The 72,089-nt window shown below is 44.4% G+C and overlaps 1 protein-coding gene across 2 annotated transcripts; it reads left to right on the top strand.

Moving 5' to 3' along the window:
• Window positions 1-22,466: 22,466 nt before the first annotated feature.
• Window positions 22,467-54,652, top strand: IL20RA (interleukin 20 receptor subunit alpha). 2 transcript variants are annotated; one of them, XM_030556404.1, is made up of 7 exons: window positions 22,467-22,676; window positions 41,981-42,107; window positions 44,467-44,645; window positions 45,446-45,621; window positions 48,437-48,581; window positions 49,435-49,574; window positions 51,967-54,652. In XM_030556404.1, the coding sequence occupies exons 1-7, from the start codon at window positions 22,592-22,594 to the stop codon at window positions 52,906-52,908; spliced, it is 1,794 nt and encodes a 597-aa protein (XP_030412264.1). In that variant the 5' UTR covers window positions 22,467-22,591; the 3' UTR covers window positions 52,909-54,652. The 2 variants fall into 2 exon arrangements, with proteins under 2 accessions (XP_030412264.1, XP_030412263.1); XM_030556403.1 differs by having other exon boundaries at window positions 41,978-42,107.
• The last annotated feature ends 17,437 nt before the right edge of the window (window positions 54,653-72,089 follow it).

Raw genomic sequence — 72,089 nt, 5'->3', positions numbered from 1 at the left:
CATCCATCCATCCATCCATGAACTTGGCAATAGGGTCAGGTTCCCTTTTGACTCCCTGTGGACATTATGCTAGTTGCCCTTTTCTTTGGGGGGCTGGGAAGGAATTTTTCCCTCACGGCTAGATTGGCCAAAGCAGAGTGGGGTTTTCACCTTCCCCACAGGAGGTCTGGGACCCAGCACGGTGAGGTAGGGGGATTAGCTTATATAATGTTGCAATTTAAGTGGGTAGCACTTGTGGGAGATGTCCAGAGCTGGTGCTCGATATGGAAGGGATATAGTTATGGTAAAATTGATTGGAAAAGGATTTAAAGGAAAGTATCCCTTATGGGAGTGGAGAAAGTGGGTAATGGGGCTCCTACATCTCGTACAACAGGGAGCTGACTCCCCTCCTTCTCCTATCCTCCTCTAAAAGAGCTCACGAAGGGGGTTTTGGAGCTCCTACATATGGAAAAGTAGGATCTTATCCCTCTCCTTCATTCACCTCATGCAAACAAAAGCAGTAGGGTCCCAATACGTTGTGTGGAAATGATTAAAGAAGGTATGATGTACATTCTGTTGCCTGGTACTCGAAGGTATTTTAACTGAATAAAGTTGCAGCCTAATTAAACCACATCCATAGCCTCCTGTCTTTCTTCCATTGTGGTCAGACAATGATATGTTGGTTTGTCTCTAATGTCCACTCACTGGCTGAACATCAGTGCTGTTAGTGTATCCGGTTACGTCTGTGTTGGTCTAAAGAGAGTCTGTGTGGGCTGTTACACCAGCAAGATAAATGTCTGTACAAAGTCAGATCATGAATGATACTTGGATGGGGGCCAACCATGCATTTGTTAGCAAAAGCTTGAAACTGCTGGGGGTAGAGCATTTTTAGGGACCCCCCTTGGCAAACCTGGAGGTGTTGACTTTCAGAGCATGGCTCAAGTCCCAGCTGTCAGGGGTGGCTCTAGGTATTTTGCCGCCCCAAGCACAGCAGCAGGCTGCCTTCGGCGGCTTGCCTTAGGAAGGTCCCCCGTCCCACAGATTCTGTGGGACCAGCGGACCCTCTGAAGGCATGCTGCCGAAGGCAACCTGCCTACCACTCTCGCGGCGACTGGCAGAGCACCCCCCGTGGCTTGCCGCCCCAGGCACGCGCTTGGCGTGCTGGTGCCTGGAGCCACCCCGACAGCTGTTTACTCAGGCGATAGCTTAATGGCATATCGGTTAAGGTTTATTTCTGTTTATAGCTGAATATGAGGAAGAGATTTTAGTTTGTGTTGATACTGGTCTAATAAATGTATTATTGTTAGTTATTTGTTTGTTGTATTTATAAGTACATGTACACAGGCCACAAAAAAATGCAGTGGACACATTTTAAAATATCTTAGAATGATTCAGCTCTACTTTTCTTAGGAATACAATGAAAAATAACCTTGGTTCAGTCCATAGTAAGCAATGGCAGGCTCCTTAGCACCAAAGAGGAAAAAGAAACCAGGTAAATTCTGTGAAGTAAACTTTCTTAGAGAGATCTGTTAATGTGTTTTCCATATTCTAGTCTGAGTTCATATATTTAGAAAAAATTTAACATCTGATCCACTTATTCTGCTGTAACTGAAAGTGAACACAGGACTATGTCTATACCAAATAGCTGGAATTTTATGATTTCTAAGGTATGTTTCCAACAGCTGATAAAAGTGTCTTGGATAAACAAGATGATGAAGGAGCTGTTGTTAAACTGAATCTAACAGCATTTGAAGAACAACCTTTAAACTCATGACTAAAGAAACCTGAATCAATCACATTTCTTGGCCAAGACCGAGAACAATTTTGGTTGGCCCTATTCAGCTTTCTTTCTGAAATCTCTGACGGATTCATGCTTTGGGAGCGGGTGGGGAAGCTTAATTAAACTCACTGGCATCTGAAATCCTATTTTTTCCAGTGTGAAGTCTATTGCTGGCAAGAGTCATGCCAGAATGCATCACCTAAATGATCAAACTAATATTTTTCCTTTGAATTTTCCTTCGCATATTTCCTTCTTTCCTGAGTTTGGTATTATTGAACTAACCTCGTTAGCATAAACACTGACGGCAGCAAGGCCAACATGTTCAAGCCATCTCTCCCTGTAGGGGCAGCACTAAATGAGGTGACAAATGCCAGTGCCTGCCTAGCAATAAATTCGCATTCAAACCAATATTCTGCTGCAGTGAGCCCTAAGGCCATTTATCCCTTGTCCACTCCAGCAAGATCTAGTAACCTGTGCTTGAAGTTTTAATCTGGTTGGCAGGATAAAGATTTAGTGCCAGAGAACTGGCAAGTTTACAAAGTACATGAACAAGTAAGCAGTTATCACTGTTATAATAATATAAAACAAGCCAGTGTGAGAACAAAAGCCTAACTCTGAATTTGTTCCTTGGGGATTAAAGGAGAAGGATGGCCCAATGGGTTTGGGAGCAATATGGTATCTGGTTCCAAGACCATCAAAGACTGGATATCAGAGATGCTGAAGCAGGGGACAGCCTGCATTGCCCATGAGCTCCCGCTATGATTGGTCAGCAAAAAGGTGATGATGCCATCATTAGATGATGCCAGACAGTCTTATACAAGACTGTACGTTGATAGAGTTTGGGACATGTCGGATATGCAGAATTTTTCCCAGTATATGCATTTAGCTTCCTACTGTATTAGGCTTAGACTTGCATATTTTATTTTATTTTGTTTAGTAATTTACTTTGTTCTGTCTTTTATTACTTGAAAACACTTAAATCCTACTTTCTGTATTTAATAAAACCACTTTTTACCTATTAATTAACCCAGAGTATGTATTAATACTGGGGGGACGGACGGACATCTCTCTCTATCAGTGTTATAGAGAGTGAACAATTTATGAGTTTATCCTGTATAAGCTTTATACAAAGTAAAATTGGTGGGGTTTGGACCCCATTGGGAGCTGAGTATCTGTGCGCTGGAGACAGGAGCACTTCTTAAACTGTTTTCAGTTAAGCCTGCAGCTTGTGGGGGACGTGGTTTAGACTTAGATCCACCCTCTCTCCACAATTCTGTTTCAAAACCAGCCAGATATTTTTTTTAAGCACAAAAAAAATATTAAATAAGTGTTGCCTTATTTCGTTACTTTACAAAGGCCCAGATTTTGTGGTAGCTTTTTTCTGATTTACAGTATAACATTGCCATTCCTGTGTATATTTTTTTTAAATTAGGCACTAGATTGCTTCCATGTACTTTTAATTACATTTTTTAAACATTTGCCTAAGAGATGAGTTTTGCAAAGTTGGCTTAGATTTTTGGCATCTCTCCGAGTTCTCCAATTGCTTCCAAATTCCTGCATTGTGCTGACTTAAACCATCTGGCTGTGTTTGATGCGATTTGGATTGAATCTGAGAATTTCATTTACATTTCTAATTTAAAGTGTTTCCAGCAGCATGCATAGGTTTTCATCTTCTGAATGCATCTTTCCATTTAATGAATTTTATTTGGAAGAGAAAAGTGTTATCAACTCTCTTGTAAATTTTTACCTTAATTGCCTGGCATACAAATTTACACGGAACATGAGGGAAGAGTGCAGTAAAAGTAATAAAACAAATCATATCATGCTTTATTCATTTGGCTATTTTGTCTTCATAAACATTATCTGTAATAATATCTGTTTCAATCTTTATAGTTTATGCTTTTTGTTCTTTTTTTTAAAGCACATTCCCCTAAATAGTGACAAAAATACATATTCACAATTCTGGCATAAACAGAAGACCAGATCCTGTGTACCTTACTCAGGCAGAATTTCCAGTAGTAGTTCTTCCCAAGTCAGAAGTGAAGATTTAAAGCATATACACGCTCTCTCTCTATAGATATATATACACACACATAATGTACATACACTGTTCAATATGAGACAGTTATAGTTCAGTGGCGAAAAAAACAACTTAAACACAGAGTTACGGTTGTTTGGTGGTATGTTGTCCCCTTGCAGACTTTTTAGCTGAGTAAAACTCAAACTTCTGAAAACCAGAAAATGCAAATTTAATTCTGCCTCTTTCAGCAATACCCCAATATACCCTGTTAACACATATACCTTTACTCTGACAACCCCACAGTTGCTGAAATGAACAAGCTCTTCACCTCCTTCTACAACCCATTCACTCTCACCCACAAGATTCCAGCTAACACTGGTAAAGGACAAAAAGAAAAAAGCCTAGCAATCAGCACACTGACCCAACTCACACACACACCAACACCCCTCACCCTCCTTTCCCTCCCCCCCCAAGACACATATCAACTGCATCCCACCAGCCCTGCTTCAGCACACCTCCACAGACCCCAGCCATGCCCCTGACTGCACTCCCACCTCCAATCTAGCCGTCAATGCCATGACTAGGCACTGCCAAGGCCTACTCACTGCAAGCAGGAAACACAGCATCTCCCTGCAGTCTTCATTCCTTGATATACAAATGGGTCTATTGCCGTTACTCCCCTCTCCTATAACCTGACTAACATGGAGTGCCAGGGCCTGGCACAAGAGACAACTAGGGTTACACTGGAGTATGTTGGGGTGCAGGAAGGCTGAGATGCAGGGTGATTGCCAGAGCTGGGAATGAAGAAGGCTGAGGTCAAGGTGGGAGGGATGCACTGGGTTGGGTGCACTGGCAGAGCAAGAGGGTTGGGATGCGGGATTGGGTGCACTGACAGAGTTGTGGTGTGCAGGCAAGTTGGGGTGCACTGGCAGACCTGTGGAAGGCAGAGGGATTGGGGTGCACTGGTGGAGCTCAGGGTGAGGAAAGGTTACAAAAGTTGGGGTGCAGGGTGGTTGGAATGCACTGTCAAAGCGGGGGTACATTGGCAGAGTTGAGGATTCAGGGGGTTGGGTTACAGGGTGGTTTGGGTGCACTGGCAGAGTTGGAGATGCAGAGGAGTTGGGGTGCACTGGCAGAGTTGGGGGCCATGCCTCCCTCACCTGAGCCTCCAACTTCTCTTGCCTCCCCATACATCCCCATTTATCCCCCTCCCCACAACTCCCACTTCTAGCTGCAGCCTCAAACCCTCTACCTCTATTCCTTCACTCCTCCATTTCCTAATACCCTTTCCAGGAAGCATTCCATGCCTAATTTTTTCCCCAAAAAGACTTTGACTACGTTTGATTATAGATACGTGATATACCTTGACTTTAGCAAAGTTTTTGATATGGTCTCCTACAGTATTCTTGCCAGCAAGTTAAAAAAGTATGGATTGGATGAATGGACTATAAGGTGGATAGAAAGCTAGTTAGGTCATCGGGCTCCACAGGTAGTGATCAACGGCTCAAAGTCTAGTTGACAGCCAGTATCAAGCGGAGTGTCCCAGGGGTCAGTCCTGGGGACAGTTCTGTTCAACATCTTCATTAATGATCTGGATGATGGGATGAATTGCACTCTTAGTAAGTTTGCTGAAGACACTAAGCCTGAGAGAGAGGTAGATGCTGGAGGGTAGGGATATGGTCCAGAGTCAAAGGACAAGAGTGAGAAAGGATTTGATAGCAGCCTTCAACTACCTGAAGGAGGGTTCCAAAGAGGATGGAGCTAGGCTGTTTTTAGTAGTGGCAGATGACAGAACAACGAGCAATGGTCTCAGGTTGCAGTCGGGGCGGTCTAGGATGGCTATTAGGAAAAACTATTTCACTAGGTGGTGAAGCACTGAAATGAGTTACCTAGGGAGGTGGTGAAATCTCCATCCTTAGACGTTTTTAAGGCCCCTTGACAAAGCCCTGGCTGGGATGATTTAGTTGGGGTTGGTTCTGCTTTGAGCAGGGGGCTGGGCTAGATGATCTCCTGAAGTCTCGTCCAACCCTAATCTTCTGTGATTCCCCCATAATAAAACTCCCACTTAAGACTCACAAATTGTAGAACCCTAAAGCCACTCAGTGCAAAACTCCTTTTGTCTTAGGTGGGGCTTGTCATTAACTTATCATTAATTATATTAATTAAAGAGTGAGTTCACCACCATAAATCTCAACGCGGCATGTGATTCATCGAGTCATTAGTACCTCTCAATTTAACAGTACAAGGCAGCAAAAAGGAACTAGATGGGGGGGGATTGTTATAATTTAGGAACCCCTCAATCAAATGACAAAGTAGTGTCATTAATGCTACTCTGTGCCTCCATGAGGCATACCAAATTTCAAAGCAATCTGATTAACTGTTCAGATTTCTGAGCACTTGCAGGAGTTGATTTTTAAAGCCTATAAAATGGCAGGAATGGAAACCCTCTAGCCATTTTTCTGTATTCACACGAGCACTGTGTGAAAAATGTACATTTCCTTAAATTCCGTTCTCAGTTTGGGTCCCCCAAATATTTAGTGGATGCCATGCACTATCTTAGGTAAAACTCAACAAGTGAGACCATTTTGACCTATAAAAGCAGCAAAGAATCTTATGGCACTTTATAGACTAACAGACGTTTTGGAGCATGAGCTTTCGTGGGTGAATACCCACTTTGTCAGATGCATGTAGTGGAAATTTCCAGGGGCAGGTATATATATGCGGGCAAGCTAGAGATAATGAGGTAGTTCAATCAGGGAGGATGAGGCCCTGTTCTAGCAGTTGAGGTGTGAAAACCAAGAGAGGAGAAACTGGTTTTGTAATTGGCAAGCCATTCACAGTCATTGTTTAATCCTGAGCTGATGGTGTCAAATTTGCAGATGAACTGAAGTTCACCAGTTTCTCTTTGAAGTCTGGTCCTGAAGTTTTTTTGCTGCAGGATGGCCACCTTAAGGTCTGCTATAGTGTGGCCAGGGAGGTTGAAGTGTTCTCCTACAGGTTTTTGTATATTGCCATTCCTAATATCTGATTTGTGTTCGTTTATCCTTTTCCGTAGCGACTGTCCAGTTTGGCTGATGTTCATAGCAGAGGGGCATTGCTGGCATATGATGGCGTATATTACATTGGTGGACGCGCAGGTGAATGAACCGGTGATGGTGTGGCTGATCTGGTTAAGTCCTGTGATGGTGTCGCTGTTATAGATATGTGGGCAGAGTTGGCATCGAGGTTTGTTGCATGGATTGGTTCCTGAGCTAGAGTTACTATGGTGCCGTGTGCAGTTACTGGTGAGAATATGTTTCAGGTTGGCAGGTTGCCTGTGGGCGAGGACTGGCCTGCCACCCAAGGCCTGTGAAAGTGTGGGATCATTGTCCAGGATGGGTTGTAGATCCCTGATGATGCGTTGGAGAGGTTTTATCTGGGGACTGTATGTGATGGCCAGTGGAGTCCTGTTGGTTTCTTTCTTGGGTTTGTCTTGCAGTAGGAGGCTTCTGGGTACATGTCTGGCTCTGTTGATCTGTTTCCTTATTTCCTCATGCGGGTATTGTAGTTTTGAGAATGCTTGGTGGAGATTCCGTAGGTGTTGGTCTCTGTCTGAGGGGTTAGAGCAGATGCGGTTGTACCTCAGTGCTTGGCTGTAGACAATGGATCGTGTGATGTGCCCGGGATGGAAGCTGGAGGCTGTCAGTAGGTTTTCGGTATAGGGTGGTGTTAATGTGACCATCACTTATTTGCACCGTGGTGTCTAGGAAGTGGACCTCCCGTGTAGATTGGTCCAGGCTGAGGTTGATGGTGGGGTGGAAGCTTTGAAATCATGTTGGAATTGTTCCAGAGTCTCCTTCTCATGGGTCCAGATGATGAAGATGTCATCAATGTAGCGTAGGTAGAGAAGGGGCGTGAGTGGACGAGAGCTGAGGAAGCGTTGTTCCAGGTTGGCCATAAAAATATTGGCATATTGTGGACCCATGTGGGTGCTCATAGCGGTGCCACTGATCTGGAGATATATATTGTCATCAAATTTGAAATAGTTGTGTGTGAGGATAAAGGCACAGAGCTCAGCAGCCAGTTGTGCTGTGGCATCATCAGGGATACTGTCCCTGACAGCTTGTATTCCATCTGTGTGTGGGATGTTCGTGTAGAGAGCCTCTACAACCATGGTGGCTAGGATGGTGTTTTCTGGAAGGTCACCAATGCATTGTAGTTTCCTCAGGAAATCAGTGGTGTCACAGAGATAGCTGGGAGTGCTGGTGGCAAAGGGTCTGAGTAGAGAGTCCACATATCCAGACAGTCCTTCAGTGAGAGTGCCAATGCCCGAGATGATGGGGCGTCCAGGATTTCCAGGTTTGTGGATCTTGGGTAGTAGATAGAATAACCCTGGTCAGGGCTCTAGGGGTATGTTGGTTTGTTCCGGTGTTAGTGTAGGGAGTGTCCTGAGTAGATGTTGCAGTTTCTTAGTGTATTCCTCCGTTGGAGGAATACACCATCACACCATGGTCCAGCAACACCATCACAGGACCTAACCAGATCAGCCATACCATCACCGGTTCATTAGCCTGCACGTCCACCAATGTAATAGACGCCATCATATGCCAGCAATGCCCCTCTGCTATGTACATCGGCCAAACTGGACAGTTGCTACAGAAAAGGATAAACGAACACAAATCAGATATTAGGAATGGCAATATACAAAAACCTGTAGGAGAACACTTCAACCTCTCTGGCCACACTATAGCAGACCTTAAGCTGGCCATCCTGCAGCCAAAAAACATCACTGGGGAGCAGGCTGTACCACGTGTGGGAGTCCGACTCTGCACACTCCTTTAGTTAAAAAGCCAGTCTAGCCCTTTGTGAACAGGCAGAGAACTAATCTTTCACTTCTTCATCCACCAGTACCAACTGCATGTTATCGGGAAAGACTGAAAACTCTTTCCCACATCTGTTTAATGAAGGCAAAAGAGTACTTGATAGATACATCTTACAAACACAACAGCAATAATGGAACATTAGGCAACAAATGCAAGGCTGGAAGCTACTGCAAAATGATCTGGTATAATTATCCTAAACTGTGATTTAATTTCTTCAGGTCTGTGAATAACCCTTCATATTTGCAACCACTGCCTTGAGAGAACAGGAGAGTTATTCAGCCAATTTAGTGTAAAACATCTTTTAACAGCAGCAACTACAGTTATTGACCAGGTTATGATCTCAGCGCTTTGCTGCATAACAAATCTGGAGTGAGGCTACAGAAGTCAGTGGAATTACTTGCTGTAAATGAGAAAGGACTCTGGCCCACAATACTTCAATGGGTTCTTCTGTTAGATATCTGTTAAGTCCTCTTGCATCATCTCCAAGATATGTGTGTGTGTGTGTGTGTGTGTATATATATATTTTACATGTAATATTACATTTAGTCTTGAGAAAAGACAACTAAGGGGGGACCTGATAACAGCCTTCAAATATGTTAAGGGCTGTTATAAAGAGGATGGTGATCAACCGATCTCCATGTCCAGTGAAGGTAGGACGAGTGATGGCTAAATCTGCAGCAAGGCAGACTTAGGTTAGAAAATATTCAGAGGTTCTCAAACTTCATTGCACCACGACCCCCTTCCGACAACAAAAATTTCTACACAACCCCAAGAGGGGGGACCGAAGCCTGAGCCCACCCAAGCCTGAATCCCACTGCTCCAGGTGGGGGGGTGGGGGACAAAGCTGAAGCCCAAAGATTTCAGCCCCAGGCAAGGGGGCCTGTAACATGAGCCTCGTGCCCCAGCAAGCCTAAGCCAGCCCTGGCAGCCCCATTAAAATGGGGTCCCGACACACTTTGGGGTCCTGACCCACAGTTTAAGAACCATTGGGTAAGATATTAGGAAAACTTTCTAACTGTAAATGTAGTCAAGATCTAGAATAGGCTTCGAAGGGAGCTTGCGGAGGTTTAAGAACAGGTTGTATGGTCTAGATTTATTTGGTCCTGTCTCAGCTCAGGTGACTGGACTAGGTGACTTCTTGAGGCCCCTTCTAGCCCTACATTTTTATGGTTCTATGATTGCAGATAGGTCAAAGTGTCCATTTTTAGGTCAGGGAGGGATTTCCAGAAACAGGTAGGCAGAACTAAAACACCTCGGGTGAAATCCTGACTCAACTAAAGTAAATGGGCATTTTGCCAATGCTATTGACTTAAATGGGACCAGAATTACACTTCTCATTCCTATAGACTTACCAGCAACTCTGTTTCTCCTGTATACAAAGCTTACACACATTCCACCGATATCCCTGCTGGCTTTAGGAAGTCATAACTGTGAAAATATTTTTCAGCATTTCTTTGTTCATCACAAGTTTTATCATTATATTCATTTAACCCAAAGTACAAATAAATATATAACCAAATGGTTAGGATCTGTGTCCCGTAGGGCCTGTGTTATGCCATAAAGTTCCCCAGTTAGTCATCCAACAATTCTATGTTCCCTGTAATCTTTCATTCAAATCTATGGAGATGATATTGGTTCTTGCAGCCTGAGTCAATCTTTTCTTTTGTTAGTAAATAAAAATGTCAGCTGAAAGTACAGTATTTAAAGAAGTCTGTTTTATGGTGCTTACATTGGCCCCGCAATTATTAAAACAATTCCATTTTGTTGTGGTTGTTATTCTTGATGGTGCAGTAGTTCCCAAAATGAATTTATTAAGAAATAACTGCTCGAGAGCTATAAGCCTCTACGCACCTGTTCTTAACATCACATGAAAAACCTGGAGAGGATGTTAGGTTGTAATAGATTTATTGGTAAATATTTATTGTTGTAAACCATCTTCCAAAAATAAAGATTTTTTCCCAGCCCAGAAGTTTTAAACATTTCATCTCTCAGTTTGAATGAAACTGTAACACTGGACATAGTGGATACTGACCCGTTACGTCACAGGGGTATAGGGTAAAATTTTCATATGCACCTACATCTCATTTTAAAAAATGACATAGGATCCTAAAACTCACTGAAAGTCAATGGGACATTAGGGCCTAAGTCACTTTTGAAAATGGGATTTAGGGTCCTAAGATATTTAGGTGCTTTTGAAAGTTTTATCCATAGTCTTTTGTAGCCCTGGCTATGTCAGATGATTGGGGACAGGAAATAAAGATTAATCTTCTGGTGCTACTCCTGTGTGTCTCACCCTTATTACAAAACTAATGTATCAAATCACAGCTGGGGAGGTTATAGGAAATTACTGTTCTATTTGTGACTGCACAGTCTCGGATTAATCTGTCTCCCAATCTAATTAAAAATTTCGCTGAGCTCCTCAATATTTAAAAATGTGGAGATGGCCAGACGTTCCATTTTTTCTGCTGCTCTAATAATTTATATGTGTATTTTACTTTAGGGATGAGCCAAAGCAACACACCCATCCCAAATATTGGCAGGATTTAAATTTCCAGCTCATAACCAACTTTCTGCAGCTTGGGATCATCTCCATTTTATTCCAACTCCCCCCTCCCCAAACTCCAAACTAGTCTAAAATGGGGATTTGTATAATTAACTCCCTTGCAAGAGTACAACCTGTAGGACACGAGTCAGGGGGAAGAAACTTGTTTAAGATTATCCCTCTGGCATTCCCCCAATTCAAAAAACCTCCAGCATCACCTGTTAGCCACCAGCCACTTGTCAGCCTGGATCCCTCTCAGCCAGAGTGCAGCCTACAGCATGTTGTGTTGGAGGACCTTCTCCTATCCGTAGGCAAGGGAGCTATATCATTTCTACAGCTTGCTGGACCTCTCTATGGCATTTAATACCACTGATCACCAAATACTCCTGTCCTGAAATGGCTCAAGTCCTTCCTCTCAGACTGTACCCAGAAAGTCATGATGAGCAGTTATTCTGCTACAAATCCAACAAGGCTCCCTCCCATGCCCAGCAAGGTTCATTTCTGTGCTCCATCTCATTCAATGTCTGTGTGAAACCATGGTGAGGAGCTGGTTAGAAAACATGGCTTTATATGCCGCAACACACAGATTATCCCCAATTCAACATCTCTTTTAACACAGATAAATACCACTCTCTCCCAGCTTTCCCAATGCCAAGGACAGGTCAGCACCTGGATGACAAGCAGCTGGCTCAGGCTGAACCCAGGCAGAATGGAGTGAGGCTGATAGGAAAAGGGGAACATTTAAGAGAACTCACCACCTCTGAAACATCCTCCACTACTTAAGACAATTGCCCATGGAATGTAAAGTCCGTTTGCAGCCTCAATGTCCTTTTGGTCCCCAAATAGCTATAACTGCTGAAAATGGCCACTTGCAGCTGGCCTGAAAGCTAAGCCCTCATCCTAATCAGCACTGATTAGTCACATCACTCCATGCTTTGGTGACCTACCTCCTTCAGGCTTAGCTACTGCAATTCATTATATCTAAGAATTCAGCTGCACACTTCCAACTAGAATAGAACAGCAGCCCATCTACTTAGTAAGAGGAGTGCCTGTGAACACATTACCCTGGTGTTCTTCTCTCTACATTGCCTCCTTCTTTAATACAGAGCCTAATCCAAGGTCTCTGTTCAAACATTCAAAGCCCTCCATCGGATCAGCTCAAGCTATTCAATGGATCAGCTCACCCTCCATGATTATGACCTCCTTCAACAACTACACTTCACTAGAACAATTAAACTGCTGGCCAATAGGGGAGGCTTGTGAGTGCTGGAGACTGAACTTTAATGGGCACTGGACCCAGACTATGGAACTCAGACCCACAAGACATGAGACTGATCACATACTTCTAGACAGTCAGAACCAAATGCAAAACCCTTTTCTTCAGCTTAGTTTTCCCTCAACAGTTCTCCCCGCATTCACACACACACACAGTCAACCTCGTCCCTTTTAACTACCTATCAGCTACCTATTCAATTTTTCCCTCCAAGTGTTAAAAGGAAAGTGAGTGAGCTATTTTTAAACAAATAATTGCTATTGTTATTTTTAATTATGTGGGAGGTAGTCAGCTACAGCATTGATGAAGGTGATTTAATTCCAATCTAGATAGATAAGTAAGCTAAACAACAACCTGGACTCACTTCTTGCACTGAGACCTATACAAGAGCCACTCCAGAGGGGGAAAAAACAGATTATGAATACAATATAGCATTCATCATGATACACAAAAAAAGACTGAATTACTAAGCAATTTAAATTTAACATAGCATAACCACACAATCTTTCAACTTGACTGCATTTACTTGCAATCAGAATAAAACAATTTTTGATCACAATCTGGTAAGGAAGCAAAGGAGCATCTAACTCAGCAGGAATAACATGACAGTCAGCACAGAGCGATTTGAGAAATAGACATGCTAATCATGAGAATATAGGAAGGACTATAATGGCATAGATACATGATTCATCTAGTCTATACTGGTCCATCCTGTTAGATGCATCCACAAACAGCTAATGCTAGACAACTCAGAGGCAGCAATTCAGACCTCAGACTATGTCACAATGGGAAATACTGGTGATGGGGGAGGGTTTTAGATGGGCTTAGACATCCCTCTTAATTAATATGCCAACTAGAAACAACATCTACAGTTATGCTGTTTATATATAAATGCCTCATCTTTTTCCAAAGACAACAGTTCTGTGTGCTGAGGGCTTCATCTCAATGGATTTTGGTTTTCTGGGCTTCTCTCCACCTCTGCAAGGCAATTGCTGGAATGACTCACTACTCTCCTCTCTCCTCCGCTAAGCCATAGAGACCTACCAAATTCACAGTCATGAAAAAGGCATCACAGACTGTGAAATCTGGTCTTTTGTGTGTTTTTACCCTCTGCTACATAGATTTCACCAGGAAGACCAGTGTTTCCCAAATTGGGGGTCCTCGCCCAAAAGGGAGTTGCGGGGGGGGGGGTGTCACAAGGTTATTTTAAGGGGGTCATGGGATTGCCACCCTTACTTCTGCGCTATGTTCCGAGCTGGGCGGCCAGAGAGCAATAGCTGTTGGCCGAGCAACCAGCTCTGAAGGCAGTGCCCGGCCAGCAGCAGCACAGAAGTAAGGGTAGCGGTACCACAACCTCTCCCTACAATAATCTTGCGACCTCCCTTCCCCAAACACCTTTTTGGGTCAGGATCCCTACAATTACACCACCATGAAATTTCAGATTGAAATAGCTAAAATCATGACATTTACGAATGTTAAAACCCTATGACCATGAAATTAGGGTGAGGGGATAGCTCAGTGGTTTGAGCATTGGCCTGCTAAACCCAGGGTTGTGAGCTTAATCCTTGAGGGGACCACTTAGGGATCTGGGGCAAAAATTGGTCCTGCTAGTGAAGGCAGGCGGCTAGACTCGATGACCTTTCAAGGTCCCTTCCAGTTCTAGGAGACTGGTATATCTCCTATTATTATAAATGGACCACGAATTTGGTAGGGCCTTAGCCATTGCGGTTCCTGATCATCACTCACCTGACTGTTGTTCAGAGCACTGCTGTCTGTTTCTGGGATGCAAACCATTGTGCTTCTTAAATTCTAATACAATTAAAAGTGACAGCACTGCAATTTTTCCATGGTGCATGGAAGCAGCCGAAGCTGTCTGCATATCCTAGAATCAATGCAATCACGCATGGTCTTCCTTTATCTATGGCATCCCTTTCCCAGCCAAAGTGCTAGGGCTGGAAGTACAGGTATAAAATTGTTGTTGTTTCTCTTAAGTAGGAAGAAAATGAATCCCTTGTAGTGAGGGGTTGTTGGTTAGTGACAGAAGCTTCCCAGTGAATGAAGGGGGGGAGGAAGATTGAAAAGAAAAAACACATTGCTATCTAGGCCGTTCTTTTATTTTAGATCAGCACGGATTTCAACTCCTCTTGCTGGCTAAATCCTCTCTAGTCTGGACTCCATTTGACTTCCACTGCAGTTCAAATTAACTATAAGAGATCCCCTTAGAGCTTTTTTTTATGTTGCTACTATTAAGTTCCTGAATTTCAAAATTTGCATCACAACCATTCCGAGTGGCACTGGCACTTGATTTCATGATAAGGACTAGGAAGGAGAAAGAGATTACTTGGAGAAAAAAAAAGAGCTCAAACATAACACAAGAACGGCCATACTGAGTCAGACCAATGGTTCATCTAGTCCAGTATCCTGTCTTCTGACCATGGCCAATGCCAGATGCTTCAGAGGGAATGAACAGGACAGACAATCATCAAGTGATTCACCCCGTTGCCCATTCCCAGCTTCTGGCAATCAGAGGCTAGGGAAACCATCCCTGCTCATCCCGGCTAATAGCCAATGATGGATCTATCCTCCATGAATTTATCTAGTTTTGTGTTTTTTTTAACCCTGTTATAGTTTTGACCTTCACAACATCCTCTAAATAAGAATTCCACAGGTTGATCGTGTGTTGTGTGAAGAAATACTTCCTTTTGTTTGTTTTAAACCTGCTATTAGTTTAATAGCTCATCTCAATTGATTGGACTCTTCCAGGTGGTATGCATACTTCCACTTTTTCATGTTCTCTGTATGTATAAATATCTCCTGTCTATGTGTTCCATTCTATGCATTCGAAGAAGTGAGCTGTAGCCCACAAAAGCTTATGCTGAAATAAATGTGTTAGTCTCTAAGGTGCCACAAGTACTTCTGTTCTTTTTGCGGATACAGACTAACACGACTGCTACTCTGAAACCTAGTTTAATTTGGTGACCCCTAGTTCTTGTGTTATGAGGAGTAAATAGCACTTCCTCATTTACTTTCTCCACACCAGTCATGATTTTATAGATCTCTATCATATCCCCCCTTAGTCATCTCTTTTCCAAGATGAAAAGTCCCAGTCTTATTAATTTCTCCTTATATGGAAGTGGTTCCATACCCCTAATCATTTTTGTTGCCCTTTTCTAAACATTTTCAGGGTTTTTGAGATGAGGTGACCACATCTGCACACAATATTCAAGATGTGGGCGTACAATGGATTTATACAGAGGCAATATGATATTTCCTGTCTTATTATCTATCCCTTTCTTTATGGTTCACAACATTTTGATAGCTTTTTTGATTGCTGCTGCACACTGAGGGCTGGTCCACACTATGGGGGGGAAATCGATCTTAGATACGCAACTTCAGCTACGTGAATAACGTAGCTGAAGTCGAGTATCTAAGATCGGATTACTCACCCGTCCACACCGCGCGGGATCGATGTTCGCGTCTCTCCCCGTCGATTCCGGAACTCCGTTGGGGTTGATGGAGTTCTGGAATCGATATAAGCGCGCTCAGGGATCGATATATCGCGTCTAGATTAGACGCGATATATCGATCCCCGAGCAATTGATTTTAACCCGCCGATATGGCGGGTAGTCTGGACGTGGCCTGAGTGGATGTTTTCAGAGAACTAACCACAATGACTCTAGTATCTCTCTCTCGAGTGGTAACAGCTAATTTAGACCCCATCATTGATCCCTGACCCTCTTGGCTAAAAGCCACTGATGGATGTATCCTCCATATAAAACAGCAGCCAACATAACGGAAGAAAAATGAAAGGAGTGTCAATGCAATAGGGAAGTCTGCTTTAATATTCTAAAAAGCTACCTTAATTTCTTCTGCCTCCTGGGAATAATTGCAAAACATATAATATCTCAAGGATCAGAGGGTAGCCGTGTTAGTCTGGATCTGTAAAAGCAGCAAAGAATCCTGTGGCACCTTATAGACTAACAGACGTTTTGGAGCATGAGCTTTCGTGGGTGAATACGCACTTCCTCAGATGCATGTAATGGAAATATCCAGGGGCAGGTATATATATGTGTGCTAGCAAGCAAGCTAGAGATAACGAGGTCAGTTCAATCAGGGAGGATGAGGCCCTGTTCTAGCAGTTGAGGTGTGAAAACCAAGAGAGGAGAAACTGGTTCTGTAGTTGGCAAGCCATTCACAGTCTTTGTTCAATCCTGAGCTGATGGTGTCAAATTTGCAGATGAACTGAAGCTCAGCAGTTTCTCTTTGAAGTCTGGTCCTGAAGTTTTTTTGCTGCAGGATGGCCACCTTAAGGTCTGCTATAGTGTGGCCAGGGAGGTTGAAGTGCTCTCCTAGAGGTTTTTGTATATTGCCATTCCTAATGTCTGATTTGTGTCCATTTATCCTTTTCCGTAGAGACTGTCCAGTTTGGCCGATGTACATAGAGGGGCATTGCTGGCATATGATGGCGTATATTACATTGGTGGATGTGCAGGTGAATGAACCAGTGATGGTGTGGCTGATCTCAAGGGGCACTTCTAATAAGGAAGATTGTGTTTTCCCCCTTTCTCTAAGGCAGGGGTGGCAACCTACGGCCCGCGGGCCAGATCTGGCTCGCTGCTTCATTTCATCCGGCCTGTGGCACGAGCAACAACTCACCTCACTGCAGGGGGAAGCTGGGGTTACCAGGTTATTAAAAGTCTGGTCAACTCCGGACAGTTCCCGGAAGTGACTGGCATGTCCCTCCAGCCCCTAGGAGCAGGAGTGGTCAGGGAAGCGCCACTTGCTTCCCCTACCCCTAGTGACAGCTCCGCAGCTCCCACTGGCTGGGAACCGCAGCCAATGGGAGCTGTGGAGGCAGTGCTTGCAGACGCAGGCAGCATGCACCATGCAAAGCTCCCTTGCCAGGGGCTGGATATATTGGCCGCTTCTGGGAGCAGCATGGAGCCAGGGCAGGCAGAGGCCTATCTTAGCTCCACTGTGCAACCGACTGGGAGCTGCCTGAGGCTAAGTGCTGCCTGGCAGGAGCCCACAACACGAACACCGTGCCCCAGGTCAGAACCCCCTCCTGCACTCTAACTCCCTCCCAGACACTGCACCTCACCTGCATCCCAACTATTTGCCCCAGCCCTGAGCCTCCTCCACTACTCCAAACCCCTTGGCCCCAGCCCGGAGCCCCCCCTGAACCCCAAAACTCTCATCCCCAGCCCAGAGCTCACATCCCCTCCCACAGCCAGAGCCCTCCCTCCCTCCCGCACTCCAACCCCCTGCCCCAGCCCAGTTCCCCTTGCCACACCTCAAGTCCTCATTTCTGGTCCCAACCCAGAGCCTAGGGAAAGCCCCGAGCTCCACACCGCCCCCCACTCCTCCCGTGGGGCTGTGTGTGGCCCATAACTGATTTTTTCTGTGCATCAGTGGCCCCAGATAGAAAAAAGGTTCCTCGCCCCAGCTCTAAGGCATCTGGCATTAACCGTTGTCAGAAGCAGAGACCATTTTTCTGTACTGGTAGTGCAGCTCCTATGTTCTTATGCTAAACTGAAAGTCGGAGTGCACAAAGTTTGACAGATCTCCATTTGATTGTGTGCATATGCACCACACTATATAGAAAGGAGAGAATAAATGAAAGAAAATTCACAAATAAAATTGCTTTTCATAGGTGTTTTCATCACAATTGTCCTCTCATTTGGAGCTGTGCAGTCACAAGTAATTTTACAGCAATGGAATTTTCAGCCTTTGAGAAGAGACACATAGTAAGAACACCCAGAGCAAGAGAGGAGACTATTTATTTTGTATTCACACACATGACCAGCTGTGTGATTTGTATGGGTACCAAGATGCAGACTCCTGGATGGGGGATTCTCAAATGGCAGTGAGTTTCTTCACAGTCCAAACTTTCTGCTTGAGGCAAGATTACAGAGTTTGGCCCTTAAAAAGTGTGAGACCCCAGTGTGTGTGCTTGTGTCACCTGTATCCAAGGCAAGTTCCAGATTAACCTTATTATAAGTGTAACCCTTCTTCCCGTCTGAGTTGGCAGCAACAAGGGCCGGGTTCAGTATCTAGGGGTTCTGTTTCAATAACGCAATGCAAAACCAGCTCGAGCCCCCACCCAGTGACCCAGGACAATTACATATCACCCCCGGGCACTTCTAAGAGGCAATATTTCCCCTCTCGCAAGCACAGAGTCTGAGTGTAGCAAAATCTTTTTAATAAAGGAGGGAAACAATGCAGCATTATGTTGGGGATTCATAACACAAACCATGAGCAAAAGACCCATCCCCAAGCAAGTCTGGCAGTATCCTTTTTCCCTCAGGGTCTTAAGTCCAACTCCCCAAAAGATCACCCCAAAGTCCCAAAAGTCCAACAACCCAAAAAGTCTCTGTCCCTGGTCAGTGCAGCCCCAGAGTTCAAAAGTTTATCTGCAGAGTTTTACCACTCCCCACAGCTTGGGTGGAAATGCGGGGGGGGGAGGAGAAGGGGACATAGAGGGTGTTAAAGGGCACCTTACGTGGTCTGAGGCCGACTGCCCCGCCTCTCTGTGGGGTTTTGCTGCAGCCTTCACCATGAGCTGCACCACTCCACCAGCCACCCTGTGAGCCCCTCCAGCCATCCCACGAACTGCTCCGCTCTGCCACATTTCACTCCATTCACCGTCCCGTGGGCCGCTCCAACCGTTCTGCAAACTGCTCACCTCCACTCCGCTCGCCATCCCGTGGGCTGTTACAACCGTCCCACAACCTGCTCCACTTTGCCAGCCACTGAGCAATATATCTTCAGGCTCCCCCACTAGTTAATACAGCACTCAGTGATCTCAGCTCTTTAGTAATTTCTGCTTGTAGTAGAGGAGCCCCAGTGCTGGTACACCACTGGCCCAAAGTGAATTCAGCACAGCAGCCTGTAACTAAACTCTTAATGGAATCAAAATTAGCTCTGCTATTCAACAGTGGAGAGAGGAGACTGCACAATTTGTATTCAGTCCCTCAAAGGGAGCCCATACCATCAGATTCAAATACCTGCCCGCCACCTCTCTCTATTCACTGGGTTTTGGAACCCATGTCCCATGTCTAGCGAGTGCTACTCAGTTGATGGTTAGTCCCTCTGTCATGAAATGATTCCACTGGCCTTGAGTCACATAATCGGGGTAACAACACTTTATTCTTCCTTCCCCAATAACAGAGAAACTAGGGATCCCACAGCCAAAGTGACCATTTGGGTGGCTGTCGGCTCATGCTAGGCGGCATGGGTGCGCTTATGCAAACAAAACCAGCCCCTGAAGTTCTTTTCCACAACTCACCACCAGCTGTCAGGGTAGAGATCATCCTGACTCTGCTTACATAAGTAGCACCACCTATTATTAAAGTTTCCTGACACTTCCAATTAAAAGATTCTGTTTTCAGTTCTTTACAACATAGCCAAATATTAACTGTTTGGGCTGAAATTTTCCTTGCTGGGTGTCTGCCTGAGACTCAACTATTTTTTGGATTTTAGCCAAAATTGCTCAGGCATTTCCAAGAACAAAGCCAGGGGAAAATATGTTGTTTTAGCCATTTTTTAAAAAATTCTAGCAATCTTTTCTTTGACTAGCTCTAGTGCAGGGGTTCTCAAACTGGGAGTCAGGACTCCTCTGGGGGTCTTGAGGTTATTACATGGGGGCCATGAGCAGTTAGCCTCCACCCCAAACCCCACTTTGCCTCCAGCATTTATAACAGTGTTAAATATATAAAAAAGTGTTTTCAATTTATAAGGGGGAGTCGCACTCAGAGTCTTGCTATGTGAAAGGGGTCATCAGTACAAAAGTTTGAGAACTACTGCTCTAGTGCCCTCCTGATTTGGAGAATGGACTTAAATTGTGGTAAGGGGGTATCGTTTTGCCATACATGTGAAAATCTGCTCAAATCTGGCCAAGTTCTAAGCCCTGAAAAACTGCAGTTTGCACGTGCTCAGTAAAGATTTCTTAGATTTTAACAACTAAATTCCCTGGAGACTCAGTCCACTCTGGCCATGCTCCAGCAAGGGCTCAGCGGGATTTTCCTGCAATTGCAGCTCTGAGCTGCTGTGAGCCATGCCCACTCCAGGTCCAGGAATCTGAACTATGAGCAGGAAGCATGTCTCCCATGCTTTCAGTGACATTGCTTCCCCCACACACATATATGCTGGGCCCAGAAATTGAGAGGTAGAAGCTGCATGATTTAAATGCAAAGAAGACAAGAACCAGATTTGTAAGGGAGAGAAATACAGACTGAAACATGTGAAAGCCTGAGGGTGACGAGACTGGGGGTGGAGGAGAAGGAACTGAGACTGACAGTTGGGGGGGGAGTCTGGGACTGGCTGGGCAAGGAGACTAGAAAAAGACACCAGCAGTGAAAGAATCAGATTCAACACGAAGTTTAGGGAGAGACATTGAGACTGAGAACCCATGAGGAATGTGGGTGGGAGAGCAACAGGAGGTTCAGTTTGGGGAAAGAGGTAGATTGGTAGAGCCCTGTGCATCTGATCCACAAAAATTGTCTGTGGAAATCCACATCCGCGGATGCCTGCAGACATCCATGGATTTGCAATCTCTACTTACCATGGCCGGGCTGAGGCTCCCCCTGCTGGAGCCCGGGTCGGGGAAAGCCACGCAGGCAGCTGTGGGGAATCCACACAGAGTCACAGATTCTCCACCTGTCCTCGGCCAGCAGGGAGCCTGGGGGCAGGGACATGGCCAGGGGCTGCCTTCAGCCACCACCCTGCCATGCACTGCAGGCAGGTGGAGGGACTCAGGCTCCCCACAGCTGCCAGCGTGGCTCTCCTCGACCTGACTCCAGCTATCTGCGGATATAAAGCAGATACCTGCGGATTTGCAGAGCTCTTTAGATTGGATGGCACACTGGCAGTGGGGGTTAGAGGGAATGGGCAAAAGAGTCTGTGCCCACTAGAGTACACTCCCCTCCAGAACCTGGAATAGAACCAACATTCCTGGCTCTACAAAACCCACTGGCAACATGTCCCATCCCCTTCTAATGTTGGTACCAATAGAGGATGACAACACACTGCCTTCAGTTACTCCATTAGCTCAAGCGGCAATAGTCTGTACAGTGGATCTAATGCAACCAACCCTTCCGATGACCCATGTGGAGGGTCAATATGGTGCTATATTGATGGAATTTTTGTTTTTTCAGATTGCTTTAAAAAAAAAACTAGGAAATTACACACACACAAAAACTATGTTAAGAGACCATTATTAAGGTTGCATAGTTGGTGGAACTAGGGGTGCTACCACACTCCTGGTATTGAAGTGGATTCCATGATCTACAGGGTTTACAGTTTGGTTCAACGTCTCTGAGCACCCCCACTATCAACACTGTTTCAGCACCCCATAAGGTTGTAAAGTCAAACACTCAAAAGTTAGGAAAGGCCAGAATTAAGGCTGCCTGTGGTCAAAAAAAAAAAAATAGACAATGGCTGTATAAATATAGGCTATTGTAATGGATAAATGTAGGCTATCATAATGGATATGCATAAGGGACTGACCTGAGTTTGCACAGGGTTAGTGCTTGATTTTACAACCTTACTAAGATTCTTTTAAAATAGCTGTTGTGTGTGTCATGAAAGTTTACCTTGTTTCCTCTTATTAAACAGCACCACTTATTATTGTGAGACCCCCTATTGAACCCCCCCACCAGGCTCCGATGCGTTTTATGCAAAAGCCCCATGGGCTCCTGAATTGCGCTTTATGAAACAACCCCAGCATTGCACTTTATCAAGCAGCCCCACCTCACCAGCCTCATTCAAAGGTCCAAATTCCACCGTCTCTACGGGCTGCACGCGGTTACCCCCCCACCCCGCTGCTGGCTGCCGGCCCGCGCTAGTCTCTCCCGCGCCCTGCTGGGGGCTGTCCGGCCCTTCCTTACCTGCGGGGGGCAGCGAGCCGGAGGGTGTCGCCCAGCGCCTCGCCTGGCCCGCGGAGCACAGAGCAGCGGCTCCGCCCCTGCCGCCGAGTGTTTGCTCCTCTCCACCTGCACCCAGTAACCGCAGCAGCCTCGCGGCCGGAGCAGGAGGGACTCACTTGCTGTCTGGGGAACTGCAGCCTGAGCTCGCTACTCAGGCGGACAGAGGCTCCCCGCGGAGCCGGGAGATGTGAGACCTTCCCGCCCGCCCCATGTGCGCCCCCAGCTCCTGGAGGCGGGCGGGAGCACCCTGGTTTCTCATGCTGCAGCTGCTCCTGCCTTCTCCGGGGGCGCCAGGTAGGCTGGAGCCGCTCTTTCCCTCCGCTTTCTGCCCCGCTCCCTAGGCACGTGCAGCCCGGGGCCTGGGTGTGCGCCGCTTTCCGGAGGGTCTTGAACGTGCTCCGTCTAGGTTTAAGCTTTTGGAGGGTTTTGTCCCTGTGGGATCCAATTGCAGCTAAGCACGTTTTCGTGGAGTGGCTCTCCAGAGCCATCTAATTAGTGGCCCCGCGAGACAGCCCATATTATTATATTAATTATTATTAGTGAACTTACTTGCTAGGTGTTCACAGAAGTAGACCCTGTGGTCCCAATCCTGCAGCTAGAACTGCACAGGTCTGTCCAGAGGACTGTCCATCTGGAGTCAGCAGCAGCATCTGGACCTGTGTGTGCAAGTTGCAGCTTGCTTTCTGTAATGGACATCAGTGGGTCACTGAATCCAAAGACCCTGAACTTGAGGCTTGGAGATTCAACCCTGGGACTTTGAGAGTGTTTGGAATGATGGTTTTGATGCTGCCCATTATACCTATGAACTTCCTGTTTGAAGTTCATATCCAGGCTTTTATTTCAAACTCTTGTTTGACAATAATGAAAGCGGGGGAAGGGGGGGAGGGAATGACTGTGTAACAAAAGTGCAGATAGGTCACTCACCTAAGCCTCTATTATCTAAAAATAATCATTGACGTAAAGTTTTTTTTTTTTAGTTTTACAAAAAATTGAGTGCCACTAAACCAACAAATAAAGGGACACTGACAATTTAAATATCATATGTAAACAAATTTCCATGCTAGTGTTACTAATAACGCTGCAGACTAAATGTGAAGATTTTTGAAATATAACACCCTGAGCACTTCTCTGGGCTCTTTGTTTACCTTTATCATACCTTCCTTATGAGACAATAAAATAATTTTCTCTTTTGTTAGTTTCACTTTCGGGTTCTCTAGCCTGCAGGATTTCAAATGCTACAGGGGATAGTAGTATTTTAAAAAAACTGTTTTCACTGGATTTTTTTTTAAATGTATTGGTTTCAGGTTTGATTAAAAGCGTATGTTTACCAAACGTAAATTTTGAGGCAAAGGTAAGTTCATGGAGCCCCTTTGAAATATTATTTAGATAGGGTGGTGCTGAAAATATTCCAAGCACAGAAGAAGACAGTCCCAAAGAGCATTAATGCTGAATGCCCAAGAGAGAGATGAAGGGAAGGGAGACACCATATAGACAAACTGGTCAGGTCAGTGATCGTTACACACCGTATTAGTTCCCTGTTTTGCTTTAAATATAAACTATCCTCAACCCTTTCTTTCCCAAACCATTGTTGGTTCCTGACTCAGCTCTCCTCTACAAATCATTATTGTGTTGTTACAGAAAACAAACAGTAAAACCCTGTCTAACCTATGCCAGGACTCTCCTGGATTCTCCCTCAACACAGCAACCCCAACCTCTCACCCTGAACCGTTCCCATATCTCCCAGCTGAGAATCACCCTTCTTTTGCCCAAGTCAAAAGGAACCACAGTGAAGGAAGCAGTGAAAAACACTTTGATAGAAAATACCTACATGCAGAATTGTTTCTAAGAGTTTTTGTGACTTTAGTTTTTCTGTTTGCAGGTGATGTCACCTAAGGTATGTCTTGGAGGTGATTCCCAGCATGGATTGGCAAATTTGAGCTAGCATGCTAAAAATAGTGTGGAAGTTGCAGCTCTGATGGCAGCTTGAGCTGGCCACCAGAGCCCAGACCCAGCATGAATCAGGCAGGCTTGGACTCAGGCATCTAGTCCAAGCCACCACCAGTGTAGCAATATCCACACTGCTATTTTTAGTACCCTTGTTCAATCAGAACTAATGCGAGTCTGTCTACTCGCAATGGGAATCACACCTCTCAGCTGCTTTGTAGACATACTCTTAATGCCAAGTCCTGTAGTGCATGCTCAGTCCTTATTCAGACTGAGGTCAGCGCCTGTGTAAGGGTAGCAGGATTGGGCCCTTAGACTGCACAGTGCTGAGGATCTATGAGAGCCTGATCCTCATCTCGCATTGGTGTACATCAAGAGTAATTCCTGTGAAGTCAGTGAGCTAAATGCTGTGAAGGGGAAATTGGGCCTATGCTACTTAGCATCTTACAGGAATCTTTTTGCACCTCTAAGATAAGATAACTCAAAGTATTCTAGATATTAGGCCTGGAAGTGATCCCTTGGGAACTTAGTTCATTTTGCTCCATTTCACTATTGCCAGTCTCCACAACACTAAGGCCCAGATGCTCCGAGGCATTTAGGCACCTAATTCCCATTGATTTCCTTGGAAGTTAAGCACCTTTGAGGATCTGGGTCTAAACCCATAAGGGCTTGATTCTTCTCCCATTTCAATCCATGACAAAACTCCTGTTGGTTCCAAGAGAAACAGAATTGCCCATAAGTGTGTTTATCCTGGATGCTTTTGAATACCTGTAGTGATGGTGTCTGATGCCTCTTTTCACAAGCCTTCGCGAGGCAGTCTAGTCCAGTTCCCTGCATCTATGGTTTTGAAATTCTTTTTAAATAAGTGTTCACAGTGTGCATTCTATTTGACATAGCCCATTTCCTTTTGGGAAATTAATTGTCTGTACTTCATCAACTTTAATCCATTAACCCTGACATTTCAATAAGTGGAATGCAGGTTCCTCACCAATTTAAATTCATCCATAGATCTACTTGTCTTCTAGAGACAAGCAGAAAGAGCCCTTCTTTGATTTGGCTCTTCTTAACTGTGGCCTTAATTACCATGCATTGTTTTGATGGGGTTATGACAGCAGGGATAACTTCCAGTTATTCATGAGATTAGGACAGTGATGCTGTCAATATGAATCAGAAATCCCCAGTATTCAGGAGAGTAGGGAATATTGCTCCTGGTCAAAAGCTAGTGCAAAGATCCTGGAATAATTCTTTTATAAAATTGGCATAGAATTGCTTTTTTGATTGATAGAAAATTGTTTTTGCTTTTTATTGTTTTGAGGAAGATTTAAAAAAAAAAGGTGAAAAGAGTTTTTGTGGTTGTGAGGAATGGCTCCCTGGTGTTCTCCTCCATCAGAACAGGAGATGAGGACAGCCACTGGCTGAGAGCATGTTGCCCCAAAGTCTCATCCTCATTTGCTTTAGGCATGCCCTCAAATGTCGCATGTGCAGTCAACCACATGAAGGAATAACAGAGAAGCTGTGCATTTAGCTGTGGGGGTAGAGCCATAGCTTCAGTCCTCCCCTACACTCTGGCAGCACAAGACAACTGGAAAGCTATTTTAATTGGCTTCTCTTGGCACTATGCTTCTGTAAAGGAATCTCTATGTGGTGCAGAGCTAGCTGAGCTACTCTGTACTCTCAGTAGAGGGATTGTGACTAGAGCACCTTTCTTGCTGCAGAGAGCCTCTGCTACCAGACCTGGACATAATATAGTCCTAAAGCTACTTGAGTTGTCCTGAGGGCCTGGCCTGGAACTGGAACAGGCCAGGATTGTTGTTAGAGGCTTAGAATCATAGAATATTAAGGCTGGAAGAGACCTCAGGAGGTCATCTAGTCCAACCCCCTGCTCAAAGCAGGACCAATCCCCAGACACATTTTTGCCCCAGATCCCTAAATGGCCCCCTCAGGGATTGAGCTCACAACCCAGGGTTTAGCAGGCTACTCCTCAAACCACTGAGCTATCTGCCCCACGGAGTTGAAAGAAAACTTTGCAACCGAGTTACACAAACTCAGTTCTGGCATGGTCCAAGAGCTGTCCCATCATCTGTCTACTTTGGATTTTCTGTTGTTTGGCAACCTGGACAACAATGGGGCAACAGCTTTCAACCTTAATCTCGATTTTTAACTTTCAAATTCACTGATCACCTAATGTTTTGGGGCTGTTGGATTTTGTTTTGTCGTTGTTTGTTGGTTTGGTCTGGTTTTTAGTGCATAGTTCATACAGTACTTGGATTGTGCTGTGGTATTTTAGACATCTCTGAAATGTTAGACATCCCAATTCTGAAATCCCATTATCTGATATTCTGGGCATGATCTGACAATTATCTGGATGTGTGTCAAAGAGAGAAATCCAATATGCAATACATCTTAATGAAGGCATTTTGGTGGAAGGTCGGGAGAGATATTTGTAAATCAATCTTTAATCTCCTGTTAAAAATCTGTCCTCTGGAAAGAAAGCAGAATTTAGGACCTTTTCTCCCACTCACTGATTTCACTGTTGAATCGGCAAAAAAGTCAGGAGAATTTAGTAAGTTCTTGACCATGTGTGATCACTCAGCTCTTTTTATGAACAGGTCTGTAAATGCTCCCTACCACTATCTTCCCCACCCTCCCCCACTCCAGAAAAAACCCCAACCTATAATCTCTTCGTTATAGGAAACACAAATTAGAAGAGTTATATCTTCAAAGTGCAAGTGCTCTGATATATTTATTAGTGCTTAAATAGCACTGTAATTGTGGTTTGGGAATACCAGATGATACCTTCAAAGGTGGCTTCTCAAAATTCCTTCTGATGTTTTATTTGTAATTAAGGCTCCCAGAGGTCTATGGGCTGCAAAATCTGATTTTATTTTCTTTGTGGTTAATCTGCTGCTTTGTTGCTATCAGGACAGGTTTTCCATGCTTTGGAAAGTAACCAGAGTCCATTAGTGCCAAGAAGCAACCCTAGCCATCTCATTAAGTAAACTTGAGGATATGTATTCCTTTTACACTCACTGGAGCATTGAAATACACAAAATAGCACTTTGTAATAAGGAACTGTTGTCTGAGAAATAGAGAAGAGCAAGAGGATGAAGGAGCAGAATATTTATTAGCTAATACAGTGTCAAACAGAGAATCTCCAATATAAGGCATGCAACATTTATCTAAAAAACAAGCCATTGTGTAGACTTTTGGATATACACTGCGTGTCTTTGCAATCCATTGGTAAAAATGGAGTGAACTTCAAAATAGGTGTAAGTCACCTGGGGGCATGGATCAGTGGGTCTTAATGGGTCGAGAGAAAACATTGGCTACTGTAAATTGTGAAAGAATGACTTGTTTGATTTAGGTATATTATTCAAGGTGGAAACATTATGTTGATGACTTAATGTTATAAGTGAGATTTTTAGTGGGGAAAACTCAGTATATTCTAAATTACAGTTTTACAGATTACGGTATCAGAAATGTGACCCCTTTCTGGACATGTAATTTTACTCTTAAGTGTACATAGAGCATATATGCATCAGGGTTGAATTATGGCTTCCATGGAAACATCCATACCCCCTGTATATTAGGGAAAGGAACTCTGAACCAGCTCTAGATCAGCCAGTACCCAGTGGCACCTTGGGGCGGGTCTGGCATGACTGTTTGGTCTGTAATTACATGGTATTCTCAGGCTTTGTGCAGTGGGTTGTGGAGGATGATGAGTTTCATTCAGAAAGAAGAAGAAAAGAAGAGCTGGGTTCAAGGAGTAAAGAAGTGTAGGCATAAGGGGAACTAAGAAAGAAATGGTCTCTGAATACAATCAAGCTGTTCTTTGTTACCCTCTAATCTATACATTTCTCATATGAAACTGTTTCAGGTCATGGTGTGACTCATGCTTGTGACTCTGATTTCCAGAACTAGACACACAAACTACTCTGTTAATTTGAAATAGAAGTAGCTGAGCATAGAAGGCATAGAAACAAAAAATAGCAGTTGGACGTGGAATAAATAAAGCTGGATTTGTATTGCAGCTTCACATGTCAACATTCAATTTCAGTTGCTCACTTTATTCTCCCTGGAGTGTTGCTCTCTAATGTGATTACTTTTCTTAATTCCAGGCCAAGCATGGTCATGTGGTATTCCTCGAGTATTTTTTTTTCTTTAGTGGTTTCAGTTGTGTTTGTTTTTATGATTGTGACTTGTGTGGAACTTCATTTTTATTGTTCCTCTGCAAGAGACTATTGAAAACTTACAAACTATATCATTGCTGTTGGAGATATTGTTACTTCTGGGGAACGCCTCCCAATAATATATGACCAATGATTCAGAGAGAGAAAAACACCTGTTTTAAGTAAAGATGGGAGTCCAAAACAAAGCTCCAAATCCAGACCAAATTGAAGAAGCTCAGATTTGTATCTGGATTTTACACTTCGGTGTATACATGTCTAGGTTTAAATAAGCCTGTGTTTAAAGATTCTAGTTTAGAGATGTATAGGTCAGATTCTGTTGAGCTAGATGCTCCAGCAATGTAAAGGGGCTTTATCCAATCTGCCTGGCCTGAACAAAGGACTTCCCAACTGCTAGAATGGCTCTACCCCAACCCTCCTCCCAGCCCTTAGAGTTGGGGCCATGGTCAGAGCACACTGGACTCCTGTTACTCCCTGCTACCTGCAGATCCTGAGGCTACTCTGACTGGGGCCACAGGCAAGCCCTTGGATGAGCTTTGACTATAAGAAGCACAGAGATGACATAAAGCCCTATTTGCCCCCTCTGGCTGCCACCTCAGTTCCCAGGCTGAGCATAGGAATGGCGTAAGAGAGATCAGACTGGTAGAGTGTCTTTACCTGGTATATAGAACCTTGAATCCGCTTATGGAGATCTCTGCATTTGAGCTTGAGTACCCCGTAAAAATAGACATCAAGGAATGGATATCTGAGCATTTAGATGAAAGGAGATATTTTTTTCTATTAGATTCTCAGGGGATTCCAAGAACTGTCAGACACTGTGAAAGTAGTAAGTGTTCTTGCCTGTGGTTTGCATAAGACTGTACTTTTCTTAACTTGTCTTTCGCTGTCTTTTCTGAAAGTACAGCAGTATCCTGTTTTTGTAGTGCATAACTTTTGAACTGATAATGTACAGGATGTAGATCAGAAACATTTAAAAGCAGCTAAGCTCTAGGAAGGCAGAGGCACGTGTGGTTGCTCATGGAGGTTTGGACATAAACGGGTGGCAAGTTATATGGGCCCATGGTGCCCATGTTCCAGCAATATTCAGGGCATGGGGGCCTGGCTCCACCAATGTTCGGGGCCGGGTCTCTCCCTCGGCCCCACCTGCCACCCCCACACACCTTCCCTGAGCGTCCCTGCCTGTGCCCTGGGCAGTGGGTGGCTGTCCCCTGCAGCTCTGTGCTACGCTACGCTCTGCTGGCTCCTGGCATCAACTGCCCCCACAGGGTCCTAGCCCCCCCCAACAACTAGTGCCAGAGCAGGCTGACCCTGACTCTGCCTTTCCACCTTGGATGGACAGACCCTTCCCGTTCTGGCGGGACCCTCCACCAGCACGGGGGGGGGGCCCATCCCGCAGTCACCGGTTCTGTCCCACGCTGGGCATCCCCAGTGAGGCTACAGTGAGGGGCAGCATCCGGGGAGGAGGCACACATGAGATGGCAGCCCCCCTGGCACCCACCACAGGAGAGGCGAGGGGGCTTCCTGGACCTGAGAGGGGCCCTAGGAGCACATGTAGTGACAGTGGTGTGAGGTGAGTGTGCTGCCGGGGGAAGAGAGGAGGCCCCTCTCTCGGAACTTGCTGCTGCCAGTGGGGAAAGTCCTCCTCTCTGGCCCCAGCCCGAGGGCAGCCTGCCTGCACCCCAAGCTCCTCATCCCCAGCCCTGCCACACCCCAGAGCCCTCTCTCCCAGGCAGAGCCTGCACACCCCAACCCTCTGCCCTAGCCCTGAGTCCTTCCTGCACCCCTAACCCCTCATCACCAGCCCCACCCCAAAGTCCACGCATTTTTACATTATTTTAAAAAATATATATTGGCTTACAAGGCAGGTGTTAAGGGGGCGGGACTTGGACCTGTTCTGTGCGCCACCAAAAATTATGCAAACCTGCCACCCCTGGACATAAAAAGGTAGCAGACCAAAGTGGGGATGAAGCTGTTCAACTGTCCAAATTTAATTAAACCTTGGATAGCTTTGTAGATAAGACTTGGCAGTATTTCAGGTTTCACCATCCAAGAATCATAGCCTTTTACTGATCATAGCAAGTACAGTAGTTATAGGGTTCTCTCTAGAAAGTAATTGAAATATGTGTACCCTGCCCTCAGACCACCCCTGGTCAGTGTAAAACATTATCTCTTTGGTCCTACTGTATATATTTTATTAAAGGTCTTTTTTGCTCATTACTCTAGTATCTATATGTAACAGAAGCAGATAGTTAGGCTAAATACCTTCCCATTTATGATTCCATGTCCAGCAACAGTCACTAAAAACTGTAGGGTAATTAAAAACAGCAGCAGATTATAAAAATAAAAATGATCGGTAGTTTTTCCAGAAGTAAAGCACTTTTAATATACAGGAAGACTGATAAAAACAATGCTTCAGCTGTAAATAGATGAATGGTGATATTGCTATATAAAGCAGCAGGGACAGAAGCACATTGTCTCAGATCATCCTGGACTCCTCCCTGCAGCAGAATGAAATGAATGTTTGGACACCTCAACAATTATTTTTTTCCTGTGTGTTGTTGGAGAGCAGTTGCTCAACCTGAGACTCCAGTACTCTTTCCTTGAGGCTTATGTCGCAACCCAAGTTCTTCTCACGCAATTACCTTTCACCACACCTCGGAGCAAGGCTAGTTCAGACATGTTGAAAAACCTGAGGCATTAGAGGGGCCTTGGATTTGGGGGTGATGGGACCAGGTTTGACAAATGTGATTGGGTCACATGCTCCTTTTGTCTGGAAGCTTGAATGTTGGGCGCAAGGAGGAGAAAGGAGTTGTGTGCATATCAAACAGCGAAAAGCACCGCGATGGTGTGAACTTAAGGATGATGGTTTCAAGTCTACTGGGATACTTCCAGCTGGCCCCTAATTTCATGTGAGAGATCACAACATAGCATGGTTGTTGAGCTCATCATCTGGGAATAAACAGTAGTGCTCTTCTGAGATAGGCAGGGAGATGGTCCCAACAGCGTCCTAATTCTCTGGAAATGACACAGGGTAGGGGTTCCTCTTGCACTATCTGCTATTTGGTTGCTGGATGGGGGCGGAATTGATGGATGTTCACCTCTTATACGATCCCTGCAGACACTGAACTGGGAGTGCTCTGCTCTGCTGGGCTGGATCAGAGGGATGGAGTTGCTGTCTCCCAGAATAGTATCCTGCCATTTGCAAGCCTAGCTATAGGCTGGAGATAGATGTTCAAGGAGATTGTTTTGCTGCCTTTCAAGCTGGCATATCAGACTGATCTGATAGTTTTGCTGCCTGCAATAGGTCAGGAGATGGAGAAGCCTTAGTTAGGCATATGGGCCATTTTTGTCTCACCTTTGGAATTCTAAACTAGAGAGGAGTATTGAACTGACACCTTGGAAGAACAATGAGCCCTGGAGAAAATGGGAGTGGGAGCAAGGTTTCACACACCATCCGGAAGCTTGATCCTAGTTCTAGGAAATGGTGGAGACTCAGGCGTAGGAATTTAACTCGATAAATTAACTCTAATTTCACAGGAGAAAAAACTCTAGTCCAGACAAAGCTTTGTTAATAGGTCAAATAATATCAGAAATACCCTTCAGGCAATAAATACAAAGTTTTCAATTTTAACTGGACCATTGTTGCTTAATGGATAATAGCCTTCTGTTTTGTGAGCATCATAACCATTCTTTGCTGAGGACATGTGCAAAGAGAGGCTCATTCTAATGCCCCAGGTGTATAATTTAGGAGCTGGTCCAGCACATCCATGTTCAACAATCAGATTATTGCTTTCATGACTCCTCTTCTAACTCTGTGCTCACTAAAAGTGCAAAACACAGGCTAATTCCTGAAGCACACCTTAGTTCAAGCCTTGAGAATTTTGAAAAATGTTATTCCGAGCTCAGATAGCCTCATACAAAACCTTTCCATTTACTGGCTAAATCTGTTTTGGTAGCAAATGGCAGTGTCCTGTCCTGGGACACTGGAAGCTCATGTTTGTGGATGTTGTTAGTAGTGATAAAGCGGCAATGCTAAATGTAGTTGAGAAAGTGTGAAAAATATTCATAAACGGTTAGTTGGGGTTATTTTTTCACATTTTGTTATAAATTTAAAATAAACCTATTTCTGAAAAACTGCTGGTATATAAGATTTTTCTTTTTTAAAGGAATGGGCCATTTTTATTTATCTTTAGGCAAAAATGGTTTTGCTTTTACAACATACAAAAATTCAGTTTTAGCTGTTTCCATTGCAAAAATAGTCATTTTTGTCAACGTTCGATGTGAAACTGCTCAAATCTGAAAAGAAAGTTGTATTTAATACCATACAAACACACTTTACATTTCACAACAACTAGTCTGAGGCCAGTACTGACTTTCCATCACTTGAATTCAAAATAAAGCAATAGAGACTGACCATAACAACTTTCCCCTTAATTATCAAGTGTGCCTCAAGCAAATGACTTTGCAGGCAGCCTAGGGTTTGGTTGAACCAGCCCTGCCAGTGAGTTGGAGCAAACATGACAAGTGCAGTGACAAACACTCAGCTTGTTTCACCCTGTTAGCAAAGTGAGCCAAAAAGAATAGTCATGCCTGGGTTCCAAGATGTCTACCTCCACCACCGCCTCCTCAGGAGCCTCCCAGCAACCCTTCCAGGGGCCTGGGTGCATTGACTTCCTCTCTCCTTTGGCCTGTGGATGACCCCACACTGCCCTGTAGTCTCTCAGCGGCCCCTCTGAAACCTGTCACCAGAAAGATAATGGAGCAAATAATTAAGCAATCAGTTTGTAAACACCTAGAAGATAATAAGGTGATAAATAACAGCATGGATTTGTCAAGAACAAATTGTGTCAAACCAACCTAAGAGCTTTCTTTCACAGGGTAACAAGCCTTGTGGACAGAGGGGGAGCAATAGATGTGAAATATCTTGAGTTTACTAAGGCTTTAGATGCTGTCTCGCATGACCTTCTCATAAACAAACTATGGAAGTGTAACTTAGATAAGGCAGGTGTATAACTGTTTGGAAAACCGTTCCCAGAAAGTAGTTATCAGTGGTTCACAGTCAAGCTGGAAGGGCATATAGAGAGGGCTCCTGCAGGGATCAGTTGTGGGTCCAGTTCTGTTCAATATCTTCATCACTAATTTAGATAATGGCATACAGAGTATACTCAAAGTTTGTAGATGATACCAAGCTGAAAGAGGTTGCAAGTGCTTTGGAGAAAAGGATTAAAATTCAGAATGATTGGACAAACTGGAGAAATGGTCTGAAGTAAATAGGAAGAAACTCAATAAGGACAAATGCAAAGAACTCCACTTAGGAAAGAACAATCAGTTGCACACATACAAAATGAGAAATGGCTGCCTAGAAAGGAGCACTGCGGAGAGGGATCTGAGGGTCATAGCTTGTGGTCCACTAAATATGAGTCAACAGTGAAACACTTGCCAAAAAAACTCCCACTATCGTTCTGGGATGTATTAGTTAGCAGGAGTGTTGTAAGCAACACACAAGAAGTAATTCTTCCGCTCTACTCTGTGCTGATTAGGCCTCAACTGAAGTATTGTGTCTAGTGCTGAGTGCCACATTTCAGGTAGGATGGCTCACACATCAGCAATAATAAATCTATAATAGGAACTTTATCAATCCTCTTGATGAGGCAAATGCCCAGATAAAATCCCATAGTCTCTCGTAACTGTCTTGGCTTTGCAGCACTAACAGGAACAAAAGGCACTAAACGCTTGCTATTTTTCACTAAAATAAAAAGGCATGACTCTAACTAGGCTCTAGACTCTAACTAGGATCTAATCCATGGGTCGGCAACCTTTCAGAAGTGATGTGCCGAGTCTTCATTTATTCACTCTAATTTAAGGTTTCATGTGCCGGTAATACATTTTAACATTTTTAGAAGGTCTCTCTCTATAAGTCTATAAACTATGTTGTATGTAAAGTAAACAAGTTTTTTAAAATGTTTAAGAAGATTCATTTAAAATTAAATTAAAATGCAGATCTTATCAGTTTAGTGCAGTGATTCTTAATCTGGGGTGCACACACCCCCTGGGGCAGGACCAGTGCAAGGATATTTTGCACATTAGGTGAAACTTCCACCTTGCCCCTCCCACCCCTGCACATCGGTTCATTGAGGGGCAAATCCCAATGAGCCTTTATAGACTCCAGGGGCCAGCCATGCCGAGGGGCTGCTCCCCAGACCAGGTTCCCCCCTCCCTGCTCCCTGAACTCTCCTGGAGGGTGCACAGCTCCCCCCCCCCGTGAGTCCTCCCCACCACACTCTGGTGGCCCCCGCCCCAAGTCCCGTCACTGGCTTGGGCCGCTGCAGCAGCTCGGCAGGGAGGAGCCGCCTTCTGGTGGCACCAGAGAGCCAGAACATCCCACTTGCGGCAGCAGCGAGCCCCAGCCATGGAGGAGCTAGCACGGTGCAGGGGGTCAGCAGCCCTGCTAAGGCAGTGGTGCCGCTAGTGGGGAGCAGCTGTGCCCCCCTGCCCCTCCTGCCCAGGCTGAGGCCTGGCACCCCCCTGGGGGCTCCTTCAGGCTGCAGTGGATGTATATGGGCACCAGCCCCCATGCACCCCCAACTCCCTCTTTGCCGCAGTCGGGCTCTGCGCCCCAGCGGCTCACACTCCCGGGAGCTGCAGAACCCGAGCGCGGTGGCAGGGGCGCGCCTGCCACTGGTCTGGGGTCCCAGCCACCGGCCCCGCTCAGCCTCCTGCCAGCCTAGGGATCCATTCACTCAGCCAGCAACAGGCTGAGGGGGGCCGGCGGCCAGGACCTCAGCTGGCAGCCACATGCAAGGCAAAGTCGGCTCACGTGCCACCTTTGGCACATGTGCCGTAGATTGCCAACCCCTGATCTAATCTATTGAACAAGTAACATTTTACCTGATCGCTGTTCTAACCATGACTGCACTCTAAAAAGATATGATTCTAGCAAGGTGCAGAAATGGTGGTGACTTGTAATGAAAACTAACCAGCTTTCTAGTCCAAGCAAAACCTCATGTAAAGAAAGGCAACTTCAAATTATATGCCTGCTCTGCAAACCCTTGCTCATGGGAGTAGTCTCATTGACTTCAATAGGTTTGTTTAAGGATTGCACATCTGAGAAAGGGCGGTTTCTGGTTTAGTTCCTCTATTTTAAATAATTCTGCCTAGCTTACTCTAAGGTCATTTTTGACTGTTGTTTGATGTGGTTAAATTTATTATTCTGTATTTGTTCTTCCCTTCTAATTCAGTTATGCCTTAGAGTCATGAAATGTAAGGTATTATGACTTAATATTTATAGTATCGTTATCCAGAGCTCAGGATCAGGGACTGTTGTGCTGAGTGCTGTAAAGACATGGAGACACAGTCTCCCCTGCATTGTAGTAGCAGCTCCAGATTTCTTCATTCATAAGAGAAATACAGAAAGTGGTTTTATTATGATGGAAAGCGATAAAGATCATTGCAGACATTTCTTATGAACTAGAACGTTTTTCTGTGTGTATTGAATCTGGTCAAGTTGAGTATATGACCAGCTTCTGATCTTGGTTATGCAGGCAACCCCATTGAAATCTGTGGATTTACTCCTGATTCTCACTGGTGTAATGGAGCTCAATATGTGTCTTTAAAGACAGGAACTGAATTAAGCAGTTAGTGAATGAGTTATATATGCTAATTAATGTCAATAGAAATCTTGGAATATAATTGTAAATTAGGTTACTATAGACTTTCCTATGGCACTGTTGTATTAATTTAGATGGCATATATGGACAGGGCCAAGAACAGGAATAGAAACTAGATCTCCTGAATTCCAATCCAGTGCATCACCCGAGTGTGTAAATTAAATTAATCTTTCCATCTTCCAAGTCAATGGTATAATTCTCATTGACTTCAAGGGGAGCAGGAGTGTGACTTTTTTTAAAGAAAAGCCCTTCTCTTGCAAGTTCGGTGGGTTTTGCTCACTGAGATCGCCTGCAGTAGATGAGACAACGTCTGTCTTGAGTACTCCTCATTTCACAGAAACCACACTGGAGGGAGGAGGAAAGCAAAACATGAAATGAACCCCCCACCTTGACACTTAATACATTTTTAAAGATATTTTAGTGTAATAAACAAATACATGACTCAGATCTGCTGTATAAATATGCTGGGAAAATGTAAATATTTTCATGTAGTGATGAACCTCCAAAAGGTTCAGAAAGGCAAATGAAATTCCAATGCTTGACTTCCATAGGTTTTGGTATCACCTGTGTCTGCAACAAGAACTGATTCCCTCTATCTGGTGCATTTCAGTGAGACTTTATTGGCATGACAAGTATACAAGTGTTACCAAAATATGCTATTTAAAAGACTAGCTGACCCCTTGGGATATGTAAAACTTGTTTACAACCCACCTAGGATAGGTCTTAACACCATGTTTGGAGTTTGATCCCCGGTGTCTGTCTGTCAGTGGCATCCATTCATGATCCGGTGGCAGGCTGATTCACAGTCTGATGCCTTATGTCTACAGTCTTTCTTCTGGAGTCAGGCACAGTTTTTCTTCATAGCTTTTTAGTGAGAAATCTCTTCTGACTCCTGACTCCGGGTAATTTGAGAAAATCCCTTTCTTGCGCTTCCTCATATTTTGAGCATTGGAGTGAAAAGTGCCTCTGTCTCTCAATCTGTCCTTTGTTACATAGGTTGCACAATCACTCTTTTGTAGGATTGCTTCCCAATTTTCAGCTCTAATTTGTGGTCACTTGTTCTGTTTTTGCTGAGAGTTTGCCTTAGCTTTGTACATTTCACCGCAATGAGGTAGCCTGCTTGTGTGATGGTCTTTAGCAGGCTAGTTTATTGCTGGTTTTGGTTTTTTTTCTTTGCAGTGGTATGTATATTGGCATTTTAGATAAGGCCGATGAGAGTGGGGGTAAGCCAGTACAAATTACCGGGGCCCGGCAGTCCAGAGGGGGGCCCAGGGCCCAGCTTCCCCAGCTCTGTTTAGCTGGTCCGCCCCAAAATTTTTTTCACCGGGGCCCAAACCCGCTCTCAGCAGCCCTGGTTTTAGATGCAGATCCCACATATTAATCATTCTTTCCAGTTTTCTGCAGCTTTGTTGGTTCCCCTGGTCAGGAGGTTTCACCTTTTCCTCTGGATATAATTTGTGATCCTCTGTAGGGATATAAAATGTTAAACGATTAACCACTGCGCATTGGGCTTACTGTTAACCAACCTTAAGCGTTAGCCCCTGAAGCGCAGGGCGTGCAGCCCCCCCAGCCTTAGCGCCTCCAGCCCCTTCCCCCCACCCCCAGCACTGGGCAACGCAGCCCCAGCATCCAGAACCCCAAAGTGTTGGGCGGCCCCAGCCACCCCAAGTCCTGGCCACTCTAGCAGGCCCACCTGCACCGAAGAGGAGAAGCCTGCCTGGGCTGGGGCCCAGGGGGAAAGGGCAAGCAGGAGGGGGCTTTGGGGGAATGGCAGTGACCTAGGGCAAGTAGCATTTGATTGTTGGAATCTTGTATGCTGTGGAGCTTTGCCATCAGACATGCGGCCTAACAAGAATGCATCAGAGTGTTTGGAAGTGTGAAAGAAACAGTAGCACAGCACAACTAGGGGCAGGTCTACACTTAAAATGCTGCAGCGCCACTGTAACATTTCAGGGAGAGTATATCCTGTCGGCAAAGTTAATCTATCTCCATGGGAGGCAGTAGCTATGTAGTGGTGAGAAGCCCTCCCATAGACATAAGGCTGTCTATACCAGAGGCTAGGTCAGTAGAACTGTGTTGCTCAAGGGGTATGGATTTTTCACACCCTTGAGCAATGTAGTTGTACCCATGTACATTTATAGTGTAGACCTGGCCTATGATGGTATCATGCCTGATGGGCTCCACTATGATCTTCAAAGGTAGAGAAAAGCTGGGGACTTTTGAGCACCAGACAATGAGGAGACGGTGGAGGGTGGAAATGGGCATTTTCAATAAGAGGGTCAGGGCCAATTGTGACTGAGAGGTAGAGTTTCAATGAGAGTAAGGCACCTAAGTATCTTCGAAAATCTACCTGTGATGATTATTTTGTCCAAACCAGGTCATCCCTGATTGTTCTTATTATGCTGGAATGTGTTAATGGCAACCATCCAGCAAGTCTTTGATGTATAAGAACAGACAGGAACAAGTAGGCATCATAAGCACCTTTCTTTCAGGCTAAATGGAAGGAGCAATTAATTGCCTCTTTATTTTGTGAGAATGCTGGAAACATTAGAAGCCACCACACAAGGCCTGAGTAAAAGGTAACCCTAGAAGATTAAGAGGGGTTTCTATGGAAGTGGTTGCCTAAAAATCCTATAGCTCATGTATCTGTGAGATGCGTGTGAGAAACAAAAAGCAAGAAGCAGCCAGCAGAAAGGAAGTTAAGCAGTCAGGAGTGTAACACAGGATTGCCAGCTTTCTAATTGATGAAAACCACGCCCTGCCTCTCGTCTTCCCCTCGAAGCCCTGCTCCTGCCCTGCCTCTTCCCCTGAGACTCCACCCCTGCTCTGCCTCTTCCCTCAAGGCCTCACCCCCGTTCACTTCTCCCTCCCTTCCCTCTGTCACTTGCTGCTCTTCCCCGTTCCCCCTCCTCATAGCTGGATCCTCTCCATCTCCCTGTCCCCACCCTGCTGGGCTCCCTCTGCTCCAGAGCTGCAGCCTGATGCAAAGCCTGCCTGCCTGCCCATGAGATCCAGGTAGAAGGCAGCTCCAGCTGAGCATGGGCTGGTGCAGGTTGATGACTCGGTGCCTCCCACCCTCAGTAACCAGACATTAGGCGTCCAGTCAGTACATCTAACCACATGCCTCCAGGTTTCCTGTTCGACTGGACTTTCTGGTGAAAAACTAGGCACCTGGCAACCCTAATGTGGCCCTGAGAGGGAGCAGAGAGGCTTCTTGGGCACAGAAATTACTTGGGAGGCAGACTTGGAAAGAGAGAGCTAGGAAACTGCCTGCTGTTAGTTTGTTTCTACTGCATTAAGGGTACCTGGCTTTTGTGTATATTCTTTGTAAATATACAGGATTGCACCAAAGAAATACATAACTCATATCATTAATTTCTCCACCTAACTGCAACAATCTTGTAAGGCTCCAAATATTGGCTTACCGCTCAGGCCAAAGGGGGCAACATTGATCAAGAAATTTGTGGAGGATATTTATAAGGTGAAATTAAGCATACAGGCACATACCAGTGTTTTGACTGTATATTACCTTTCAAAAATGATTATATATATTTTGAAGACTGGAAAATTCAGAGTTAAGATTATATTTCCACCCTAAATCAGAAAGTCTCTTTCAAATAAAAGCAGTAACCTTAACTCTCCCCAGTAGAATTGCAACAATATTATATTCTCAGATTTATTTTTAGAAAGTATTTCCTACTTTTGTTTTTACAGTTCGGCCTTAGGAAATCCTAAGGTGAGAGAAATCAATTAAGGGAGCAGTGGTGACATTGATTTGATTTATAGACCAGTGCCACAAGTGTAATTAAGTGTTACACATCTGGAGAATAAATATTTAAATGATACTGAAATAAACTTCAAATAATTCTTTAAGGCCATTTAAGGGAGTAACAAAGTCGGGTTGTTACTAACCCTTCTGTTAGGTTCCTGTTGTTCATTACAACAGGATTAACCCTTCTGTTAGGTTCTTGTTGTTCATTACATTATAATGTTTTACTTCCTCATTCCTCTGGTTCTTTGTTCAACTAAAGAAGAACTACAACTGCATCCCTAAAGGATGGGTTTAGGGAGCCTTGAAAAGTCCAGAGTGGCCACAGATTCCCTTTTTTAATTTCCTTTTATGCTCTTGTAGCATCATACTTATGATAAGAAATAATGCAAAGAAGACAGTTGGGCTGTTGTCCAACGTCAGAAAATTCAGGCCTGATCCTAAGTGTTGCTGAGTGCCTTCAGCTTCCAGTGATGTCAAACAATGCTCCTGGCAGGAGGCATATGGGACTGAGTTGTAAATAAAGGGTGCACGGTTTGGCCCTGGTTTGGTACCCTCATTAAGGACCCAATTCAGCAAGGAATGTAAGCATGTGAGATTTTTCCATTGACATGGAAATATGCTATAAGTTAGGCACTTACTTCAGTATTTTGCTGAACTGAGGCCCATATTAGACCAAAACTAAATACCTTGTTTAATCCTTTATTTCAAGAACTGTCTCAATGAGTAGTAATTTAGCTGAGTAACACTCCCGTAGCTGACATAGGGTCGGATTCTGATGCCATTTATGTCTGGGTGAATACCGTGACGTCAATGAAGATATACAGATTTACACCTGTGTAAGTAAGATCAGAATCTCAGGCAGTGTCTACACTACGCAGCTTTTAGCGACATGGCTGTGCAGCTGCTGTTTGTCAGCAGGAGAGAGCGCTCCTGCCGACAAAAATATTCCACCCTGATGAGTAAGCGGCAGCAACTTTGTCAGCTGGGCAGCCCCAGGGTGAAGATCACTCCTGCCGACAAAGGACTGTTCACACCAGTGTTTTTCGTTGGCAGAACTTTTGTTGGTCGGGCGGGGGCGGGGGAGGTAAAACACCTGAAGTTTTGCGGATGAAGTTCCAGTGTAGACAAAGTATCAGCAAGTAATGTTAAAGGTAATAATGTAATAAAATGATTACTTACAGCAACTGTACACTAGAAGCCTACTATTCTGGATCATGCTTGTCTCAGTAGTAGTAATAATAATAATAATAATAAGAGATCATAGTCTACAGCAATATTATAATAAGGGTATGCAGCAGCATCACTCAAAACAGTGTTCTTTTAACCAAGAAAGGCTGTTATTACATAGGAACTCTCCACACAGGCTTCATGTAGAATAGTTTTGTTTCACAAAAGCAAACAATTAGAGAGGGAAGGTGGGGGAGATAATATCTTTTAATGGACCAGCCTCTGTTGATGAGAGAGACGAGCTTTTGAGTTACACAGAGCTCTTAAAACCACACACGTACAATATTATTTTGCGAAATAGCTGACTGCAAATAAAAAAAACTCTCTAACCTGTATTTTTCAGTGAGCCAGAATGAGTTGTAACCCATATTTTTAAAAAGGCTCCAGGGGGGTTAAAATGGCTCCAGAGGATTACAGAACAGTAAGCCTTCCTGACAAATAGGTTGAAATAATTGCTTCAGGGTTTAACTATTAGAGATTAGAGTGAGACCTAACAGGAGGGACAGGTTATCCCACATGTGCATACTCTGTGGTACTTACACTTTCCTTTGAATGTCTGGTGCTGTCCACTATCAGAGACAGGATACTGGACTAGGTCGACCTCTTGTGTGATCCAGTAGGGCAATTCCTATGAGACAACTCAGAAAATAATCCAGGTTTCATGGCCAATACAGCTCTGCTTTTTGGCAGGAAAAAAAAAATGTTGCTCATTCTAGGGTTTCTAAATAAATTTGCTTTGAAGCAAATGTCTTTTGTGATTCTTAGTGTGTATTGTACCTTTTTAATATTCTTTTCCAGCAGAACTGTACTGTTCTTTGCCCAGTCCTAGAAATGTCCATTTTGAATCTAAAAACCTGAAGAATATCCTGCATTGGTCACCACCAGAAGAACTGGGAGAGGGAGTACTCTATAAGGTGAAGTATTTGATGTAAGTTTGCCCACTGTCTCTTTTCCCATTCTAGTAGCTTATGTAAAGGCACCTTTATGCAAAGGCAAGGATGGAAAACTAATTTTGAGAATGAATCAGGGCTTGGAGATGTAAATAAAAATAAATCGTTGAAACTATTTATTTTGTTATTACTTAGTATAGGCTCAGTTGAAGGAAGTGTGAGGACAGAATATGTGAAGGGTATAAAATAAGAGCTTATTGGGGCATTGCAGAGATATGAGATGAAGGGAAATTGTGCCACAGAGAGGCTGGATCCAAATCATAGAGGAACTGTGTAAATTGTTAACACTTGGCATGGGATATGGTAGTTGATGGAAGGTAGAATGTGCCCGTTCTTTGGAATTTTCTAAGGGTCCAAATTTGATCTCATATACACTTGGAAATTAGGAGGTAACTCTATTGAAATTAATGGAATTATGCTGGGGTAAAATCAATATATGTGAGAGCAGAATCAGGCCTTTATCTGTGAAGGATAATATCTGACTCAAAATGACTAAGAATGTGTCTTAGGGCCACAGTCTGGTTACGCTTACCCACATTAAGAAGCACCATTACCACTTGTGTAGTAAGATACTATTCAATGTGAATGATGGTGGAAGAATTTGGCCCTTGAATAGTATTGATGATGGACAATGCTTCTGTCTTACCCCCCTGCTACTAGGTGACTTTACCCCTTCCTTACTGTAATAACTTTGTCATAACATGAAGCCAAATTCAGACCACCTGCAAGTTGCTGTACTTAAGCCTTTTGCTAAAGGCCTCCAGGAGTTGTTCTAGCAACCAGGCATAGGAGAATCCATGCCATGCCCCTTTTCCTTTGGCCTGGCTTTCTGTGCTAGCTGGAGGGATAGCATAGGCTTCTTGTCCTAGAGTCATTAAGGTGTTTAGGTGTTGTGATGCTCACCAGGCTACAGCCATTCTCTCTCTCCCTCCTCCCCCTCCCCCAGCCCAATGGCTCTTTAAATATGATTCCAAAGTGGAAGAGCTTCAACAGGAGAGACTGACAGAGATCCCTATCAGAATATGCCAGAACTTAGTGGTTAGAGAGATGGGAGACCCACGTTCAATCCTTTCTCTCCCTCTGCTTGAGGCGTGGAATTGAACCTGGGAAATAGGCGCAGAGTTTATAATCTGCTGGGGGGTGCTCCCCCTGGCTCTGCCTCCACTCCACCCCTTCCTCCGATGCCCCGCTCCTTCCCTGCTTCTTCCCACCCCTGCTCCGCCCCACCCCACCTCTTCCTACCTCTTCCCTGCCCAGTTCTGCCCCATCTGCCGAGTATTCTTCTCCTCGCTCCTCCCCCTCTCCCTTCCCAGCACCTCCTGACACCACAAAACAGCTGACGCTGGGAGGGAGGAGTAGGCGCTGGGAGGGAGGGGGCAGCACAGATCAACGGGGTCTGCCGGTGAGCAGGAGGTGCTGGGGGGGAGGGAGAGGCGTTTATAGGGCGGCTGCCAGTGGGTCCTAAGCACCCACCTTTTTTTTTCCTGTGGGTGCTCTAGCCCCAAAGCACCCACAAAGTCAGCGTCTATGAACTTGGGTCTCCCACATTCCAGCTGGGTGTACTAACCACTGTGCTAAAAGTTGCAAGGCAGGGCACCATAAGCTCCTCCAGCAGCCAGATTTTTGAACGGGAACCGATCCAAATAGGCATCTGGATGCCTAGAGGAATGTGGTAGAGTGTGTGTGCTCAAAGGCAGAAACGTAGGCACCCAGGGAAAATGGAGGCACTGAGTCAGTTTAGGCACCTACAGGGTTTGGTGGGAATTTTGTGACTCTCAGCCTAAAACAGACTTTGGCACTTAAATCTGCCATTTAAGTTTTGCCATCTAAGTACCTTTCTGAGTCTGGGCCTTCATAGCGTCAGCATTCCCTCAGTGTGGTGAGAGCCTCAAGTGGTTGGCTGAGCCAGGTTTCGGGAAAAAATGGCCCAACCAGACTGACAAACAGGACCCAAGGAGCAGAACTTTGTAGTCATATAAACAGATTTCTTTTATGTGTATTGCATCCAAATGATAACCCCTTAAAATAGGTATTTTGTCAGGGGAGCAATAACACACCCTTAATTACATCTCCGGAGTATAGCTCGTTAAGCTAGTGTGTATGTTCACTACTGCCCTCTGGTGGATGGCAGGTAAGTTAATTGTATTGCTCTGATTTATAAAGAAGATGTAAACCCTTAGTAATTACAACCCACTACTGGGAAATCACCATCAATACAAATGGTAGCTGCCTGAGATTTGGGAGCACAAAGTTCTCTTCTTCTATGTGCAGTTTACTAGGTGACTACTATGTTTCTGGTCATGGTTCTTGTTCAGCGCTCTCTTCTTTCTCATGCAGATACGGCATAGGTAAATGGATTAAAAAGTCAGAATGCAAGAACATCAGTAGAACATGGTGTGACCTCTCCAATGAAACATATAACCACGAGGACCAATACTATGCAAGTGTAAAAGCGTTTTTCAGTGGCAACTGTTCCAGATGGACAGAAACTGCACGGTTCAATCCTCTCACTGATAGTAAGGAAAGACAATAAAGTTAAGGGTTCATAGCTATGATTACATCATGAAATATTTATTAACATTTCATGCTCACCCTCAAGTGTAAAGGAAGAAACTTTTATTTCCTAGCATGTCAAAACTGTTTTTGCCATTGGCAAAACTAGTTAGAGTGTATCTGATAATAAATTTGAGTTTCTATGCCAATTGCATATTAAGTATGTTTGGAAATATATCTACTGTGTGCTGAATAATAGGTGGCCAGTGTTTGAAGATATGGTAATACTTCACTCTACTTGAAAAGCTGGCAACAGTCCATGTATGGTTTGGAGAACACATTAAGAAGAAAAAGTGTTCTGCAGTCCATAATAATACTTTTCCATTATAGCTCCTACTAACCAGGCAGTGCCCATAACAATAATGTATAGTGCCGTGTCTCTCATCTGCGCCAGACAGACAGAGTGCTCTCCAGAAATTCCCAGTAACTTAGCTCATTTTAGTAAGCTAAAATCTTATGCACATTGACATAAGTCAAGTCGTAAATTTCAAGGCTTTTTAGTCTGCTAGACACAAGGATTCCTAACCCAAACTCCCAATCCGGTAGTATCTACACTGTTGATATTAAGGCTTAGTTGCTTATCCAAATAATGCATTTCTAACAATATAAAAGGAATTATTCTAAGTTACAGTTAAGTCCCAAAAATCTATAATGAAACTTAATATCATCCACAGTTTAGGAAATTTTAATATCATAGTAGTCATATCAAATTTACCTTTGCTCTCTGAAATTACTTTATGTATGTATAAACTTATCTTTCCAGCTAAAATTGATCCACCAGCAGTTACTGTGTCTTCCACTGAAAAATCTATATCAATAGTTCTGACTGCTCCTGAGAAATGGAAAAGGACCCCGGAAGAGGAATCTATATCTTTGTATCAAGTCTACTCTGGCCTGCAATATAATGTGTCTGTACTCAACAAAAAAACAAAGAAAAGGGTAAGCTTGAAAAGGCCATAGAACAGTACATATTAAATCTTTTCACGTTTATGGAACTTGCACTGTAAGTAATGAGATGGCCGGTTTACTTCATTTGGTTAGAAGGCTTTTCTTTCACCCTCTCCCCTGGTTCTAGTCGCACAGACTGAAAGCGGAAGACCAGAAGTCCGAAGTGCAGGCAATGAGACGTTTATGGAGTTAGTTCCAAGCAAACATATCCATAGCTCTACACGCCGGCAGAGTCCGTTTCCCAGTGTTCCATTCCCAGCTCTGACGCCGCAGAATCTTGCCTATGTTCCAGTTCCCCATTCCCACCTCTTCCTTCTTAGGAGGCCCCACTATACCTGCAAGGCATGCTCACAGTCACACCCCTTTCATACCCCATGGGAGGGGTAAGGAGTGAGGTTGTGCTAAGGTCAGGGACACGCATTTCTTTGGCCTTTTAGTGTTTTATACCTTCCCCCTCAATCCCCGCTTGCCCCTCCCGACTGGTTGCTTGATCTTGCCTTGAGAGAAGAGCCAGGCAGCCTTCCAGTGTACGTTCATGTATTACACTCCCACCATATCCTGTAATGCTTTAACTGCTCTATCCCTTTTTTCTTCTCATTGTACCAAAAGCCCCATCTGGTTTTGGGAAATGCAATACATGGTGTCTTTGTTCTTCACACATAGTAGTATAAGATATAAGAATATCAAGAAGTCAAACCCAAAATTCTGTCTCAGGCTGACAAACAGGCTTATATGCTAAGACATTTATTGAAATATAATTCTGTACATGCCTGTAAAGGCATGGCACCCATCTCTCACTGATGCCCCTTTCTGGCCAGGTGCATCTTCTTTTTTTTAAAGCAGTCCTGGTATCAGGCCGTACCCCCAGGTCTTCCTCCTCAGAGACCATTGTTTTGCCCTCAATCTGTTCTGGTCCTAACTCTCCACCTGGGCCTCCTGACAGTTCACTTCCTTCTGGGGGCTTACTGCTGTCCAGATGTAGGCCTTTTGCCCACCACTACTCCAGGTCCCAACCCAGAGACTCTAAGAATAGCAGCTGTGCACTACCATGTCCCCTTAGCAAAACTGCCTTCAGTTCCTTGGGCCACTTCCCTGCAGCCCCACCCTTCACTGATGCCTTACCTTTAGCTCAGGGCTCTTCTAAGCTCAGGCCTAGCGGCCAGCCAGGAGCTCTCCAGTCCATACTACCACTGAGCTGTCTGTTGTCCTGCAGTTTCCTTTAACCAGCCAGGAGCACCATCTGCACTCCTCTAACTCCAGCAGGGAACTGTCTGTCTTTGCTGCTACAGCTCCTTTTATAGGGCCCTCCTGAGCCCTGATTGGCTGCTTTCTCTGCAGCCACTCTAGCCTGCTTGGAGGACGTCTCCACTGCTCTTTTCCTGGGACAAGTGTGGCGGGACCCTGAAGCCTCCCTCTGGGTCTAGTCCACCCAGTCACAATGCCACACATCTAGTTATCACTTGTGTGATAAACAACATCCTGTGACCACCACATCTGAACACCGCCCACCATCCATCTCACCCGATTCAATCAAATATTCTAAATCATGGAGCAGCTTCAAGCAGGCACATAAAAAAAACAGTGACTTGCTATAAAAATATTTCTACCACCCCCCTCACACACACACACGCACACACTCTCTCTCTCTCTCTCTCTCCCTCTCTTCCAAATTACAATGCTATGAAGTGCAGGATAAGCAAATTTAGGCACTGGCCAGGTCCAGTTTCTCACAGTTTTGCAGGGCTCAAAACAGGTGCATTATATCATTGGAGAGGGGAGGTGCCCAACTTTCAAAGGGGACATCACTAGGTGCAAGCCCTGCAAAGTGCCTAAATATTGGCCAATGACGCTATAACAATTTTATATATAGGAAAGTTATTTTTATATCTCTTTTGCGGCTGTTTTAAATGTAATTGCTATTTTTAATTTGCCTCCAAGATCAGGCACCTAGTTTAACAAGCAGAGTTTAACAAACTCTTATCCTAATTTTAAAAAAGTATTGTAAAACTTGAACATGTGTCTTAAGCAGTCTTCCTGTAACGTGGCACGTAGAGAATAAAAGGTGTAGGGTGAATGTTCTATTAATACTTATTTGAGCTGTCCTGAATAATTCACTTGTCGATTCACCATTCATGACTACGGTTACCAATCTACACCCATGACTGTTTATACTTACCTATCAGCTGCTCCATATTAACATCATGCTGTTTCTTTAAAATGCCTAAAAGCTGCAATTATTCCACAGATGAACTATGAAGAGACATTCTTAGCAGCCTTTTTTCCTCTGACGTCACAGTTTGCTTTTTGACCAAAGTGGGACTCCACCAGTGCTGTTCAATAATGGTCCAGCTTTCCAAACTCACAGAGAAGTGAGAGGGCTCATTAACTCTGGTAGAAGCAGGGTTGGCCTCAATGAGTTTACCTAAAATGAAAACTAAATGTAACTTTATTGGACCTTGTTAGGATGCCCTACAGAAAGACCAGAGGGATGTTTCTTGTGTATCACAATATCCATCTGAGTATATGCTAGTAGTTTTCTCTCCTTTCTGTAAAGGGGGAATTGGTCAGTAACGTTACGCAATATTACATTAAATAGAAGGTAAAATGCTCAGATGAGGTAATGTAATAACTAATTCTGTTTTCATTAGTGTTCAGAAACATGGAAATAATGTAGGCTTCATGGTCAAGCTCACGATAATGGTTAAAATGTTGCTCTTTCCAAGTTGTTTTTGTTTGTTTTAATAAAATCCATCATCTGTGTTTTAGGGTAGGCTCTGAATAAAAGTTACCATCTTCTTTTTTCTAGTGGGTCTTCTCTATTAAAAACAAGACACTGGTTGTGCCCCGGTTGGAATCCAATACAGTTTACTGTGTCAATGTACAGACATACGTTACAACACCACTTTTGCTCAGTGGATTTTCCAAAGAACATTGCATTGCTACTCTGAAAGGTATGTACAAATCTGCAACATGTGAAGAGAATGAAACTTAGATCAGAGTTTGAGATTATCACAGTTATATGTCTTGTTAAAACAGGGGAAATTCTAGAATAGGTGCAGGTAAGAACTGCCTAGGATGCCAAATGATAGGGGCAGTTCTGATTTTGGAAAGTTTCCCCTTCTCTCTTCCCCCACCAGCTTTTGAGCCATTGTACTGATGAAGAATATCCCAAAATGTTTTTCCCTGGCTGCAGAACACACGGGGTCCTACTGACTGGGGCTCATATGACATGACTTCATCTGTGAGCAGGCTGTTCCTCAGGGCATAAAGCTCATCACCTTCTATTCTCTTTCCCCCGGTAGCCCTATGGTCTTTGTTGCAGTTTAATGCATTCCGGAATCCGTTTGTATGTGTGCACGCTCTTTCTCTTTCTCTCTCCCTCCTTACCCACCCAGTCTTCAAATCCAGAGAATACGGGAGTATGCCTATACCAATACCAGCAGGAAACACAGCAGACTGTTCAGCTCCGCTGCATGAAGCTGGGGTCTTTGGGTAAAACAATCCTTTCTTGGAAGAAAACGGGTTCTGTATCCAAGAGAAATCAGGATTAAAACTGTTCTTTCAGTAGGCATTTTTCTCACAGTGAGGGTGAGTTAGGTTAGCTAGTTCCACCGGCAAAGACAAGTGGAATTATCAAAATTTGGTCTCTGGATCAAATGTCACCCTTTTCATCCAGATGCCAAAAATCCCTGAATGCAGCACACTCACATCCTCCATCTAGACAGCAGTGTGACAGGTGCCTGGGACAACTCATGATATGAAGAAGTAAACTACATAATGTAATAACTTCTGTTTTATTAACAGATCCAACCGTAGAGCAGACTGTAACAATCGTATTTGGATGTATTCTGCCCATCATTTTAACAGGCCTCATTATCTCTATGGCAGGCTATTATGTGCACAGGTATACTCATGTCAGTAAGCAAAAGCATCCAACTAACCTGGTAAGTGTTCCTCATTACTTGCTAAGGCCCCAGTCCTGCCATTTACTCTGCACCTATGCAGAGCCCCATTGAATTCACTAAACCTCCATGTGGGCGTTAGAGCCTGCCTGCATGCCATGTATTGCAGGATCAGTGCCATAATTCCCACTCATGACTGTCTGGCAGTCTTTTCTAAAAAGATGCCCAAAGTTACTGAACGTCAAAATGGAACTATTCTCTTAGTCTTGGAAAGGGTCATTGCTATAAGCAAGAACTAAGATGCACTGAGGCAAATGCCATTAGTAAGCTGGCAAGATTTCTATATTTACCCAGGGAGATCTATGGAGAGGATTCAATGAGCAAAAATGATTAATTGGATTAATTCATCACCAAATAGAGGAGAGAATTAAAAATGCAAAAAGTCAAGACCAAATTGAATAGTGATGCTGACTTGGACTATTACTAGATATTACTCCAGTTCACTGTTTAATTATGTTTCTGGAGGATTTAGCATGTCTGCACTAGGCACATTACTTAACTTTCAGTTTTAGTATATTTTCAAATACAGTACAATCTGAGTTAGCTCTGCTTTTGTATATTATTCTACTAGCATCCAACTGTACTACTAATTAGATAGCCCAAAGATGTATGTAAAAACATTTACAAGGTTTTCTCTTTCATTTTATTATGTTAACAATTTTTTAAAGAAAATATCTTTAAAAGAATAGGGTGGGGTGTGGGAGATTTCATTTCTAATCCCTAAAAGAAGAACTTTATCTCCTAGATATTATACAGCAAGTTGCACAAACACTGATGCACCATCATAAAAAATACCTTACTCAGAGTATGTCTGCACTAGAAATGCTGTGGCAGCACAGCTGCAGTTGTACTGTAGTGTAGACATGTACTACTGCGACAGGGGGGTTCTTGCATTGCTGTAGTAAACCTACCTCTTCGAGAGATGGTAACTAGGTCAACAGAAGAATTCTTCCATCAACTAGCGGTGTCTTCACAGGGTTTAGGTTGTCTTTACATCTCCCAGGGTGGGAAATTAAGCCTAAGCCACATAGTTAAACCAACCTACCTTTGTTAACTCACTCTCCGTGGCAGAGCATGGAGGGTTTGAAGGAGGTAGAGAGAATGATGGGATTAAGCCTACAGCACCATGGCAGGGTTGGTGCTGTAGGTGCAGCATCTTACAAGAGTTCTTGCAGGGATTGTGCCTCAAGAGGGTGCAATACTTTCAAAAACCATGGGGCAGTGCAACCATTGTGCTGTTTTTGGACCACCACTGGGCTACTCCCTCCCTCTTATATGGAGTCAGCTTCATCTGGGAAGACCAGAATGGCATTGTCACTAGCATAGAGCAGCCTTTGCACTCAGGGGAGTTCAGAGTTGCTGCTGTGGCCAGACCACATGAAGGTACATCTTCTCCAACCTCCACCTCTCGACGTTAAAATCATGAATTAAGTAACAAGTGAAAATTAGTCCATATCCCAACCACCATTTTGCCACATCTGCAAACTCCTCCCTGACTGGGAGTCTCCAGCCATGGCGAGGTGGAATAACCAAGATGTTTCAAGTCAGAACTGAAGAGCATTAGGAGAACTTTCTGGTACAGCTTTCGTGCTACACTACACCTTTCTCAGATTAGTGGTATTAGTCTCTCATTTTACTGAGCATTAAAGTGCTACACTTTTACAATAAAAAAGGCAGCTTCATGGTTTCTGGTTTTTGGGGTCCCCCCCCCGGGTGTATTTTATTTACAGTGGCTGCACTTGCTGCATTTGAAAGAGTCTGCTGATTGGAGAGAGTTTCTTTGTACTTAAAATGAGGATTGCTGGTAGACACCAGTAATATCTCTCAAACTGGAAGAAACCTAAGTACAGCTATTATTTAACTAGTGCTTTGCAATCCTGTAATATTTTCCATCGGAAGATCTTGGATCACCTTGCAAATTCTAACAAACAAGTTATGACACACACAGCTTCTGTGAGGAGTGGGTAACAAGTGATATCCCCATTTTACAAGTGGAGGTGCATAGAGGGTGAAATAACTTGCTCCAGGGTCACAAATGCACTCTGTGGCATAGCCGAAAGTAGAAAACAAATCTCTGGACTCTCAGTCCTGTGTTTGAACCCACAACTTCCAGTGTGAAGGTAAGCCTGATTACTGAATGCACTGTGAACTTTCCCTTAAGGTGGAAGCTTTCTGAATGACCCTACCAATGGACCTGCAGATCCTCTTGTTGCTGCTTAAAGAGAGTGGGCCATTTTGCACTTCTCCCTTCCTCTCCTCCTGAACCCTGACCAGATGGGACCTAATTGTACATTTTAAAAGTAGATGCCAAATAAGTTGCAGTTAGATGGTATCGCTTGTACTTTTTTAAAATCACAATGTCTTTCTATTCCAGGTATTGCACTACACCGATAAATGTGATGAAAGGGTTTTTATCCCTTCTGAAAAAATAGTGGTTAACTTCATCACTATTAATATGATGGGTGAGTATAAGACTTCCCAGGAAACCATTAATTTAGTAGGCAGGGCCAGCCACAGTTGCAGTTCCGTTCATGATGAAAGCAGAGTTGATGATAAGCCTCTGAAAAGAGCATTGGAAGTGAAACACATGGTTGATACTTCTGAAGATGTGAAAATTTTACCTGATTCTGAGCAATATGGGATTTGCCAACATGGATTCCACTCTGTTGTGGGTCGAAGGAATGAAGGGGTTGTAGAGTATGAACTTAATGTGAGGCCTGCAGACCTTTCTCCTGTGCAAAAGCTAAAAGAATGTGGTTTGACAGAGAAGTCTTCTGCACCAAGAGAACTGCTAGATGAGCCACAGATCACTTTGAGGGATTTCGCTGACAATAAAATGGGACAGTCATACTGTCCCCAGCTTGATGTCTGTAACCTGCACATGTGTTCGGCGCAGAAACTAAAAGAACTCAATTGGAAGGAGGAGGCTGCTGCACCAGAGGAACTACTAGATGATACACAGATTGATTGGGGTACTGAAAAAATAGGACAATCTTACTGTCCCCAGTTAAGAACAATAACACAGAGCCTCCAAGATCAAACTGGGACAATGGAGGTAGAAGAGGAGGATGAACAGACCATATTAGTAGATTGGGATCCTCATACTGGAAGACTTTATATACCTACTTTGTCCAGTTTTGAGAGCGATGAACATGAAGAAGTATTTGAGCACGAAGTGTGTGATCAGCCTGCTAAAGAGGGGCTTTTGTCCAAACTCTGTAAGAGGCAGGCGTCTGATGAGCCATCAGAAGACCAAGAACCGTATCTCCTGCAATTCAAGGAGCAATGGGGATTGCATGTAAAAATGGGAGACTGAACAGGCTTCCTTCAAGATTTTAAATGTTAAATGTAAATTATTGCTTATACCTTGAAGAAGTATTTATTTCATCCAAATCATGGCTCAGTTTGGCCTAGAGGCTGGACTTGTACTGAAATTATCTAATCTCTGCTATGTTGTCATATTTTTGAAGACTTGTACTGTAAAGAGGATGCTCTATAAGGATTATTCTGGTGTCTTCCTCGTGCTATACACATTAAAACAAATTATCTGTGCTTGAAAACAATTATTTGTAGAGAATGTTAGGAAGCTTTTCTCGCTATGCACTGAATAAATCATTAAAAAATAGGAAGGAAGCAGAGAGAGAATCTGAGGCATCTTCTGCCACGAGGATTCTAAGGGCCATGACAGATTTTCATGGAAAAGTTCTTTCACATATTTTGGTAAAAATAAGTAGACTTATTTAAAGGCCCAGTCCAGCCCCCATTGAAGTCACTTGAGAGACTGTTGTAAGCTTCCTTGGGAATTGGATCAAGCTTTAATAAACTCATGACTGCCTCTACTGCAAAATCTTTACTGAGAGGTGGGGAGAAAAGACCAATTTTTTGTGGGAATGAACAACTTCTACTGTGTATGTTTTTGCAGAAACATTATCTATGGTGGTCATTAATATTATAGAAGCTCTTAGAGGCCCCAAATGAGATTGAGCCCCATTGTATTAGTGTTGTACTAGTATTAATAAAAGATAGTCCCTACACCAAAATGTTTACAATCTAAACAAAGGTGAAAAATAGAAATACTGTTTTTGCCTGACCAGCCACGCCACAGTCGCTATACCAATCTCTATCAATGCAGTAGCAGTAAAATTATGGGTGACACTTTTAACATCCTCAGGGAAAGTGCATATATTACCCATAAACATTCTAATTACCCTAAATCAATCTTATTAAAATAGGCTAGGTGCTTTTATCAAGCCTAAGTAATCAGCAACAAAATACAGACTTTCATGTGAAAGCATAGTTGCAGTGACAGGGGGTCACTGGAGTTAACTAACTGAATCGGAGCACCTTGTGCAATGTTGTAGATAAAAAAATCAATGCATTCCTCTGACAGATAAACGGGGAATATTAAACAGGAGTAAGCAGGTGCTGTTGCTTCTGCATTTAGCATTGATGAAACCATTTATGGGAATCGTGTCCAGTTCTGGCATCAACATTTCAAAATTGATACTGAAAAATTAGGGTTTAAAAAGAGGTACAAGAATGATTTCAAGGTCTGGAAAACACACCTTATAATAAAAGACCAAATCCCCTATCTGGGAATGAATATGCTTAAATTCATTCCTATTCAGGACAACACTAAAGCACATGCTGAAGTCGTACTGAATTCAAAATAAATCTTAAAATTTAAGACTCTGCTTATGTACTGTATTGAATAGGGATGTCCTGAGTAAGGCCTTGGACCTTATTGAAGAGAAGGCTAAGGAGTGACTTGATCCTGGTCCGTAAGTACCAACATCTGGAGAAGATACCATTATAATAGAGGAGCAGATGAAAGCATAACAAGACCCAGGGCATGTCTCCGCTACTTGAATGGCACAGATATGGTACTACAATTATGCCACTGTAGTGACGTAGTGTAGACACTTCCTACATTGACCAGAGAGGTTTTTCCATTGCTGTAGGTAATCCACATCTCCGAGCACCTGTAGCTAAGTTGACGGAAGAATTCTGCTATTGGCCTAGCTGTGTCTACACTGGGGGTTAGCTCAGCTGAACTACAACTCTCAGAGCTGTGAATTTTTCACATTCCTGAGCGACCTAGCTAGGTTGATCTAAATTTTAAGTATGGACCAGGGTCCAGTGGCTGGAAGTTGAAGCTAGAAATATTAAAACTTGAATTTGAGTACAATTTTTTTTAACAGCAAGTGTAATTAACAATTGGAACTGCTTACCGATGGCTGTGTAAGATCTTCCTTCACTCAAAAGACTAGAAGTTCTATTGGCATAAATCTGATTCTGGGCAGGCTGTTAATTATTCCCTCGTGAAAGTTACAGCCACTCATTCATCAAGGTCAAAGATACTACTGATACTGCGGTCCAATGGCAGCTTGAGAAAGAAATCGTTCTCCAGCATGACTCTCACAGTGACGTGCACAGTGCCAGAATCAATTCTCATTTATGTTAGTGATTTGTGCAGGTGCCAGCCTTATCAGCGGCAGCACCTAACATAAACAGACATTATCAGGATTGATTTACAATAAATGCATCAAATGGCATTAAGAAATGTTGTGTGGCAGTTGACCAAAAGCAGGTCAGCATGGTGGCAATAGCCTGGCGTAATAGCAATGCTGAAAATTACTTGTGGTTTCTTATTTCCCGTGCAAATCATGGGCCATCTCATGCCATTTTTTAAAAGCAGAATTCCCCATGGAAATAGTTCTGAATAAATATCAACACACATCAGGAAACTTAATCTTTATTAATTCTATCAGTTTAATACATTGTGGTTATTCTGAATGTTGATCCTTGTTAAATGCAGCATTTGTATATTTGATTATGGATTTTAATGCTTTCTCCTTCTACATCATGGGTGGGAAAATTATGGGACGCAGGCCAGGCCCACCAGCCGTTTTAAGCCAGCCCTCAAGCTCCTGCTGGGGAGAAGGAACTGGGGCTTGCCCAGCTCTGGAGCTCCAGCCACGGCACAGGGTCAGGGGCCGCTCCACGCAGCTCCCAGAAACAGCAGCAGGGCCCCACTACGACACTCCAGCCAGGTAGCAGGGTCAGGAGCCATTCCACGCAGCTCCCGGGAGCAGTGGCCTGACCCCCTTCTGGCTCCTATGCGTGGGGGCAGCCAGGGGGCTCAGATCTGGATACTGCCCCTGCCTCAAGCACTGCCCCCACAGCTCCTATTTGCCAGGAACCGCAGCCAATGGGAGCTGCAGGAGTGGTGCCTCTGGAGGAGGCAGCATGCAAAGCCACCTGGCCATGCCTCCGCGTAGGACCCAGAAAAGGGACATGCTGCTGTTTCCGGGCATCCTTGAGCCTTTCTCCACACCCCAACACCTTGCCCCAGCCCTGATCCCCCTCCCGCCCTCTGAACCCCTTGATCCCAGCCCGGAGCACCCTCCTGCACCCCAAATTCCTCATCCCCTGCCACCCCCCTGAGCCCTCACCTCCAGCTGGAGCCCTTCTCACTCCCCTGCCCCTGAGCCCTGTCCTGAACCCTGGACTCCTCATTTCTGCCCCCACCCCGGAGCCTGCACTCCCTCCTGACCCCAGCCCCAATTTTGTGAGCATTCATGGCCCGCCATACAATTTCTATTCCCAGATGTGGCTCTCGAGCCAAAAAGTTTGTCTACCCCTGTTCTGTAGTATCTTCCATCCAAGCATCCCCAAACACTTTACAGACATTAAACAAAGTATCATCGTGACCCCACTCTAAAGACTGAGGGAAAAAACAACTGAGGAGAGTTGGCAGTTTTTCAAAGGGACGCTATTAAGGGCCCAAAAGCAAGCTATTCCAATGGTTAGGAAAGATAGAAAATGTGGCAAAAGACCACCTTGGCTTAACCACGAGATCTTGCGTGACCTACAAAATAAAAAGGCGTCATATAAAAAATGGAAACTAGGTCAGATTACAAAGGACGAATATAGGCAAATACACAGGAATGCAGAGGCAAGATTAGAAAGGCAAAGGCACAAAATGAGCTCAAACTAGCTATGGGAATAAAGGGAAACAAGAAAACTTTTTATCAATACATTAGAAGCAAGAGGAAGACCAAGGACAGGGCCACTGCTCAGTGAGGATGGGGAAACAGTAACGAGAGACTTGGAAATGGCAGAAATGCTTAATGACTTCTTTATTTCGGTCTTCACTGAGAAGTCTGAAGGAATGTCTAATATAGTGAATGCTTACGGGAAGAGGGTAGGTTTAGAAGATAAAATAAAAAAAGAGCAAGTAAAAAATCACTTAGAAAAGTTAGATGCCTGCAAGTCACCAGGGCCTGATGAAATGCATCCTAGAATACTCAAGGAGTTAATAGAGGAGGTATCTGAGCCTCTAGCTATTATCTTTGGGAAATCATGGGAGACGGGGGAGATTCCAGAAGATTGAAAGGGGGTAAATATAGTGCCCATCTATAAAAAGGGAAATAAAAACAACCCAGGAAACTACAAACCAGTTAGTTTAACTTCTGTGCCAGGGAAGATAATGGAGCAGGTAATTAAAGAAATCATCTGCAAACACTTGGAAGGTGGTAAGGTGATAGGGAATAGCCAGCATGGATTTGTAAAGAGCAAATCATGTCAAACTAATCTGATAGCATTCTTTGATAGGATAATGAGCCTTGTGGATAAGGGAGAAGCGGTGGATGTGATATACCTAGACTTTAGTAAGGCATTTGATACAGTCTCGCATGATATTCTTATAGATAAACTAGGAAAGTACAATTTAGATGGGGTTACTATAAGGTGGGTGCATAACTGGCTGGATAACCGTACTCAGAGAGTAGTTATAAATGGCTCCCAATCCTGCTGGAAAGGTATAACAAGTGGGGTTCCGCAGGGGTCTGTTTTGGGACCGGCTCTGTTCAATATCTTCATCAACGATTTAGATGTTGGCATGGAAAGTATGCTTATTAAGTTTGCAGATGATACCAAACTGGGAGGGATTGCAACTGCTTTGGAGGACAGGGTCAAAATTCAAAATGATCTGGACAAATTGGAGAAATGGTCTGAGGTAAACAGGATGAAGTTCAATAAAGATAAATGCAAAGTGCTCCACTTAGGAAGGAACAATCAGTTTCACTCATACAGAATGGGAAGAGACTGTCTAGGAAGGAGTATGGCAGAAAGAGATCTAGGGGTCATAGTAGACCACAAGCTTAATATGAGTCAACAGTGTGATACTGTTGCAAAAAAAGCAAACATGATTCTGGGGTGCATTAACAGGTGTGTTGTAAACAAGACACGAGAAGTCATTCTTCCGCTTTACTCTGCGCTGGTTAGGCCTCAATTGGAGTATTGTGTCCAGTTCTGGGCAAGATGTGGAGAAATTGGAGAGGGTCCAGAGAAGAGCAACAAGAATGATTAAAGGTCTTGAGAACATGACCTATGAAGGAAGGCTGAAGGAATTGGGATTGTTTAGTTTGGAAAAGAGAAGACTGAGAGGGGACATGATAGCAGTTTTCAGGTATCTAAAAGGGTGTCATCAGGAGGTGGGAGAGAACTTGTTCACCTTAGCCTCCAATGATAGAACAAGAAACAATGGGCTTAAACTGCAGCAAGGGAGATTTAGGTTGGACATTAGGAAAAAGTTGCTAACTGTCAGGGTAGTTAAACACTGGAATAGATTGCCTAGGGAAGTTGTGGAATCTCCATCTCTGGAGGTATTTAAGAGTAGGTTAGATAAATGTCTATTAGGGATGGTCTAGACAGTATTTGGTCCTGCCATGAGGGCAGGGGACTGGACTCGACAACCTCTCGAGGTCCCTTCCAGTCCTAGAGTCTATGAGTCTAAATAAGGTGTTATTACCCCACTATTACAGACAGGAAAGTGGTGGGCAGGGGGAGATTGACTGAAGACACATAGCAAGTATGATAAACTGTGGAGCCAGAAATCAACCCCAGATAATCTGATTTTCAGACCACTGTTATCTTTCCCTTCGCCATTACATTTAATATGGTTTTAAGATTATTTTTAACATATAGAAGGTAATGTTTCTGTTTAGTGTATGATAAACTGCGGAATCACTTCTCTTGCTAATAGTGGTTTATTTACCTTTAAGTTGCAAGCACAGTAACCTGAACTTACATTTGTAATCTCACATATATCTATATATAAAATGTATGTCCCTAAAGCAGTTTTGTTGTAATTAAAAGTGAAATTAAAAGCAACATGTTGCAAGCTGAGGCTATTCACTGGCAAGCTGTTCCAGCCCAAACAGCAGAGGGAAATTCCAGGTACTTTTCTTATTGAAACTGTTGGAGCTTTACCTGTTACAGCCTGGTTTTTCATTTCCATTATTTTTTTAGAAGCTGATCCAGATTTCTCTCACACCCTTAGCTGGTGGGTGGGGGCTGGGGTTTTTGGATCCAGGCTTTTGACTGAAGCCCATTTCTGTTGGAAAAAATCCTCACTTTTTAAAATGAGGGCCAAACCACCGGAGTAAAAGCCCAATCTTGGTCTCTAAGACCCCAATCCTGCAAAGGGCGATTTGGCCAATTCTTCAAATGCTGTTACTTTCTTATTGCAACAGATGTTTTAACCCTATTGCATAAGGCATCACCCCAAGTCCAGCTATGTGGTTAAGCACTGAATAGTAAAGTTAGCTTCCTTTTGTTACTGTTTAATTTCAAGGGAGATCTTGGCAAGATCTTTCACTTCCTGCCTCAGACCCAATGTATCGTCTCCATGGCCTGTCAGGGAACAGCGGAGTAGAACATGCCTCACCCTGAACTTTCACCAAAAAAGAGTCTCCCTTCGCAGGAGAGTGTGAAAAGTGGTCAGAAGCAAAGACCACATCTGCCTCCCCCTGATTTGTGGGGATGACCGTTACAGCAGGCAGATGGGTGGGGTATTCTATGTAGAACAAAAATCTACCTCAAAACATAATGAAGGAAATGGGGACTCAGAAAATTTAAAGAATATGAACAGAATGGTTTCCAAGGGCTTCTATGAGGCCTCATAATGAAATATCAGCTGGGATGTTACTTAGTGGTATCCTCCAATACCTGCTACCCCTTCCAATTGCATATGTGAGAAAAGGTTATCCTACCTACCAGGCACAGATTGAGAGGTGATGGGGCAATGTGACTACTAGTTACTTTAGAAGATTGGCATCTTAAGTGCTGGAGATGATGTTAAAATGCCCATCTTCCTGGGGAGTGGACAATGAAGGCTCTTTTCTGATGCAACAGCGACATTTCTGTTCAAAAGCCAAATATTCCAGTAAATGGAAAACCACAGTAATCTCAATCAATTAACTGGATGGTATAGTGTTTTTACTTGCTTTTTACTGCTTATGGTTTTCATCAATAAGATGACAGACCTGTTTCTCGGTTAACATTTATCTCCAGGCTTTCTGCTTCAGCACTGACCTCAGTGACACTTGTTTTGTAAATGTAGTGTATGCTCTCACTTCTGATCCCAGAGATACACAGCAGATGGCTCTGTTTCATCCAATTGGATTTGATTACTACTTATTTCTGCATGCTTTTCAGTGGAGTACTTGAAAACCTGCAGCGAGGTAGGAGACAGCTGAACTGTAGCCTAGCCTGACCATAGACTCACCAATACATACCAAGCATCTCTTTCATTGACTGGTGCTACAGTAAAATCAAAAGCCACTGAGACTGGGCTAAGCTGCTTTTATATGGAAAGTGAGATCAGTTCAACAGCACCTAAATAGGCAAGACAAATGAAGGGTGGAAAGATTTGACAGAGAGAAGTGATCTGACTTGCCTAAAGTCAGAAAGCAGATCAGTGGGAGAATCCAGGTCTCCTGACTCCCAAATGAGGGTCTTATGTAATAGAAAAAACTGTTTCAATTATTTTAAAAGGAGGGTGGAGGGATAACCACTTGAAGATTGAAAATATGCTAGAGGCCAGTGACAGCATAAAGAATTTTGATGATGGGGGATCTTTCCACATAGGGAAAATGGATACCTAAGAAAATGTCACATTTGAAGACAGGCTGTTGACCCTATTCTTGCATTTGTGGTTGTATCTATAGACTTAGATCGTTGCACCATAGGCTTTTGATATTCTTAATGGTTGGGAGAAAGAGTGAGTTGAAAACTATGGAATCAAGTGAAGCGAGGTGTTGATGAGAAGAGAGAAATATTTTTTGTCCAAGCTTGCCACCTTCCCCTTTTCTTCATGACTTTCTGGAGCTTGGCATTGCACCTAGTGACTTTATTTGGGTCATTAATGAAAAATCGAATGGGCTCTTCAATACTCTTGCTGAATCAGCTGGAGAAAAGTGTCCTTATTTCTGTAGCCTTCCACAGCACTGCCCCTACTGAGTAGCAAAACCCCTGTGATTACATCCTGCCAACATTAATTATCAGATTAAACTCAAGTACTGTTTAAAATCTTTTTAGAACCCTTTTTTCTTTACCAGGGAAAGTGTTAGGGCTTATTTCAGACACAATATATGTCTCTACCCCTGTCCCAAACTACTTTCACTTTAGGAAGTATTTATATTTACTGATTTGTGGATTGTTGGCAGACCCAAGAGTGGTTGGTGGCTGTAACTATTACATCACATTAGTATTTCAGCTTTGAATACACAGATGAACTAGGCAAGTTAAATGGCCCTTTTTCACTGTTCCAGCCAGTTTACTGCCTGCCTGCAGTTCAAGTCCTTTACGATTAGATACTGACTGTAAAGCTGAGCTGTTAACATCAGGCAAGGTCTATCCTTGCTTTTGCATCCTGCATTGGACTGCTGCTTTAACTTCTGATTTGCCCATTGAAAAAACACCTATTAGGCTTCTCGTTATATCAAGTACATGCTAACATTGCAGCCCTTTCGTTGTAATGTCAGTGCAGTGTAGCAGCCCAGCAGGGGCTGCAGTGTACTAGCAGCAAAGCCAATATTAAAGCCAGGGAGACAATGGAGGTTTCTGCTGCCAAGATATAGGATGACATCTTCCAAATAACAGAAGCAACCATGGGGACTCCCTTTAATTAATTCTCTGAGCCAAGCCATGGTGGTTCAGCTGCAGGGAGGTGGGCTGCCAAGGACGGCTGAGTTAAACAAGAGTTGGCAGAGTATAAAAATATACAATATACAAGTTTGTTGCGGAAGCTCAGTGGATGGGTGTGTTGGGGAAATGGGACTGGTCCTCACCCTTTTCAATCCCTTGAAAGGAGTTTGGTTACTATGTAGCTACAGCCTTCATTGCTACATTGTCTGTTTGGGGCCAGATTCTCTGTCTCACACTTTGCAAGGGATCACAAAGGACCCTTGGTGCCAAGCAGTCGCTTTCCTATACATGAAAGGGTGGATGGTCTGCTGATGGAAACCACAGAAGGCTGACAGTTCTCACGGACACCCTATAGATGCTACTGAAACCCACACAGCACAACAAATGATTTTAGTTGTATCTACCGCACCTCTTTGGAATGTTAGTGCTGTTACCCAAACAGTGCTGTGTTCCTAGGAGGCAGGAGCAGGTTAAGAGGCAGCTGGCCCAGGCTGGAGATCCCATTGTGGGAAATGTGTGGCATTCATAAATTCTAAGACCAGAAGGAATCATTGTCACAATCTGCTCTTGCATAGCACGGGCAGTAGAATTTAATCCAGTCATTCCTACATCAAATCCAGTCTCTAAGGGCCAGAGGACTAACTGCTTCCAAAGCTCATAGAAATTCTCAGGCCTTCTCGACAAAATCTAGGCTTTGACAATAGTGATATGCTGGAAAACTCCAGCTCAGCCTTGAGAGAGGGGCCATGGTTACTCTCATGTTTGGGACTGTGAACTTTGTTCTTACAGACAAATGTGTCTCCTTGAACCAGTGGAATCCATTATTAATTGTGTTGGTTTTATACCATGTTAGATGCTTCACAAACATTTAAAGTCCCTGCCCCAGCAAAGGAATGACCAAGAATAACAGGGAAACAGGCAAGGATGTGGTACGGTAATAACCTGCTCATGTGATGAATTACTGCTTCACTCCAGCTGGTTCACATTCCCCCTGCATAACTTAGCTTCCTTCATGCAGCAAGGGGGAGATGTGCTCTTAAATCCCATTGTCACCAGAAGCTTAGGGGAAGATTTTCAAAGGCACAGCTGGTCATTAGGCCTCCAAACGCCCTCCGACTTTCAAAATCATCTTTATTCAGCACCCAGTGCTCCCTCTGTTATGAAGCCTGGAAAGGAGCAAATAGGAGAAAATGTCTGGGCAGCCTTGTCCATTTTTGTTACAGCCCAGCATTCAGCCTCCATTGCTACATTGTCTGTTTGGGGCCAGATTCTCTGTCTCACACTTTGCCAGGCACATGGTGCTTCAGTTGTCACGTCCCCACTCTTCTGAGCACACCAAAGAACATGCGTACAGGATGGGGGACTCTATCCTGAGAAGCTGTGACTCTGAAAAAGATTTGGGGGTCTTGGTGGATAATCAGCTGAACATGACTTCCCAGTGTGACACAGTGGCCAAAAGAGCTATTGTGATTCTGGGATGCATGAACAGAGGAATAGAAAATAGGAATAGAGAAATTATTTTACCTCTGTTCTTGGCACTGGTGCAGCCATTGCTGGAATACTGTGTCCAGTTGTGGTGTCCACAATTCCAAAAGGGTGTTGCTAAACTGGAGAGGGTTCAGAGAAGAGCCATGAAAATGATTAAAGGATTAGAAAACATGCCTTGTAGTGATTGACTCAAAGAGCTCAATCTATTTAGCTTAACTAAGGGTATGTCTACATTATGAAATTCGGTCGATATTATAGAAGTCGATTTTTAGAAATCGATTTTATACAGTCAATTGCGTATGTCCACACTAAGTGCATTAAGTCGGCGGTGTGCGTCCTCACTACCATGGCTAGCATTGACTTACGGAGCGGTGCGCTATGGGTAGCTATCCCACAGTTCCAGCAGTCTCTGCCACCCATGGGAATTCTGGGTTAAGCTCCCAATGCCTGATGGGGCAAAAACATTGTTGCGGGTGGTTTTGAGTACATGTCATCAGTCACCCCTCCCTCTGTGAAAGCAACAGCAGACAATCGTTTCAGGCCAGACACCAGGGCAATTAGAAGAGCACAGCAAGGTGCGCTGTGCATCAGAGAGGCTTTGAGAACCAGTTTCATGACTGGCCAGGCTTCAGTGTGACAGTTGTGTGTGTGTTTCTCCTTGATGCAAACCCACCCCCTTCGTTGATTTTAATTCCCTGTAAGCCAACTACCCTCCCTCCTTCGAAATAAAGTAACTATTGTTTTGAAACCATGCATTCTTTCTTTATTAATTAAAAAAATGAGATAATGGACAAGGTAACCCGGGTGCGGTGGAGGAGGAGGGAAGGACAAGGTCACATTGCTTATTGTAGCCACACTAAAAATCAAACTGTTTGAATGACAGCCTTCTGTTGCTTGGGCCATCTTCTGCAGAGGAGTGGCTGGGTGCCTGGCACCTCCCCACACACACACATTCTTGGGCGTTTGAGTGAGGAGGCTATGGAACATGGGGAGGATGGTAGGTGGTTTTACAGTGGATGCAGCAAGGGTCTGTGCTCTTGTTGGCTTTCCCGAAGCTCCAAAGGATGCTTGATCATGTCCGTTTGCTCCCCCATTAGCCTCAGCATCGTGTCCTGCCTCCGCTTTTCGTGCTCACTTAATTCTTTCCTGACCTCTGCCACTGAATGCCTCCATGCATTAAGCTGTGCCCTATCAGTGTAGGAGGACTGCATGAGCTCGGAAATCATGTCATCACAAGTGTTTTTTTTCCACCTTCTAATCTGAGATGAGATGATGGGGGAGCATAGAAACATTCTACGCTCTACGATTCTGGGGGGACTGCATGGTCACCTGTGCTGCTGAGTTTGCCACTCTGACCAAACAGGAAATGAAATTCAAAAGTTTCCGGGGCTTTTCCTGTGTACCTGGCTAGTGCATCGGAGTTCAAATTCCTGTCCAGAGCGGTCACAATGGAGCACTCTGGGATAGCTCCCAGAGGTCAATACTGTCAATTTGCAGCCACTTACAGTCACTGCAGTAATTACTGTGATAGTGCATGTCCACACTCCCCTCCTTGGCTTGGTGATGCGTGTCCTCACCAGGAGCATTTCCACCAACCATAAAGGGCAGTGTGGGGAGCTAGAGCCAAGTCTCTCAACTCCACTGGCAGTTCCCTGCCTGGAGGCTGGCTACCCCAGAGGCTCCTGGGCGCCAAGAAGGCTGCCCCCCACTTCTGCTCTCTGTTCCCCGCAGAAAGCAGAAGCTGTCCAGGGCTTCCTGCCCCTCCTGTTTCCTGCTGGGAGTGGGGGGAAGTAGCCTGGGGCTTCTCAGCCCCTCACGCCCCACCAGGAGCTGGGGGAAGCTGCCTGGGACTTCTCACCACCAGGGAGCAGGGTCCAGCTGCTCTGGCTTCTAGGCCTCCTATTGCCACTCCCTGCCCGGAACTGAGCAGCTTTGTCAATTCAGGGCCAAACCATGAAATTGAGAAGGCTGCACGGCTCCCGACAGGGAGTGGGCAGGGGCTGCTGTGGTTTCTCACCTTGGCTCCGAGCTGGGAGCAGGGTCTGAAACTGCCCAGGCTTCAACTCCCAGCTGGGAGCAGAGTCCGAAGACCACCTGGGAGGTGAGGAAAGGTCTTGGGGCTTTCAGTAAAAAACACCTGCCTAGAGATTACTCCTACCCATGTTAGGACTCTTTACTCTATTTCCCACCTGGGTTTTGGGCTTGTCAGTTTTCCAGTTTGTTTTTTAACAAGGTGGACTGTTAGAATATATCTGAGTGCTTAAAGAGAGGGTACATCACTCAGGGTGAATTCTACCTAGTCTTCTCACTATATTAAGAAAATAATCCTTACCATGGATCTAGCCCTTCTGTAGAATACAGAAGAATATGTGAGAATAATAGGAGACTCCACCTAAGTAGTTTCTGTTAAGAAATACATCTGGTTCATTTAATTGGAGGTGTTGCAGCTACCTGTAGCATTGTTGGCATAGCTGCCAAGAATGACTCAAAACCAGAAAGCAAATTAACACATGCTACCAATGTCTGCACTCAGTCATTTTGACCATTATTGAAATAATAACGTATGCCTTTCAACAGAGAACCTCATAGCTCCTTGCAAAGGTTAATTAATCTCATAAACCCCAATGCAATGGGCAAGAATCTTACTTACCTCTGATCTTTAGTTTTCCATTAAACCTACAGAACTGTGTATAAACCTATGTCTGATCTCAAATTATAATTGCTGTCTCTTAGCTAAGCAATTTCTTTGGTATTATTTGTTCAACTAGCTGTTTACTTTGGCTGTGAGGTATTCAGCATTGCTAGTTACCCTGGCGTCACTGCCCAATTAACTCAACTGAGGGAAGCCTTTGAGAACATGGAGGATGAGAATCCCTAAGAGCAGCTGAATTGACATTAAAATGTGGCAGCACAGAAAGAAAGACGGAAGAGCTGAAGCTGGTATTCAGAAGGGAATGAGGTTGGGGAATGATGTAATGGCACAATGGTAATTTAGCTATACTGTTTATTCACACAGCCACACCTGGGTTATAAAGAATGGGAGCCCTGGTTACACTTGCGCGTGCGTAGGACGGGCATGTAACAAGGACTGAGAGGGGGTAGATAGCCAGGGAGCTGGAAACGAGACAAAGATTTTTTCTCAGACGTTTTACATTTCAATAAGCTGTAACTCAAATTTAGTGTTAGATTAGAGATGCTTTCTCTAGTGTTTTGTCTCAGGTGTGTTTGCTTCTGGGTATCTCTTATTTTATTATTTTCTTTTTAACTCTGTACCATTGTCCATAAAATATTTCTCTTATCTTATTAAAGAAACCCTGACTTGAGGCTCAGGACTGTTGGGATTGTTAGTTGGAGCAGTCTCCGAAGCCTTGTCTTCTCTGCAGACTTAACTTGGGTTCAACCACAGGTTTTCCCCTTAACACGCTCTGCGTTCACACATCCACGTGCATTTATCTGTGCTGGATGGTGAGGTCTCTACTATGCCCTGAGGCATAAGGTAGACCCCAAGGTTAGTCTGCCCAGCATGTTTCTAACCTAAGGTAGGTGTAGTGAAAATGAGCAGCAATAGCCAGTCACCTGAATTAACATGATGGTCCACCAATCCTTTCCCACAAGCCCCTTTGCACCCATTCCTGTGTACTACCTTGCCATCTATCTGTGCTCTGACCCTTCAGTGGAAGTCACCCGCCTTCACATGCCTTTGCTTAGTGTCTTTAGTTCCACACTGCTTGTGGTTTCTCTTGCTTTAGCTAACTCCAGTGTTTGCTACAGCAGAAGAATACATAGTAATAAGCCCATGTATCAGAGTGCAACCACCAGCTGAAGGATCACGCCAGAGTCTTGATGAAGGTTTGGGCCAAAGTGAACAAAACCCCATTACTTTAATTCCTCAAAGAGGAATCTCTAACAATGTGATGGTGCATCTCAGCAGCTGCTGGCCAACCATGGGATCAAGCATACCAGGCAGTGGTACAGGGAGAAGATAAAGGGGCTCAAAGTGAGGTACCAAAAGGCCAAAGATAACCATAAGAAATCTGTTGCTGGCCTGGCTACTTCTCTGTTTTATGATGAAATAGAGTGTTTTTTGAGCAGTGCTCCAAACACAGAGCCCCGTTCCAGCATGGACTCACCTTTGGAGCCAGAACAGGTGTAAATTCAGAACTCGGATGTCTGTGAAGACACCCACACACACCAGACAGACAGCTCAGGTGTAGGGGGAGACACCATCCTCAAAAAGGATGCTAATAAAGTTTGCGGATGACTCAAAGCTGGGGGGTATTGCTAACACAGAGAAGGACCAGGATATCATACAGGAAGATCTGGATGACCTTGTAAACTGAAGTAATAGTAATAGGATGAAATTTAATAGTGAAAAGTGCAAGGTCATGTATTTAGGGATTAATAAGAAGAATTTTAGTTAAAAATTGGGGACACATCAGTTGGAAGTAACAGAGGAGGAGAAGGACCTCGGAGTATTGGTTGATCACAGGATGACTATGAGCCGTCAATGTGATATGGCCATTAAAATAGCTAATATGGTTTTAGGATGCATCAGGCGAGGTATTTCCAGTAGAGATAAGGAAGTGTTAGTACCGTTATACAAGGCACTGGTGAGACCTCATCTGGAATACTGTGTACAGTTCTGGTCTCCCATGTTTAAGAAGGATGAATTCAAACTGGAACAGGTTCAGAGACGGGCTACTAGGATGATCCGAGGAACGGAAAACCTGTCTTATGAAAGGAGACTCAAAGAGCTTGGTTTGTTTAGCCTGGCCAAAAGAAGGCTGAGGGGAGATATGATTGCTCTTTATAAATATACTAGAGGGATAAATATTAGGGAGGGAGAGGAATTATTTAAGCTTAGTCCAATGTGGACACAAGAACAAATGGATATAAACTGGACACTAGGAAGTTTAGACTTGAAATTAGACGAAGGTTTCTAACCATTAGAAGAGTGAAGTTCTGGAACAGCCTTCCAAGGGGAGTAATGGGGGCAAAAGACATGTCTGGCTTCAAGACTAAGCTTGATAAATTTATGGAGGGGATGGTATGATGGGAAAGCCTAATTTTGGCAATTAATTTGGCAATTGATCTTTGACTAGCAGCAGGTAAGTATGGCCAGTGGTCTGTGATGAGATGTTAGATGGGGTGGGATCTGAGTTACTACAGAGAATTCTTTCCTGAGTGCTGGCTGGTGAGTCTTGCCCACATGCTCAGGGTTTAACTGATCGCCATATTTGGAGTCGGGAAGGAAGTTTCCTCCAGGGCAGATTGGCAGAGGCCCTGGAAGTTTTTCGCCTTCCTCTGCAGCATGGGGCAGAGCAGGGCCGACCTTAGGATTTATGGTGCCCTAGGCGAGATTATTAAACTGGTGCCCCTGTGCTTGATCTGCTCTTAACAACACAAACATAAGCTTACAGTATTGGAAAACTTGCCACATTCACGTTATTAAAACCAGTTTAACTTAATTAAGCACACTGTAATGCTGATGGACTAGCACTAAAGAAGCAGCACGATAGAAAAAATTCTGATATGACAGAATGATGCAAATAATATATATTTTTTTAATTTATCAAAATTTTATTGGAAATTTATATGAAGAGGTATTGAAACAAAGATTTGTTTTTAATTAAAAGCAATCTTTCTGGCTTTTTTGGCTGCAAAATCAGTAATAATGTCATCGTATGACAAAGACAAAGTCATGTCTTGTTCGATTGCAAGAATAGCAAGACCAGTTAAGCGTTCCTGATTCATTGTAGAGCGGAGATAGTTTTTAATGAGCTTTAGTTTTGAGAAACTCCGTTCTCCTGATGCTACTGTTACAGGAATTGTCAGTAGAATACGAGTGGCAATGTACACATTAGGATATATGTCAACAAGTTTGTGGGTATGAATAAACTGTACAATGTCCATCACCGATTTTGCATGTGGCAACACTGATGACAGTGTACTCAATTCTTTGTACAGTTCAAGTCCATTTAAATCAAAACTATCACCGTGCTTCAGGAGGCTCTCTAGGTTCTTGCACTTTGTCATTAGTTGCTCTTGTTTTCCTATTTCACTGAATTTAGTTATGTCATACAAAAATCCAAACTGTTCATGGCGTACTTGCAAGGTATTAAACCTTTCATCAACAGCAGATACTGCTTTATTCATCACAACATTAAAAAATTCAACCTCAAATTTCTTTTCTGGATCGTCTGTGGGCATGATCTGCTGTACAGATTCTTCACAAAGAAGTGTCCCTGGCCTTTTTAACTCATATTAACTATGTATTTACTTTATGAAAGTTGGAGAAAACATTGTGAAAACGTAAAACATTGGCTGCCCAACTTCTGGGCTGGCAAAAGTTATACTGACTCACAGGGGAAAAAGAAAAAGCAGGAGAATCTTAGTACAACATATGGTCACTCTATACCAGGGGTCGGCAACCTTTCAGAAGTGGTGTGCCAAGTTCACTGTAATTTAAGGTTTCTCGTGCCAGTAATACATTTTAATGTTTGTAGAAGGTTTCTCTCTATGTCTATATTATATAAATAAACTTGTTATTATCTGAGGTCTTGGCCACCGGTCCTGCTCAGGCCACTGCCAGCTGAGTAAATGAAACCCCAAACCGGCAGCGGGCTGGTGGCTGGAACCCTAGACAAGGATCCCAGGCCCTGCTCAGCCCACTGCTGGTCTGGGGTTCTGACCACCAACTCCTGCCAGCGAGGATCCCGGCCGCCAACCCCCCCTCAGCCCGCTACCAGCCTGGGATTCTGCTCACCCAGGCTGGCAGGAGGCAGAGGGGGGCTGGCGGCTGAGCTCCTGATTGACAAGGGGCCGGCAGCCGGAACCCCGGAGTAGCAGTAGGCTGAGTGCTGCTGGCACCCCAGACTGGCAGCAGACTGAGCCACTCAACCCCCACCAGCCCTGCTCAGCCCGCCACCAGCCCACTCAGCCCGCTTCTGGCTGAGTGAATGGAATCCCAGGCTGACAGCAGGTTGAGTGGTTCAGCTGGCCTGCTCAGCCCACTGCCAGTCTGGGGTTCCTTGTGGGTCCCCAGGCCAGCAGCAGGTGCTGAGTGGGGCCGATGGCTGGTATCCCAGCTGGCAATAGGGCAGCAGCCGGAACCCCAGAGCAGTGATGGGCTGTGCCTCTCAGCCTGCTGCTGCATACCATCAAAAATCAGCTCACCTGCCACCTTTGACATATGTGCCGTAGGTTGCCGACCCCTGCTTTATACACTAGTAAGGAGATGAGCATATTACAGTTGTTGGAGGGCTCTTATTAGGAGTAACAGACTATAGGAAAGTCAGTCAACATTTTTTGTTTCTCTGATGAAAACTGGCCCACTCTCTGCCTCAAACCAAACTTGTCACTAATAATTGTCAACAACTTAATTTTCTGTTTTTGGCTAAGATATTGATTTTTTAAAAAAAAATATTGAAATTGGATTCAGGATTGTAAGAATTTTTGGCAAACAAAGTTGTTAAATGACAATCTAAATGGTAACACAGTACTGCTTTCATGCTTGGCTCACCCCCCAGCCTGCTGGTCCAACAGCTGCAGTAGAGGAAGAAATAGGTGGAAAACTGCAGGACCCCAAAATCCACCTCTTGGGGTGCAGAGTGGCAACAGCAGCAGCAAACCCTCAGGTCCAATCACACGCCAGTGGGCAGCACCACCAGCCTTACGGACCATGGTGAAGTTAGCACAGCATCTGATCTCAGGGACGGGGCACCCATGGAGGCACAGCAGCTCATCCTACACTGTGCAGCTCCCCCTGGATGAGATGGATCGCTGGCAGCTGCCAGCCCGGGGGAGGGGCACTCCCCCGCGAGGGTGGCCAGATCCAGATGTCCTGATTTTATAGGGCCAGTCCCAATATTTGGGGCTTTGTCTTATATAGGCACCAATTACCCCCACCTAGAGTGACCAGACAGAAAGTGTGAAAAATCAGGACAGGGATGGGGGGGGGGGTGTAAAAGGAGCCTATATAAGAAAAAGACCCCAAAATTGGGACTGTCCCTATAAAATAGGGATATCTGATCACCCTACCCCAATCCCCTATCCTGATTTGTCACACATCTGGCTAACCCCAGCCAAACCCTGTGTGACATTCCAATCCTGGCTGCCTGCCAGGAAGTGAGTTACTTTCACTTTCATTCCTCAGCAAGCAGCCAGCCTCCCCTCCCCCCACCTACCCCCAGCACCTCACCCAACCCAGCCGTGACGGAGGGGAGGGAGGAGAGAGAGAGGGGTGCTCCTGGGGAGGAGGGAGAAAGGAGGGGGTGCTCCATGGGGCAGGGGGGGAGAAGAATGGATGTTATGGGGCACATCAAAGGATACTGGTTCCAGAGCCGCAGAGCCTGCCTCACCTGACCTCAGCCGGGGGGAAAGAGTCACACTCACAGGTGAGCTCCTTCCCCAACCCCTACTCCCTCCCCTTCCCAGAGACCCCAGCAGCTAATCCCATTCCTCAGACTGTGCTGCATTCGGCTCTCTCTAGGACCCAGCAGCCCTGCTTCTACACTGTCTGGGCTGTCTGCAGAGTGGTGCCCCCAGGCAGAGTGAGGCCCTACGCGGCTGCCTATTCTGCCTATGCCTAAGGACGGCCCTGGGGCAGAGGCCACTTGTAGGAGGATTCTCTGCAGCTTGAGGTCTTCAAACCACAATTTGAGGACTTCAATAACTCAGACATAGGTTAGGGGTTTGTTACAGGAGTGGGTGGGTGAGATTCTGTGGCCTGCATTGTGCAGGAGGTCAGACTAGATGATCATAATAGTCCCTTCTGACCTTAAAGTCTATGAGTCTAGGACATCATCTCCTAGTCATGTCAGGAACTCTTCTTTAATCTGGAACAGGGAGAGCCCAGTGATATTGAGGGGCCCCAAACAGAAGCATTGGGGGAGGACACAGCATCTCAGCCAGATAATACGGGCACAGCCATCTTTGATATTATTATGAAGGATACCGTGACATATTTGGATGGGTTTTACATTATAATTCTCACTGGCACTTAAGTTGAGGGCA

The sequence above is a fragment of the Gopherus evgoodei genome, chromosome 3 (assembly GCF_007399415.2).
Source record: "Gopherus evgoodei ecotype Sinaloan lineage chromosome 3, rGopEvg1_v1.p, whole genome shotgun sequence".
NCBI lineage: Eukaryota > Metazoa > Chordata > Testudines > Testudinidae > Gopherus > Gopherus evgoodei.
The sequence above is the reverse complement of the archived record's forward strand: the minus strand, read 5'-3'. Positions and strand labels throughout refer to the sequence as shown.

What these genes read in the sequence shown, in the direction of transcription:
- IL20RA (XM_030556403.1), top strand. Translation starts at nt 22,592, where the DNA reads ATGTGCGCCCCCAGCTCCTGGAGGCGGGCGGGAGCACCCTGGTTTCTC. An exon ending in GTTCAATCCTCTCACTGATA is followed by an intron (nt 44,646 to 45,445) that starts GTAAGGAAAGAC and finishes TTATCTTTCCAG; the next exon opens with CTAAAATTGATCCACCAGCA. An exon ending in TTGCATTGCTACTCTGAAAG is followed by an intron (nt 48,582 to 49,434) that starts GTATGTACAAAT and finishes TTTTATTAACAG; the next exon opens with ATCCAACCGTAGAGCAGACT.